This window comes from Dipodomys merriami, unplaced genomic scaffold (genome assembly GCF_024711535.1).
Source record: "Dipodomys merriami isolate MVZ:Mamm:240054 unplaced genomic scaffold, mDipMer1.0.p SCAF_114, whole genome shotgun sequence".
NCBI lineage: Eukaryota > Metazoa > Chordata > Mammalia > Rodentia > Heteromyidae > Dipodomys > Dipodomys merriami.
This window is the reverse complement of record NW_027202427.1, coordinates 3,094,709-3,162,952: the sequence shown is the minus strand read 5'-3', so window position 1 is coordinate 3,162,952 and position 68,244 is coordinate 3,094,709. Positions and strand designations below refer to the sequence as shown.

General features: G+C 64.3%; 1 protein-coding gene across 2 annotated transcripts; it reads left to right on the top strand.

Moving 5' to 3' along the window:
• The first annotated feature begins 8,004 nt into the window (after nt 1-8,004).
• On the top strand, nt 8,005-52,984 carry LOC138822738 (fibulin-2-like). Of its 2 annotated transcripts, XM_070015656.1 has the most exons (18): nt 8,005-8,085; nt 22,757-24,094; nt 31,989-32,100; nt 34,326-34,452; nt 35,933-36,113; nt 36,983-37,192; nt 37,511-37,624; nt 37,931-38,032; nt 39,575-39,715; nt 42,402-42,536; nt 44,786-44,923; nt 46,392-46,535; nt 46,638-46,766; nt 47,366-47,491; nt 49,523-49,639; nt 50,096-50,224; nt 50,873-50,996; nt 52,229-52,984. In XM_070015656.1, exons 2-18 carry the CDS (start codon nt 22,768-22,770, stop codon nt 52,584-52,586), a joined length of 3,714 nt encoding a protein of 1,237 aa, XP_069871757.1. In that variant the 5' UTR covers nt 8,005-8,085; nt 22,757-22,767; the 3' UTR covers nt 52,587-52,984. The 2 variants fall into 2 exon arrangements, with proteins under 2 accessions (XP_069871757.1, XP_069871758.1); XM_070015657.1 differs by lacking the exon at nt 39,575-39,715.
• Nucleotides 52,985-68,244: the final 15,260 nt, after the last annotated feature.

The following is a 68,244-nucleotide window of genomic DNA, read 5'->3' as shown; positions in this document are numbered from 1 at the left end:
TGCTGAGCTAGATTAGACAGGGAAGGAGGTGATGCTGCTGCTGAGCTAGATTAGACAGGGAAGGAGGTGATGCTGCTGCTGAGCTAGATTAGGCAGGGAAGGAGGTGATGCTGCTGCTGAGCTAGATTAGACAGGGAAGGAGGTGATGCTGCTGCTGAGCTAGATTAGGCAGGGAAGGAGGTGATGCTGCTGCTGAGCTAGATTAGACAGGGAAGGAGGTGATGCTGCTGCTGAGCTAGATTAGACAGGGAAGGAGGTGATGCTGCTGCTGAGCTAGATTAGACAGGGAAGGAGGTGATGCTGCTGCTGAGCTAGATTAGACAGGGAAGGAGGTGATGCTGCTGCTGAGCTAGATTAGACAGGGAAGGAGGTGATGCTGCTGCTGAGCTAGATTAGACAGGGAAGGAGGTGACCCTGCTGCTGCTGAGCTAGATTAGACAGGGAAGGAGGTGATGCTGCTGCTGAGCTAGATTAGACAGGGAAGGAGGTGATGCTGCTGCTGAGCTAGATTAGACAGGGAAGGAGGTGATGCTGCTGCTGAGCTAGATTAGACAGGGAAGGAGGTGATGCTGCTGCTGAGCTAGATTAGACAGGGAAGGAGGTGATGCTGCTGCTGAGCTAGATTAGACAGGGAAGGAGGTGGCGGGGAGTGGCTATGGCCACAGCGCGGCTCTGACGCTTGTGCTGAGCGAGGAGAGGAGAACTGTGGGCAGAAGGGGCTGGGAGCCTGGCACAGCTCCTGAGGCTTCAGCCGCTGACCGGGACACTGGGAAACCTCCTGCTGGGCAGGGCTGGGCGTGGGGGGCTCCTGCTGGGCTGGGCTGGGCGTGGGGAGCTCCTTTGGACAGGGGGTCGGTTGCCTGGGCAGCTGTGGGCAGAGGATCCTGGAGACAGGATGGGAGGTTTCTCCCATCCCGTTTCTAGAAGGGGTTTCTGGAAGGAGATTCCTGGAAAATCCCACCCCTCCCCCCGGCTGGTCCTCCCGGCCTGGGCTGGGTGGGTGAGGGGTCCAGAAAGGCTCCGGTGAGCGGTAAGGGGCACAGCGGATGAGAGGATGGATGGACAGAGGGAGGGCAACACAGGGAGGCAGGGGAAGCGGGTGCTCCTGTTTCTAAGTCAGCCGGGGAAGCCATTCCACGCACAGTCTAGAGCTGGAGAACACAAAGAACAGGTGATCTGTCTCCACCGCATTAAACAAAGATTCCGTACGCAAGAAAGTTTCCAAGCGGAGTGGGGACAGGTGCCTGCATTGGGTACTTGGCAGAGAAATGGTGGGCACTTGCGTATCCAGAGAATTCTTAGAGACGATAGAGGGCCGGACTGGGCGGCAGGGCAAACCCAAGGGCGCGCGCCAGGTCTCAGGGGAGCTAGCTGCAAAGCCAAGCCGGCGCGCAGCCACTGCACCCTGCCGCAGACCCCGGGACTGAGGCTGGGGTGGAGGAATGGCACTGGCGTGGGCTGGAGGAGGTCAGTGCCACCTTTGGCCCTAGAGACCAGAGGCTCTCGGGATCTTGGTCCTTGTAACTTCCTGGAGATGGACAGGGGCCCCAAACACAGACGCAAGAGCGCTCTTCAGATCGCTTTATTTTCTTTTTCTTTTCTTTTCTTTTCTTTCTTTTTTTTTTTTTTTTGTTGGTTGTGGGTCTTGAACTCGGACCTGGAGCTGTCCCTCAGCTCTTCAGCTCAAGGCAAGCACTCTACCTCTTCAGCTACAGCACCACTTCCTCTTTTTCTTTTTTGTTGTGTGGGTCCTGGGATTGAACTCCTGGTCTGGGCACTGTCACTGAACTTCCTTTGCTCAAGGTGTGTGCTCTACCACTTGAGCCGCAGCTTTACTTCCAGCTTTTTTTTTGGGGGGGTAGTTAATTGGAGATAAGAGTCTCATGGGCTTTCCAGCCATAGGTGGCTTTGAACCGCAATTCTCAGATCTCAGCCTCCTGAGAGGCGAGGATTATCGACATGCGCCACCGGGGCCCAGCTTCAAGTCACTTTTTATAATAAACACGATAGGAGTCATCTCTGCAGGATGAGCTGAGGTGCCGTGCTGCTGTGCCCACAGTGACAACAATCTGTGTCACTGATGTAGAAAACTGGTCACGGTAATCACACGAGAAAACACAGTGTGAAAACCGCGGTCTGCCCTCCAGTGCCCACTCTGCGCCTGCACTGGCTCATGTAGAGGTTCGCTGCACGTAGACACCCACGGATTCACTCGTGATATGTATGTCCACACACTCACACGTGCGCTCACACATTCATGTACACACACCCACTTGCACGCGTTCAGACACACATGCACATTCATTCACGCACATGTTCATTCATCCATTTGTGTAAAACAAAAGTGGTTGGAAGAGATTATCTTGGGAAGACAGATTTGCCAGTATTGAATGTTGTAAATGTATTTTACTTATGTGTGTGTGTGTGTGTGTGTGTGTGTGTGTGTGTGTGTGTGTGTGTGTGTGTGCCTGTGCCTGTGCCTGTGCCTGTCCTGGGGCTTGAACTCAGGCCCTGGGCATGGTTCCTGAGCAATATTTTCTTTCTTTTTTTTTTTTTTTCTTTTTTGTCAGTGGTGTGGCTTGAACTCAGGGGCTGGGTGCTATCCCTGGGCTCCTCTTTGTTCAAGGCTAGTGTTCTACCACTTGAGCCGCAGCTCCACTTCCAGCTTTTTACTTGATTAACTGGAGATAAGAATCTCACAGACTTTCCGGCTGACTTTGAATCGAGATCCTCAGATCTCAGCCTCCTGAGTAGTTAGGATTTACAGGCGTGAACCACTGGCACCTGGCCCTGAGCTTTTTTCGCCCAAGGTTATCCCTCTACCACTTGAGCCATAACTCTACTTCTGGCTTTTTGGGGGGTAGTTTATTGGAGGTAAGAGTCTCATGGACTTTCCTGTCGGGACTGGCTTCAAACTACAATCCTTAGACTCAGCCTCTTGAATGGCTAGGATTACAGGCATGAGCTGCACAAGCCCAAGCTGTTGCTCTGCCATTTGAGCTACAGTTCTTTCAACTTTTTTCTGATTAATGGAAGACTGAGTTTCTTGGATTTGTCTGCCCACGCTGGTTCCAAACCCAGTTCTCTGATCTCAGCCTCTTGAGTAGCTAGGATTACAGGTGTGAGCAAGGAAGTACTCAGCTTACACGTGTTTTGCAATTTACCAAAATCACAACCAGACTTTCCCATTTCTCAGATGGAGAAATTGAGGATCAGAGTAAGCAAGACAGGCTGCCTATCTCTGGGCTAATTCTTCTAGCCCCCTGGGGCTTTGCTGTGTGCTCTCAGGCAAGGCCTTTCCCTTTCTGGGCTGCTCTGGAGGGAAGGGGCTCTGCGCCCCTCAGCCAACTTTTCCAGCACCCCTCCCCACCCCTCATCCAGGCTGGGCCAAGTCTGCTCCAGGGTGACCCGAACATCTGGGAAGTGCCAGGGACCATCAGGCCAGGCGGAGGCTGGGCTGCGTGAGTCACCACGGAGCGGGGCCGCGGGAGGCAGGGCTGGCCGTTCCCAGACGGGAGGTGTCAGGCTGGGCAGCGTTCCTGGAATAAGCAGAGAACTTGGGAGAGGGGAGGAAAAGGAGGACCGTGTCGCCCACCTCCTCTTTCTTTCCATGAACCCTCTTTGCGTGCTTCAATCCCTCCCACACCTGCAGCCTGCCCCCCAGCCTGGGGCATGGAGGGAGATGCTGTTGGCTCAGCTGTGCATTGAGTGTGTGTGTGTGTGTGTGTGTGTGTGTGTGTGTGTGTGTGTGTGTGTGTGTGAAAAACACCAGCCTTAAAGGGAATCCAGAGCTGTATCCTTGGGGTCCTCAGAGGTTGAACCCCGCTGGAAGGGGTCTGGTCAGGCAGCCAGGTGCAGGGCAGGTAGCCGTGCTGTCGGAGTAGACCCGCGGGCCGGCCCTGCTCCCGGTCACAGAGCTTGGGTATAAGAGACTCCAGCTCCCATGGGCCAAATCCTCAAACCAAAGAACCAACTCAGAATGAGATAGCAGCTCATATGGGTGGAAGCTTCCAGAGGCATTTCTGGGCTTCTGGAAGAGAGACCCGGGAAGGAGCCGGTTCAGGCTGAGCTATAATCCGATGGCCAAACATCCTGTCACCAGGGCTGCCTGGGTGGTCTCGGCGTCCTGGTCCTCCTGCTGAGTCTGCTGGCCGCAGGCACACGCTGCCCTGTGGCAGAGGGCCTGGCTGCACACACCCCCTCCCCTGAGCCCGGGCCTAGCCTCCAGCTGGCCTCACCTCAGCCTGGAGCCCGGCTGGGGAGGGGAGGGTGCCCTCCACCCAGGTGATCCGTGCGGATCCTGAGAGAGAAGAGAGGCGCTGCGAGGGCTGGAGACCGGGCGCATGCAGAGGCAGACAGTGAGGTGCAGCCCCGACCAGTATCCCCAGGGCCTGAGCAGGGACATGGCACACAGCACCTGTCTAGGGCTTCTTAGCAAGGAGTGGGGCCACATGTCCATTCGGTCGGCTCAGGGGAGGCTGCTGGAACAGAGACCTGTGGCCTAGTGGGTTGCATGAGGATGCTTCGGGCTCCTTCTGGGCAAGTCGCCGGGGAACGCCGGAGGACATTTGCCCTGTACTTTATAGCCGAGCATGGCTGGTACCTGGCGGCTTCCAGGTGGGTGGGGAAGGAAGGGGTCTCTTCTCTCCCCTCACTTCCGCTCCATCCCATGGTCTGGCACGTTCCTGGGCTTGCCCACCGGGGAGCCTGGGAGCGGCAGCCCCCGTCCACCGGAAGCTTCCACAGTGTGATTCTTGCGTGAGTGGTGGGGATGGCCGCGGGTGGAGAGGGTGGAATGAGGTTCGTGGATAGAAGGCGGGAGTCAGGGAAGCTCCTAGTGACTAGTCAGCTTTTCACTGGGGGTTCGGTGCAGGGATGGGGTCTGGTGAGTGAATTGTGGGGGGCGGGGGGAGCTCTGGGCCACAGCCCTGCGCATGTTCAAATCTCCACCTCCCGCCCGCCCCTGGCTTCACAGGAGGCCTGTCCTCGTTCTCACGGTCTCCCGTCCCTTGGGGGAGGGACAGAGGAGGACACGGGGAGGCCTCCCCAAACTACTGTCAGCTGAGGATTAGAGAAAAACGCTCCCTGGAGACGTGGATTTCATTGTTCTGGAGTAGCGTCTAGACTGGCGTTTCGGGTAAATACCATCCCCGCGGACGCGAGCGGCTGGCGCAAAGCTCCGTCTGGGGAGCGCAGCAGGACGGCAGGCTATGTCGCCGGGAAGACGCTCCAATGTCTGTATCGTCTCAGTCCGGTTCCTGTTGCTAGGACAAAATCCCTGAGGCTGGGTGCCTTACAGAGAAAAGAGGCTGATTTGGCTCGGGTTTGGGAGGCTCCAGGACCCAGCAGGTGGAGATCCCCTGGTAGACAGGAAGCCAGAGTCAGCGGCCAGTCTTGCTCTTTGTGCAAACAACCCGCTCTCATCATGGCCACTCGGCTGGGTCCTGGGGAAAGGACAGGAATTCTTCCTGAAGACAGTGCCCCGGGAGCTAACCTCCTTCCACAAGGCCCCACTTCTGGAAGGTTCCACTACCTCCACCAAATCCCCAGTATAAGACTTTGGGGGGGCATCAACTGGCATCCAAACCAAAGTGAGTTGGGGCCATGTCGCTGGCTCTGTCCCCCTGTCCCCAAGCTTGGTTCCCAGGGACAATGTGATCATGACCTCCCCCTGCCCCCCCATGCCTTGAGTGGCTTAGATGGTCTGGAATGAATGCCCGCAGCAACCACACTGCAGTGAGCTTGTGGCTGGCTGGCCCGATCAATCACCTCAACTCCCAGACAACCGGCTGAGACAGACTCCCTTTTACACATGGGCGTATGAAGGCCAGAGGGGACACCCAGGGGCTGGCCTCACACAGGCCGAGGTAGCCTGAACCCCAGGCCGTCTGGTCCCCGAGCCCAGGCTCCGAAGCCTTTAGCTGGTGGTGTGTGGGGTCTGGTTAGGGCTGCGCTCCTTTCTCAGATGTTTGGATTGGGGCCTGGAGATGTGGGTACCCGTCTCGTGGGGACGCAGCCCCCAGAAGGCCATCCGGCTGTCTCCTCCCCTCTGGCCTCACCGGGCGGTGTGGGTGAGTCTGTGCCCACTGGCACCTCGGGGCCAGGGGGCTGGTGAGACACGGCCACTGATGTGAATGACTGCTGCCCACGGTGACATGTCTTGGCTTGATCAGCCGGTAGTGTCCTCCACAGCCAGGCCCTGGGCCCCAGATTCCTGGTGGGTGACACACTCTGCCTGTCGTAAGAGACCTGGCTGGGCCCTGGCGGGGAGCAGCGGCCTGGGCAGCATCTCCGGCTCAAATAACAGAGGCTGGGCAGCGCCTCAGCTTAATCTGCTGGAAGGCCAGCCAGGCCCGGCTCCTCCGGATAAAGCGAGCTCAGTCTTGTCTCTGTCTCTCCCGCCTGGGCCGGGCATCAGGTCACCGGGCAGCGAGTGGCTCTGTGCCCGCTGCCCCTCTGCCCATCCCGGCCACCTTCCCATCAGGCAGGGGAAGGGGTCAGTGGCTATCACTCATCAGATATTTTCCGCGTCCTCCCTTTGGGTGAAACCCCATTCCAAACCCCTTTAGGCTTCTATTCATTGGCTCTCCCCGTACACGGAGCCAGGCCCGGACGTCACGCTTGTTTTATATGATGGAGGAAATCAAGGCTCAGAGAGGGGAAGCCACTTGCCAAAGTCCCACGGGTGGCAGAGGTCTTAATCACCAGCAATCTGACCACCGTCATTTGCAAGTGAATTTGACAGTCATGACAAGGGCTCTGAAGAGAAGCCGCGCAACAGGTAGGGGCAGCGGCTTCCTCTCCTGGGGCCTCAGATGGCTTCCTTGGAGTGAGGACCTGTCAGCTGCCGCATCACAGTGCAAAGATGAGCCAGCGTGGGCATGGCGGGGGGCGGGGGGTCCAGGAAACAGCATGTGCAAAGGCCCTGGAGAATAAGCAGGAATGGATGGGGAAACAAGGAGGGGAGAGGAGGAATGCTAGTCAGCCACCGGTGGAAGGACGGGATTTTCCAGCCTGCCTCAGCTCTGGACTGGCCTCCGGGACCCTGAGGGGTGCTAGGGATGGAACTGAATTTGGGGCCCAGGCCACCCCCCCCAGGTAGCTGGGCTACCTTTGTGCTGAAATGAGCCATGGGTCGCACCGCTTGGTCTTTGCTCCTGGGGGCTTGGGACTGGCCCTTAGCCAGGAAGAAGGAGCTGGCAGGTAGCTGCTTGCTCAGAGCCTTCCTGCAGGGGCTGGCTGGTCCCCAGTGGTGGGGAGCGGGGACCAGACGGGGCTGTCCCGCCTGACTCTGCTGGGGGGAGGGTGGGGGAGGGCGGCAGAGTCCCAGGGAGGAAGGATCTGGCTTGCAGTCTGTCCCTCCCTGTCCTCCGAGGCCCTGGTCCCCAGTCCTCCTGTGAACAGGAGTGAACCACTCAGGTGAGGCCAGGCTGGAGGGGACAGGGCGCGGCAGACGCCACACGGTGAGTGGAACAAGCAGCAGAGGTGGCGAAGGAAATGGACAGCCCAGGCTGCCCTGGGCTGCGGCCCGGAGCCGAGGGACCTGTGTGGCCGCGGGGGCCTCTAACAGGCCTACCCCCCAGCAGCACGCGCCTAGGCCCCAGGCAGCCCAGCCCACCAGAGGGCGGACAGAAGGTGTAGGCTGGTGGGGATGACCAGGCCAGAGCCCCCCAGGGCCCCTCCTCCCGCCCCCCCCCCAGACCCTGCAACACACCCAGCACACAAAGCCCCACCAGGGCCGGGATCGGAGCAGGGGGGAAGCTCCACCGCCACCATCCAGGGGTGGCCTTGGGCCTGGCTTCCAGCATCTTGGCTAGGAGCAGCAGCACAGGGTCACCGCCTCCTGAGAGGGGATCCCAGGCCCCGCCTGAGGGGCGGAGGCCGGGAGGGGCGGGGGAGTCCTGGCTGGGGGCGGAGGCCGGGAGGGGCGGAGGCTGGAGGGGCCCTGCCTGGCGCCCCGCCTCCACCCCGTCCCCACCGGAGCTGAGCAGCCCGGCGCTCTGGGCTCTGTCTCTCCACACCACGGCGGCAGCTGGGCAGGCAGAGGGACGGACAGACGTGTGTGTGTGTGTGGACCGCAGCCTGGTGAGTGCTCCTCAGCTCTGAGCCTGGCGCCCCCTGCGTGGCTCCCTGCAGCCCGCACCCCTGCATGCCCACGGTTCTGCAGACCAATGGGCGGGCGGGCGGGCGGATGGATGGATGGATAGATGGACAGATGGACGTGCCTGCGTTCCCTGCTCCCCATGTGCAGCCAGCCCCCAGGTCTCGGGGTCTCCTCACCCCTCAGGTCTGCCACCCCTTCTACCTTAGAGCAGATCATCCACCTCTAGCCCTGTCCCCCAGGGAACCTGGTCCTAATGGTCCCTCCCCACAGGGCTGAGGTCACCCAGGAGGGAGGGAGCAAGGAGGGAGGGAGGGAACGGGAGACCCAGGTTCTCACCCGCTGGCAGGCAGGGTTTCTTGCAACTGCATCTCCAGGCCATGGGGGGGCTCCTCACGCTGGGGGCTTCTCCGTCCTGTACACACACACACACACACACACACACACACTCTCCATCCACATATCCGTGCAGTCACGCATCCCCCTCTATCAAACACGCATGTCTTGCTTGTGCATGCACACGCAACACACACACAGACACCAGTCTCACGTGGGTGTCGCTCACACACAGCCCCATTCTGTGGGCCACGTGCCCCCCCCACACGGCCGGCTCTGTCACTCAGGCCAGGAGCCCCAGCCTCAGGGAGGGGAGGAAGCCCCTGCGGGGGGAGGGGACTGTGGGGTGCAGGGTGCAGGGCTGGGCACAGCTCCCCTTGGCATCCCTGCTTCCCCACGGTTAACAGAACGGCGTTGGAGCGCTAAGAGTGAGCGCCTTCCATCTTCCACTCTGGGCTCTGGGAGTCGCTGGGGCCGGCTGAGCCGCGCTGAGCCAGCAGGTGTCGCTGTCACCGACCGGGCACGGAGAAGGGAAGGGTGGCCGGGGTGCTGGTCTCCCAGCCAGAGCTCTTGCAGAGGTGCAGTCCGGAGCGTCACAGGGGATCCCCGTGACTTGTGGGGAAGCAGAGGGGCTCCCGGGCTTGGCCCAGAGCGGGAGCCGGTGCGAGCTGCGGCTGAGCACTTGGTGGTGGGGGGTGAGGGCCCAGGGGCAGGAGGGAGCAGAGGCTCTGGGCTTCCCGGCCGTGCCAGGGGGTGGGGGCGGGGCAGGGGAGGCGTCCAGGTTCCGCCGAGGTGCAGCCCGCCAGCCCCGGCTGTGGCTGGCTCTGGGTGTTTTGTTTGGCTCTCACCCTGTTAGTATTATTTTAAAAAATTTAATTAGCTGCCAGCATTTACACATTGGTAAGTTTCACACAAAAGCCCGGATTTCCGTCTTCTCTTGAAACATCACGAGCTCCGGTGGCTGGGGAGCCGCAGGCCCTGGTGCGCCTGGATGGCGTAGATGGCCTGCGGCCTCGGGGCCAGGTCGGGCTCGCGGGTGGCCGGTGGGGACCGCGGGGCTCTGACTTCGTGGCTCTGTCCCTCTGGTGTCTGGGGAAGCTTCCCGCCACTCAGAGCCCCACCTACGGGAAAAGTGTGCTGTCAGGGCTCTGTGATGGTGGCCCACACTTTCCACTGGGCTGTGGGCTGAGGTCTCTCTCCCCAGAAGGAAGAGTGCGTGGATGTGAGTCAGGCCTGGGCTGGCTCTGCTCCCCAGCCACCGACAGACACCTGGAAGGCCTCCCAGGGAGTCCCGGAACCTAGTTCACAACAGACGCACAGTATATGCTCAATGAGGGTCACGGTGTGACAGGCTGGTGAAACTGTGCCCTGCCTCTGGGGAATACTGTACAGTCTGCCCACGTGACCTGTAAGGATGCTTTTAATCCCTTGAGACCCGCAGCAGGGTTCCTGCACCTTCGCCACGGCCCCCACGGCCAGATGGGCACAGCGAGTCTCTGGGTGAGCACACACAGTCCAGGGACCATCAAGCCCCCCCCCCCCCGCTCTGAACAGCTCTGCGGGGTGTCATTCCATTCAGAGGTGTGGGCCATGCACATCTTTTCCTTGACCCTGGCTGGCTGTGGTAAATGAGGTGCCATGTGGAGAAGGACAGCTCCTGTTTCCTTGTGCAGATGCTTGCTAGGTGGCAGGTGCTGTGGCAGCCGTTGTGTTATTCTGAGTCCCCTCTCTCTCCAGTCTGCTCGCTGCATGTGGCTTCATTTATGTAAGCTAAGTGGCTCTGTGGCACATGGCTTCCTGGGAATTTGTTGCCTGAAGACCATGTTTGCTCATGTCAGACTTGGACATGCCCAAGTGGCAGGCAGCCCATAGCTAGACGCTGGGCTCCATTCCCAGCAAATAATCCCCAAACATGACATCAAACTACAGTAGAGTTGCTGGCTGGGCATCCATGGGCGAGTTTATGTGGTAGGGTGTGGGGAGGATGTACTGGTGTTGGTACTCCGGACCTTGCACTTGCTAGACGGGCGCTCTACCGCGGAGTCATGCCTCCAACCCCACTGGTGGGTTTTAAGATGGTTTAAAAAAAATCCCTCACATTCGTGACTGCCATTGTGTGTGTGGGGGCCTTGTGACCTCAGGGTCTCGCCGGTGTGAGCCAGGCCGCGGGCCCTGGGGGAGCTGTGCAGACCCGTCCAGCACAGGCAGCCGCTGTGGGGGGCACCCTAACTCTAGTCTGAACATTGGTGATGGACAGGCTGAGTGTGTTCTCAGCAGGAGAGAGACAGGCCAGGCCTGTGAGATGGCTTTATAGCCCAGGCCTGGGATGAGCTTGGGGGGGGGCGGGGAGCAAGATGGCAGGCAAGAGGCCTGGGAGGGTGAGGGTGAGGGGAAGGGAAACTGAGTCTGTGTCAGCCAGTGTGGGGAGGGGAGAGGACCAGCTCATCCCACTCCGTCCTGATGACACAAACCCCCGGCTCCCTGGGCCACTCTGGCCTGCCGTGCGTCACGGGCTTCATTGTCCTCCGGTAACTGTAATTTGGAAATGCTACAGGCATGCCCCTCTCTTCCTCCCAAAGGCCATTGTTGCAAAGAAAGCGCAGGTCTGGGAGGTAACTTCCTTCCTGGCGGGCTGGAGCCGGGTTTTATGAGCACGCTGCATTGTCCTCAGCCGGGCAGCCCTGCCCAGGCCTGATTGCTGCTGAGAAATGTGCCACCCCCATGCCGGCTGCGGGGGGAGGGGGCGGCACATCTCGGGAGGCCCCGGCCCTGCCCTGCCTCGGCTGGCCGCTGGGTGAGGAGCCCGCCCTGGCTCTGCCAGCCTTGGGTACGCCCGCATGGAAGAAGGGGCCCGCGGCCCGGGGGAGTGTGCAGGGAGGGGCAAGGCCAGGCCTCTCTGGGCCGCTGCCTGGGCCTGGACCGACCGCAATTTCCCCATCGGGAGCTTGGGCGGGGGCAGTGCCCACTGGTCCCCACGCCCCTGCAGTTGGGAGGAGGGCGCTGGGGTCCTGTCTTGTGGACCGCGTGTGCGTGGCCTTTCTCTCCTGTCATGGTCTTGGTGTCACTGGGGTGGCACCGTTGTTGGGGTTGGGCCCGCCCGCCCTCCGCCCTCCGCCCTGTGACTGGGGCCGGCTGCCTTGAGGCCTCCAGTGTCCACTCTTCTGCCCCCCCTTGCTCACCTTGGAGCGCCCCCCCCAGCACTCGCCCCCTTCCTGGTCCCACATGGGCTTTCAAGGAAGTCCCGTTCTGCTTTGAGTGAAGAGTTGGAACCACTGGGAACAGTCCTTCCTGGCCCGGAGGTCTGTGACGCCTACTGTGAGCAGCGATCCCTGGGGCGGTGGGTACGTGGCGGGGAGGGGAGAGGGTGCTGAGACCCCAGGTCAGAGCACTGGGGCTGTAATCTGGAGACACAACCTCACACACACACAGGTACACACTCCCTGGGCATGCACACATACTCAAAGAGGCACACACATGCATAAGAAGACACTGAGGTACACAGACACACAATGCACACAGGCTTGCTTCCTCATTCACAGACACACACACTTATCCCCAACACACATTCACATGCCCGCGTGTGCATACACACATACACACACACACACACACACACACACACACACACACACACATTGGAGACCCACTGATCTCTGGTTTCTCAGGCAGCGTCTGGGCCCCTGGTATGGAGGCTCAGGGCTCAGGGCTCAGGGCTGGGAGCTGCCAGTGCCCCTTATCTGATTCCTACTTATCTTAGGAAGCAAATTAATTTTGCCACTTGTCTGGCACTCTGACCTCTGCTCCCTGGTCATGGGGTGGCGGGGGCAGGCTGGGGACCCGCGCTTTGCTGGGGGAGTAGCCGGGGCGAGGGCTTCTGTCCCATCGGGACATGACGCCGGCGCTGCTGCGGAGGGGGCCTGGCTTGGGCTGGCGGTACGGGCCGTGGAGACCTTTCACCACGGCTGTGACTTGGGTCACAGCCCACACCCTCGGACCCACGGACAGACACCGCGCTCATGAGGCAGGGCCGCGGTCCAGCTGTGCCCGTGGCCCGGGCTCAGGGCCCAGCCCTGCCGTGTGCGCACGCGCGTGTGTGTGAGAAGAGCCGGTGTGTGTGTGAGCGGCGTCACGCCAGCGCCCGGGACGCTGGGGCACCCTGCTCCCAGAGCCCGCCCAGGAGCCCCGCCGTCACCCGCGCCCCCACTCTCGCCGGCTTGGACAGGCCCCTCTGAGGGTCACTGATGATGGGGCATTTTCTGGGGCTCCCCGCATGTGTACACAGATGGGGCTGAGAGAGGGGGACGCCAACACAGCGGCGCTGGTGCAGGGCAGGGTCTAGATGGGGAGGAAGCTGGGGCTCCAGGACAAGGGGGAGACCAGGGGCCTGAGAAGGTGCGCGGTGCTGACCCTCAGAGGCCTGTGGGGTGGGAAAGGGCGTCCCCAGGGTGAGAGGAGGCCCGAGTATCCGGAGGGCCGGCAGGAGAGGCCGGCGCCCCCTCCCCGTCCCCCCCTTCCCGCCCCGCATGCCTGAGAAGGAGAGGCTAGGGGGACGTGGGGACACACTTGCACACATGACGGCTGCTACTCCACTCGGCAACAGTTCACGCTGACCTGGGGGTGAGGGGGAGAGTGGGCCGTGGCTCTGCCCACGACAGTGCCCGCACTGACCCCACGTGGCGCGGGCAGCGGCCTTGCCTGGCAGAGGAGGCGGTGGGCTCTGGGGAAAGGGTTCCCGGGGTCTTTGGGGACCAGCAGGAGCTTGGAAAAGGGAACAGTGTGTCTGGCAGAGGAACAGCCTTTGCAAAGGAATGGGCCGGGCTGGGCCAGGCGATGCGCGGCGCCAGCCACGGGGCATCTGGGGCCTCTCCTCTCCTATGCCGGCCGTTTCCTGAGCGCCGGCCGCCAGCTGGGGACCCGGCGGGGTTTTCAGTCCTCTGTGGAGTCCTCCTCTCTCGCCCTGGCTGAGAGGCGTCTGTGGCGGGGTATTTTGCTGGCAGAGCCTCGCTGCTGTGGGTCGCTGGCCGCGGGCTGCCATGCTGGGCTCGGTCGGTCGTGAGCGCGGAGCTCTGCGCGCTCACCTTCGCGTACTCCGGCACCCGGTGTGTGTGACCCTGCCCCCTCCCGGGCAGCTCTGCCAGCCAGGCCCAGACTCTGCCGCTCTTCACACACCCGTCACCTCTCTGGCAGCCCCAAGAAATTCCTGAATTTCAGGCCCGTGCAAACAAATTAGGGGGCCGGCTCGGCAGAGACCCCGGGGGAGCTGCGGCTGCCCGCTCCCTGGCTGGCGTCTTCCAGATGTGGGCTGAGGAACTGGGGCACTGCCCACGGGGCCCGCCCGCCTGTCTCCGTCCCTGTCCGTCTGTCCCTCTGGTCCGTGTGGCTTCCTCTAGGCTTCCGTCTCTCCTCTCTCCCGGGGTCTCTGGCCTTGTCTCTAGAGCTGCTTTGTCTGCCCCTTGCACCAAGCCTGGTGCCAGGGTGCGGGGTAAGGGACCACCAAGCCCCGGCCTCGGATGGCCTCCCTGACTGGCCCGGTCAGCAGGGAGCTGGCCCTGGGAGACAGGGTGATGGCGGAGAGGGCGGAGCGTCCGTCCCAGGCCGCACCGGCCTCCAGGTGACGTTGAGGGCTGCTGCAGGCGTCAGACAGGCTGCTGAGAGGAGGTGGTCCAGGAAGGGGCCTGGAGAGGACCCCAGAGGCCGTGGGGACGCAGAGCGATGGGCAGGGCGCAGCGGGCGGGTGGGCCGGGAGGCGGCCTGCTTTCCCTGGGCCTGGGGTCATCTCTTAGACGGTGTGATCGCAGTGGGCCCCGCCTTGGCGGCCGTGTGCCAGCCTCTCCCAGCCAGTGTGTTTCCCTCCCGTCCTGGGAGAGCTGGCCGTCCACGCAGCTCGGGAGCCACGCCCCTCTGCAGTGGCCACACGGGGAAGCGGCTCGGTGGGGTGACCAGCCCTCAGGCTCAGGGCCCGGCTCCCAGCGCCCTTGCCCAGGGCAGGGAGCTGTCTGAGGTGCTGCCCCTGGGAGCGTCTCCAGAGGCTCTGGGAAGAAATGACAGAGGGCCCATTCCCAGCCGCTACCCTGCACGGCCTCCAGCTGTGTCCGCAGCTGTCCCAGCCCGCGGCTGTCCAGGAACCCATGCTAACGCTCCGTCTTCCCTCCCTTCTACCCTCTCTCTAGCTCTGTACCCCCTGCCCCTTACCCTCCAACTGCTCCTCACCCCCTGCCCGCCTCCACCCTGCCCTTCCTCACCCCTGAACTTTCCCCTCACCTGCACATCATATCCCCGTCCATCTATCAGCTTACTGACAGCTCCCACACCCAGCCACCTGCTCACCTTCCCACCCATCTGTCCTCCACCTCCCACCCGCCATCGCCATGCCTGTCTCCCATCCACAATTCACCCATTTGCCAGTTCCTATGCCCACCCCCCCACCTTGCCTTCCATCCCCATCCTCCATGTGACACCCCCCAGGCCTTCCCTCCATCCCCTCCATGGACCCATCCATCTACTTACCCACCTAGACACTCAACCCTTCTATCCATCCATTTTCCCACCCACCCACTCATCCATTTACTCACCCACCCATCTATCCATTCAACCCCTCCATCCATCCACCCACCCACCCATCTATCCACTCAACCCTTCCATCCACCCACCCACCCACCCACCCACCCACCCACCCACCACCACCCATCCACTCAACAACTTACCTGCCATTCTTGCATTTTCCTACCTGTGGGGCTGGCTCTAAGCATGGGTGGTACCTGGGTGTGGAGAGTCTCAGGAGAAAAGGCTTCCTGGATGGGGTAATGACACAAGCCAAGATGAGGGTTTGGGAACCAGAGTCCCAGGGCTTTGCGGAGCTGGTGTGGGCCACAGAGGTGGGTAGCAAGGACTGAATGCCCCTTGGGAGTTTCTACTTCCTCTGACCGCAGGTCCTCGGCCGGGGCCAGCACACAGCGGGGAGTCCATGAGACAGATTGTCAAGTGGGACAGACGTGGTGAGTGTGTTAGGAAGCTGGCTGGTGAGGGACGGAAAGCGTGGCCGAGCCAGCCGAGCCAGCCTCCTCAAGGTCACCTGTCGCCAGTTCAGCTCTGAAACGGGCTTCAGGTGGGCTGGATTTTTAGTTTTTAATTTTCAGCGGTGGGGGGGGGTCCCGTCCGCCGCCTCTCCGCTGTGTCCATCCCTGAGCGGCACCATGGCAAGAGGAGTGCGACAGAGGGTCCCGCACAGGTGTCCCACGAGCCACACGGCTGTTCTTGGACAGAAGGCGTGTGCCGGATGGTTTGGAGCTGGCCCCCGTCCCCCGCCAGGGTCTGGTCTGGGAGCACAGCCCACCGGGGTCTGGGGAGCACAGCCCACCGGGGTCTGGGAGCACAGCCCACCGGGGTCTGGGGAGCACAGCCCCCCCCCCGGCATTGCTTGAGACGCAGGAGCGAGGTGCTGGGGACGCCGCGGCGGGAGGGCGGCTTCTCCGGCTCCGTCCGCCCCGGGACCGCTTCCTCAGGGAAGGAAAGGGCCGGCGCCAAAAGCAACATTTTCTTTTCTGTGAGTTTGATTAGAGGTCACGGACAGCGAGCTCTGTAATTTGTCACCTGCCTGTGCTGCTCCTGTGATTAGTGACCACAGACCTAGGGCCAACTCTTACCGAGACGTCGCCGAGGTCACGGCATCTCCTTCTGGTCTGGGAGGGGGTCCTGTCGCACTTGAGGGCTTGTTTTTGCAATGTTCTCAGGAGTCACCCCTCTGAAGGAAAACTCCAGTGGCCAACAAGCACACGAGGTGTGTGGGGTGCCCAGCGCCCCAAATCCTACCTCCCCATAAGCCTTCCAAGACTGGGATAGCCGGGACTACAGGAATGGCCACCAGAGACACTGGGATACCTGGGACTACAGGCGTGTGCCACCAGCCCTTCACCATGGATACAGAGGCCTCCTCAGCCTCCATGGGGACCCCAGGCCCCACTCTGTGCCTTCCTCCTCCCCTGCCCTCCCTGGCCAGCCTCTTCCGGAGCCCCGCAGCCCAGAGCACCGGGCGTTTGTCTTTAAGAGAATCACGCCATCCACAGCCACGAGAAGAATGCGGGCTCTGCACACAGACACAGCTGTCACTGCTTCTCCTGGCCATGGCTCCATAGGCTGCCTGCTTCCCATCTCCACCAGCGCGTGGCCGCTGGCTTTGGACCACGGTACTTTCTTTTTTTTTTTTTTGGTCCGGTTGTGGGGCCTGAACTCTGGGCCTGAGCACTGTCCCTCAGCTCTTTAGCTCAAGGCTAGTGCCCTACCACTTGAGCCACAGCGCCACTTCCGGCTTTTTTCTTTTTGCTTATGTGGTGCTGAGGAATCGAACCCAGGGCCTCAGGCATGCAAGGCAAGCACTCTACCACTGAGCCAACTTCCCAGCCCATCCACGGTACTTTCACTTCGTTTCTGGAGGCCCCGCGAGTTTGGACCCAGCACCTGCAATGCTAGGCAGCACTTGCTGCCCAGCCCTGCACCCGCAGCCCGGGTGAGCAGGAGGGACAGGCCCTGTTGGCAGCTCGGACTGAGGTCCGCATTCCCATGCCACATTTCCTGGTTGTGTGACCCTGGCAGGTTTCTTTTCCCCCTGTCTGGGCCTCGGTTTCCTCATTGGTAGAACTGGTTGGATGAAGTCAGCATCCCCGGAGACTGACAGGCAGTGGCTAGGCGTTGTGCCGGGCTGAGGAAGTGATAATAAATATGAACCCCATCAGCAGCCAAGTCCTGGCTGGCACTTTGGGCCAAGAACTGGTCTATTCTCCCCAGATGAACTAGATGACTTCCTCTTATCAGACAAGGAGCGCCGGTCACCCTCTAATTTCCCTTTTGGCATTGGCTGCCAGGAAGCTGGCTACTAAGGGCAGGCCTCGGGAGTGGCCCTCATCTCCTGTCAGGGCTTCCTTCCCCTTTCTCTCCCTGTAACGTGACTGCTCACTTTTGGCTCTGGGACGCGCGCGTGCCCAGCCCCACGTGCCATCACCACTGTCCATTCCCAGAGCCACCTCAGCATGATCCCTCTACAGATCTCACACACCTCGTGTCCTTTCAGTGTCCTCGGACCTGTCCGTGCGGTTGTACCCGGATCAGAATGCCTCCCTCCCACAGAGGGCCACATCCCATTGTCTGCACAGACTGTTTTCTGGACCCATGCGTCCATCGATGGACCCGTGGGTTGCCATATAACGGGGATTATGGCCTGTCCACAACTCCCAGCTCACTCTCTCTCTCTCTCACACACACACTGAACCAATTCCCAGCTCATTCATTCACTCTCTCTCTCTCTCTCTCTCTCTCTCACACACACACACACTACACCAATTCCCAGCTCATTCATTCACTCACACACACACCTTGCACCGATTCCCAGCTCATTCACACACACGCGCGCACACACACACACACACACTTTGCACCGATTCCCAGCTCACACACACACACACACACACACACACACACACACACACACACACACATTCATAGTTTGTTTTGGTGACACTGGGGTTCAGCTCAGGGCTATGTGGGTGCTCTATAGCGTCAGCCATGCGTACCGCATCTTACAGTGCTGGTGATTCTTTTGAGATAGGTCTTATTTTACGCCCCGGCCAGCCTGGGTTGCGACCTTCTGTTTGTGCTTCCGGGTCACCTGCCCAGCCATTGGGTGAGGAGTCTCGTGGGCTTTTCTGTTTTGGACTTGGTTGCTTCAAACTGCAGCTCTCCTGAGGTCTGCTTCCCAAGTAGCTAGACTTACAGGTCTGAGGCACTGTGGCCAGATCAAATATCATTATTATTGTTACTCTGGCTCTCTCACTTGACTCTTTCACGCATACCTGGTGCTCTACTGCTTGAACCAGGCCTCCACTTCTGGCTTTTGTTGCTGGTTATTTGGGATAAGAGTCTTTTGGCTTTGTCTGGGCTTGCTTCACTCATTGATCTTCACATCTCAGCCCTTGAACAGGTAGGGTTACAGGTGTGAACCCTCAGGGCACCGCTCCAACACCGTTTTCCATTTGGGCAGCGTCTTTACCTCTGCAGGCCTCGGGGGATTCGGGCTACTGTAGATGCTTCCATGGCGAGGTTGAAGCCATGGGACCCGCTGTTGAGCGGCGATGCTCTGCGTGTCCTGGTGTGTGGCAGACAGTCTACATGTCCTTGTGTGTGGCAGACGGGGTGGCTGCAGGGGCCGGGCCGGGCTCCGGTCCCCTCACGGACTTGCCCTGGTGCCCAGCTACAAATGGCCCATGCCTGTGCCTTCTCCCACTGCTTGCCCTTGGTGGACAAATGTCACCCCCGCCAAGCCTGGGGTAACTGTCCCAGGTCTTTGTCCCATAACCGGGTAATGCTCCTTTGAAGGGAGGCCTGTGCGCCCCTCACCCGCGGGGCTCCCCTCCTCCCGGGGCTGGCGCTGGACTCTGCTGGACCCCTGTTCTGGTGAGCTGGTCGCTCTCTGGCCTCTCTTTCCGTCCTCCTGAGAGCTCCTCCCAATGAGCCGCATCGCCAGCATCCCCGTCCAGGCTTGGGTCCCCCGCACAGCTGGTGGGGCTCGCAAAGCCCTGCTCCCCCTCCCGGGCGCTTCCTGTCTCAGCACCCCGCCCTGTGTGCTAGACAGTGACACCTCCACTTGCGTCCGGTTCAGCACAGTGCCTGGCACTGTGTTGGCACCAAATAGTACCGGCCATCAGTTTCCGAGGGGCTGGCGCTGGGGCTGGGCTGGACCTTTGCTCTGCCCTGTGTGGCCTCAGCAGGGGCCGTTGGAGTTTTCTCCTGGCTTTGGGCTGTTGGGGACATCCACACGGCTTCTCTGGCTGGGGGCTGGGCTCGTTCCCTGGTGTTCGGAACCCAAGAGACCAGAGCGAGGCTGCCAGCTCCTGGCTTCTCTTCTGCCACCCTCCTGGCAGGCCAGCCACGGTTCTGTGTCAGGCTGGGTCACACGTGCCTCTGTCAGCCAATCACGGAGCCTGGGGCTTGGCCAGGCATGGTCACCTGGGCTCTTCCTGTGACTTCGGAAGAGTCACAGGGATTGTTACACTGCTCAGGCCAGCACACTGCCCCTCCGGCCTCCCTCCGTCCCTCACCGTCCGTTCTCCACATGCAGTCCAGTTCTGTCTCCTGTCTAGCCAGCGCTGGCTTGCATTGAGTACGATGTGGTTTTGGCCTTAGTGTCTGGCTCTGTTTCTTTCCTGCCCTAGGTAGGGTGCCGCTGCCCTTCCCAGGGGCTTCCTGCATCAGGCTGTGGGGAGAAGGGGGGCTTACGGGTGTCACAGCCACGGGTCCAGGAGGTGAGAAGGGAGGGTGCACATGCTGGCCAGCCTGCGGCCGCCGGGGAGGACAGCGGTGTCACAGCTCTGTTGGGAGAGAGGCGACCGAGGGGACCGGCCTCCCACGCTCCCCCCTTTCCCCTCTGTCCCCTGCAGAGCCCAAAGGCAGCTGCAGGAAGGTCAGGGATTGGGTCAGAGCGCAGCTCCGGGGCCCAGGGTGGGGGGCGGGGGGAGAGCCCCCCCCGCAGCACACGGCCTCTCTCTTGACTCCTGCCTGGCCTCTGTGTCCACTCGGATCAGCCCCCCTCGGCCCCCAGAACCCCACAGTGACCCTCGCGGGCCGGCCGTGGGGGCTCCCGCCATTCCTCACCCGATGTCTCCGGCGGGCAGTGGGCTCTCCACCATCACCCACCCCACCCCCTTCTTCCTTGCTTCTCAGTGTACTTGCCAGCGGCCGGCCCAGACTCGTACTCGCAATCACGTTCTGTGTCCCCCATTCCCAGTTCGGGGGAGCACCAGGCAGCCTGTCCTACTGGATGGTAAACGTCCCACTCCTGCGGGTGCCTGGCACAGAGGAGCCGCAGCCAGGGCCGGCTGACCTGCCGTGCCGGGCACCAAGGCCACTGCCGGGGACGGCCGCTGCCCTGAGGGCCGGGGCCTGGCCCGCAGGCCGCACCCCATCCTGCCCCTCCCTCCTCACCCCTGCCCCCGCCTGGGCTCCCCTGGGAGGGGTGGGCCGGCAGAGGCTCTGGTCCCTTTTCCTCTCCTTCCCGAACCTTTAAAAAAGTGGCTGTTTTTTTTGTGGAGTGACAAATGCCAGTCAGGTCAGAGATGCCAGTCCGTGCTGTTGTCTAAAACAGAAGCAGGTAGTTTTTGCCTTGAAAAGCAAGAGTGCTGCCATGGGGCTGGGCCCTGGGCTGGGGTGGACGGGCACAGAGTCCTTTCCCATGACTTCAGTGGGCACTGATGGGGTGGGGGGCAGCTGGCCACTGAATCCGGTGGTATGTGGAGCCTGTATCTGTTGCAAGGCTGTGTGTGTGTGTGTGTGTGTGTGTGTGTGTGTGTGTGTGTGTGTGTGTGTGTGGAGGCTGGTCAAAGCCTCAGCACTTTGTAGTTAGGAAGGCCCCAGGAGTATTGATGAGAAGGGGCAGAGGCCCGGGCAGGCCGGGCATGCCCGGAACAGACGGCAGGCAGACTGGAGAGGGGCAGGGAGGGACGTCCTAGGGGACCTGACCAGGGTCCGTGTTGTGTGTGGGGTCAGGGACACGGAGCACACAGGGCGCGCTGCTGGGGCTGTGAGGATGGGGCGGGGCTCCCTGCAGGCTCACCTGGGAGGTCTGGGGTCTCAGGGCCGGGGGGCTCTGCTCCTGCCAGGCACCCCGAGCACGTCTCCCCAGACACGGCCAGGCCAGGCACCCCGAGCGCGTCTCCCCAGACACCACGGCCAGGCCAGGCACCCCGAGCACGTCTCCCCAGACACCACGGCCAGGCCAGGCACCCCGAGCGCGTCTCCCCAGACACCACGGCCAGGCCAGGCACCCCGAGTATGTCTCCCCAGACACGGCCAGGCCAGGCACCCCGAGTATGTCTCCCCAGACACGGCCAGGCACCCCGAGTATGTCTCCCCAGACACGGCCAGGCCAGGCACCCCGAGCGCGTCTCCCCAGACACGGCTAGGCACCCCGAGTATGTCTCCCCAGACACGGCCAGGCCAGGCACCCCGAGCGCGTCTCCCCAGACACGGCCAGGCCAGGTACCCCGAGCACGTCTCCCCAGACACCACGGCCAGGCCAGGCACCCTGAGCACATCTCCCCAGACACGGCCAGGCCAGGTACCCCGAGCACGTCTCCCCAGACACCACGGCCAGGCCAGGCACCCCGAGCACGTCTCCCCAGACACGGCCAGGCCAGGCACCCCGAGCGCGTCTCCCCAGACACCACGGCCAGGCCAGGCACTCCGAGTATGTCTCCCCAGACATGGCCAGGCCAGGCACCCTGAGCGCGTCTCCCCAGATACCACGGCCAGGCCAGGCACCCCGAGCGCGTCTCCCCAGACACGGCCAGGCCAGGTACCCCGAGCACGTCTCCCCAGACACCACGGCCAGGCCAGGCACCCCGAGCACGTCTCCCCAGACACCACGGCCAGGCCAGGCACCCCGAGCGCGTCTCCCCAGACACAGCCAGGCCAGGCCAGGCACCCCGAGCGCGTCTCCCCAGACACGGCCAGGCCAGCACCTCCTTTTTTTTTTTTTTTTTTAAACTTTGTTGTTATTATAGAGGTGATGTACAGAGGGATCACAATGACTCCAGCCAGGGCATTTCCTTCAGTGTCCTCCGTTCCCTCCCTCTCTCCCAGTCCCTCCCTCCCGTCTCCACCTGCAAGTTGCACAGCTCCCGTCCATCCGTCCATCCGTGTCCACTGAGCTCCACTGCTGCGCTTTTCCACCCCTTTCCCTCGAGTTCTGTGCCCTGCCTGACCCTCCCAAAGACCTTCCCAAATTCACCATACATAAAGAAGACAGAACCATCAAAGACTAAAAAGGAAGAAGGAGGAGATAAAAAGGCGGGGGGGGGGGGAAGAGGTCCCCTGTTTCCCCTTCGCAGCCTTTGCTCCACTATCGGTGTCATTGTGTGTGAATCTGAGAGGCGCAGCCTCGTGCCTCTGTGCTCTCCCCGGGAGAAGCCTCTTTGGCCGCACTGAGTGTGCGCATCTGGACTCCCGTGTACTGTAGTGTGTCACCGCGCATGCCTGTCGGTGTGAGCCGTGGGCCTGGGACAGGTCGCTGACTAAGGGGCTCAGGGACCCCAAGGGAACAGGTGTGGGGCCACCCAGGTGATCCTGCGCCCACGTCCTGGCACCCGAGTGGACCCGTGCTCACCGCTGTGGTCTCCCAGCGGGGAGTGTGTGTGATCGGTGCGCCCTGGGACTGGAGGTGGCCGTGTCCACGGGTGCCGTGGCATGGCCCCGTCCATCCACCCGCCCCCCTCACCGCGTGCACCCCGACCCGCGCGTACCCCCACGCTGACAGGTCTCCTCTCCACTCCCCAGGGCCTCACGGGATGGCGGCGCGGCGCGGGGAGCGTGCGGGGGCCCTGCTGGCCCTGGCCCTGGCCCTGAGCGTGAGGCCCGGCGCGGCCGTGCCGTGGCGGGACTGCACGGGCGTCGAGTGCCCGCAGCTGGAAAACTGCATCGAGGAGGCGCTGGAGCCGGGCGCCTGCTGCGCCTCGTGCGTGCGGCAGGGCTGTGCCTGCGAGGGCTACCAGTACTACGACTGCGTGCGCGGGGGCTTCGTGGACGGCCGCGTGCCCGCCGGCCGCTCCTACTTCGTGGATTTCGGCAGCACCGAGTGCTCCTGCCCGCCGGGGGGCGGCAGGATCAGCTGCCAGTTCATGCTGTGCCCTGAGCTGCCCCCCAACTGCATCGAGGCCGCGGTGATGGCCGACAGCTGCCCGCAGTGCGGCCAGCTGGGCTGCGTCCACGGCGGCCGCAAGTACGCCGCCGGCCACACCGCGCACCTGTCTCCGTGCCGCGCCTGCCACTGCCCGGACGCCGGGGGCGAGCTCATCTGCTACCGGCTGCCGGGCTGCCACGGGAACATCTCGGACACGGAGGAGGCCGACCCCGAGCGCCACTATGAAGAAGACCCTTACAGCTACGACCAGGAGGCGGCCGAGGCGGAATTAGGGGCGGCCCTGGCAGGCGAGGCCCAGGCGGGGGCCCCCCCGGCCGCCCTGGGAGCAGGGGCTCAGCCCCTGGCCTCCCTCCGTGCCACCATCTGGCCAGCTGCCCTCCCCAGACCAACAGCAGCCGCTGCCCTGGGCCCCCCGGCCCCCAGGCAGGCCAAAGCCAGCATGGCGACAGAGCGCGCTGCCGGGGAAGCGGATGAAGGAGGGGAGGAGGAGGAAGAGGAGAACAAGGAGGAGGAGGAGGAGGAGGAGGAGGAAGAGGGGGAGGAGGTGGCCACCGAGCAGCCCGTCACGAGCAGCCCCCTGGGGCCGGGCGGGCTGCCCACCACGGCCCCCCCCAGACCTGGCCTCCCCTCCCAGGAGAAAGGGGTGGAAGCCAAGGCAGGGCCCGAGGAGAACCTAATCCCGGAAGCCCAGGCCGAGCCTCGCGGCGGTGGGCAGGAGGGCGCCAGGGCCCCGCCCGGCTCCGGCCTGGGGGCAGCCGCCCCGTCCCAGGCCTCACCCACCTCTCCCAGCGGCCCAGACGCGCCCAGCACCCATCCTACCCCATCCGCACCAGCATCCCCAGCATCCCCCATCCCACCCACCCCGGAGGTCCCCAAGAAGGAGCCCGAGCGCCCGCAGGTGCTGCCCCGGCCCCAGGCAGAGGAGGACACGGACCCCAACTCCGTGCATTCGGTCCCCAGAGGCAGCCCCGAAGGTAAGGCCCTTCCGCGTACCCCAGGGCTCCTGGGTCAGGATCAGGCCCCGCCCCGGGCCCAGGGCGGTGGCAGCACCCGGCCAGGGCTCCCTGCCCCGCTGGCAGGCTCCGGTCTACATCCGGGACTGAGTCTCACGGGGAGGGGGGCTCTGACCCAGCCTGGTGGGGTCTCCAGGTCTCTCAGCAGGAAATGTGGGGCTTTGCGGCTGGGTCAGCCCTGCCTGGGCATGCCCTCCCATGGAGGCCTGAGCCCGGCGGTGCCCCGAGTGCCCAGTGCACTAGAACGTCACTCAGCCTGGAGCCAACGGCCGAGGAGGGGGCTGGTTCCCACTCAGCCACAACCCGGCCAGGGACCCCATTTCTGTGACACACACGTCCCTGCCGCCACTCACACCTCAGTCAGAGCAGGAGCAGACCCCTCCACCGCCGCAGGCCCTGCGCCGTGGCCTCAGTGGCTGCTGGAATCCTCTCCTGTCCCTTTTCCCTCCTCCAGGCTGCTCAGCCCCACTGACCCCCTTTCTGCCTCGGGGCCTTTGTACTCACCGCTCCCCTTGCCCATGGCTTGTCCTCCAGGCTCAGGCCACCTGGGGGGGTGGTGGGGGGGGGCGCCTTTCCTGACCAGCCGCCCTTCTGTTAACTTTCTCTTGGGATGACTGACATTACAGGACACGGTTTTCTATCGCGTGGCCTCCCGCCACCTCCTCTCCGCCCACCTCCTCTCCGCCCACCTCCTCTCCGGTCACCTCCTCTCCGGTCACCTCCTCTCCGCCCACCTCCTCTCCGGTCACCTCCTCTCTGGTCACCTCCTCTCTGGTCACCTCCTCTCCCGTCACCTCCTCTCCGGTCACCTCCTCTCCGGTCACCTCCTCTCCGCCCACCTCCTCTCCGGTCACCTCTCGCTCCAGCCACCTCCCGCTCCCTGGGCGGCCCACGCTCTCAGCTCTTTTCTGAGACTCTTTCCACGCTGTGCCAGCCCCACCCAGGATGCCTTCCCGCATCTCCGGGTCGGGCCTCGCTTCTTCCAACTCTGCCCTCTCTCTCCCTCCTCTGCCTGGTGCTCCGGGCACAGTGTGTTTTCTAGATGTCTCCCCCACAGCCGGGGTCTCGTCATTCCTTTACTGCACAAACCTTGGTGGTGTGTGATCTGGGAGCAGGCCGGGGCGCTGGAGCAGGGAGGTGGGCCGGGGGTGTCTGGGAAGGCTTCCTGGAAGAGGGGGCCTGAGAGACCTAGCCATCTTCCCATCTTCCCTAGAGCTGCGTGGCCTGGGGCCGGTCTCCTGGCTGGTGGGGATGGGGCCCTCTGGGCCTGTGTACAGCCAGTTGGGGTCTCTGTCAGCTCCTCCAGCCCTCGGCCCGCGTTTCCAGCCCTCTGCCCCCGGCAGAGCGCCAGCCAGGAGCCGTTCCTGCCCTGAGCTGAGCGGGGTCCGTGTGGTGTGGCTGTGCGGCAGGGGTGCGTGGCCCGGGCTCCCGCTGCCCCCACCCAGCCCTGGGCCTGCAGGCGGGGAGCATGCCAGAGGGAGGAGGGAGGGTCTAATGAAGTCCACGTGTGCCCATGGGGGGCGGGAGGCACGCAGGGCGGGACTGGGAACTGTGACAGACACACCCCTGGCCACCCTTCCCTGTGCCAGCACTGCTGGCCCAGTGGCCGGGCTGGGCCGGGGAATCCCCTGCCCCGCCCCCCGCCCCCCGAGCCTGAGCCTGGGACTCCCCCTTGGTGCTTTCCTCTGTGCTGGCTTTCTCGGATGGATCTGGGGGTGTGGCTGCTGGGAGTGGGCCCCACTGCGTGCCCACATCTGCCTGAGGGTTATTCTGGCAGCGACCCAGCATGTGCAAAGGCCCAGAGACTAGCATCCTAGGGGCCGGGCAGGCCGGCAGGCGGCAGCTGCGGCTCTGTGGGTGTGGAGGGGAGGGGCGGTGCGGGCACCGGCGCCAGCCCCGCGGGGGGCCCCGGTTCACCATCTGTGGCCAGCCAGGGGTCCCCACGTCTCGGGCTGTGCTGAGGCTGAGCGAGCTAATCCGTGTTGAGTGCTTGCACGGGGAGGTCTTGTACAGCCATTAGAGGTGTTTGTGGTCACCGGCGCACCAGACGCCCCGGGGACCCTGCCGGGGCCGGGGTTGTACCAGCAAGCAAGGCGGGTGCACCTCTCCCTGGGGGGCCCCATGGGGATGGGGAGCCTTAGAGAAACCAAGGCCGGTCCTGGCCTCCATGGGTGAGGTCAGCAGGGTGCCGGCCTCGGGCGGGGCTCAGGTGGGGAGCGGGTTTGGACTGTGGTCGGGGCCTGCTGATAGGGGCCAGGGCTGGGGGGGGCTGAGGCCTGGAGGGGCCCTGGCTGGGGAGGAGCCTGCCGAGAGGGGCAGGGGCCAGCCGTGACCCCCATCTGTGTTGCCATAGCAGCCCTGGGGCTTGGAGAAGGAGATTCCCCGCCATGGCCTCAGCCCGGGCCGCGAGCAGAGCAGCGCCAGGGAGCCGCGCCGTCCCCGCCTCTGAGCGTGTCCAGATGCGGCCTAATGCAAGCCACATGGCCGCTCCCCGGGCGGGGCGGGGAGCTGAGGCCTGTCGTCACTCGGGGCCTGGGGGAGGCGTTGAACCTCCTCCTGCTGCAAGGCTCGGACCCAAGGTGCCAGGAGCCGGGGAGGCCGTCCAGGACCTGGTGGCGGGCAAGGGCCGGGTGGACGCAGGCTGGGCAGGCGGGGCCTTGGACGCCGCCCCGCCCGCAGACGGCCCCAGCGCTGTGTCTGGGACAGGCACAGGCACAAACACCGGCGGTGGCGTTTCAGCCTTCTACCCACCACAAGCTGCTTCCGGGCGTGGGAAGTGAACCCCGGAGGCCCGGGCCTCGGGACGTGGACACGGGGGGGGGGTGCTGGGCCCACGTTTCTCGGGACACGGGACACAGACACAGCAGGAAATGCTGGGAGGAGCTCGCTCAGCACTGCCCACCCGGGCCTTTCCACGGGACGTGGAGCTGAACTCCCTGACGCTCGCCGTGGGGCCCGCACCCCGGCTCTACACGGCCTGCACAGCGCACGCGGCGACCGTGTTTTCCCCTTCCTTCTCTTTCCCTTTGGTCTTTTCTTTTTGGTGGTGCTGGGTTTGAGTTACACCTTCAGTCTTTTTCAGATTGGGTCTTGCTTTTTGCCCAGGGCTGGCCCTGGGCCACAGTCCTGCTTGTGCCTAGCTGGGATCACGTGTGTGCGCCACTAAGCCTGGCTCGTTTGTTGAGCTGCGATCTCACAGTTTGCTGGGGCTTGCCTCAACCCCGCTCCTCCCGAGCTCCGCCTCCCGAGGAGCTGGGATGGCAGGCATGAGCCACTGCACCACTTCTTTTTGTCCCGAGTTCTCAGGTGAGCACTTGGCTTCTCTGGAGCAGGAGTGGTTGGTGCTTCACGGGGCCTGCTACCTCCGCTCTCTGTGTCCCTCCCCAGCGGCTCCAGGTGGCCTTGCCCCGCACGGTCCGGTCTGTCCCCCACGTGGTCCCTGTCTGTCCGCCGGGCCCGAGCTGTCTCTGAGCCACGTGACTTCTCGTTCACAGTGGCCTGCCGCACCCCATTCTGTGTTAGGTCAAAGATGAGGAGTGCAATGGGGGCCGGCCTCCAGAGCCGGCACAACTGCTATTTGTGGTGGTCGTTGGGCCAGCCCTGGGACTTGAACTCAGGGCCTGGCCGCTGTGCCGGAGCTACTTTGCCCAAGGCTAGCGCTCTCCCACTTGAACCAGAGCTCAAGTACTGGTTGGTTGCCCCTCCCCCAGGGGTGGACATGCCTGGCTTCTTCCCAGAGCCAAGTGCTCGGCCGGAAGACTCTGGGTGCTGCTGTGTCTGTCCACTGTGGGGTTCCGGGCTCCAGTCCCATCCTGGAGTCCTGTGGGAGTCACTGGCCTCCTGTGTCCTGGCCTTCCAGGAGCTTGGATGGAGGCCACAGCTCCACTCTGGTGGCAGCTGGGTCCTTTGTCCTCGGGACTTGGGGAGGGGTACCCTCTGAATGAAGCCAGCCCTGAGCCGGGGCTCTGCCCACCCCTCCCCCAGAGCTTTGGGCTGTGTCACCCTGGGAATGGGCCTTGCCAGGCCCTCGGGGAGTGAACCTGCACCTCTGTCCTGGCTGTGCAACTTCTGGCGAAGGTGTCTCCCTCTCTGAGCCTTAGTTGTGCCTCTGTCAGATGTGGGTCGGTCGCTCAGGGCTCCTGAGAGACGTTAGCAAGACGTCAGTTAGCACGGGGGGGGGGGGGCTGCTCCGGCCAAGCAGGCCTTTCTTTCCCTGCCAGCTGCGGGCTGAGCCCGGGGTGGACTGTGTTTTTGTTTGAGTGAACAGTCATGTGTTTTTGCTGGCCAGAAGCTGTCGCTCTGGCAGCGGTGGAGGACCAGCCCTGCTGGGGCTAGGCAGGGTGCTGAGCTGCTCACTTCCTGCCCCGCCTCCACGTGAGGCCCAGGCCAGGGCCCTCCCTAGCGACGGCCCCCCTGCCTGTCACCTGGGGGCAGCAGCTCCAAGTGTGGGGACCCCGGGCTCAGGGTCACAGAGACCTGCGCCATGCTGCCCGGGCTAGGCGGCCCCGGGGATTTCTAAAAGAAGCTGCAATCTGGAGATTCACGTGATGGCTCTCAGTGCGGAGGTGGAGGCAGTTAGTAAAACTGGGGTGCTCTCTCTCTGGTGTGGTGTGGGGATCACGTTGCCGTGATGCCCCCAGGCTCCTCTTCCCATCGGTACGATGGCTTCACCGTGGCCGCGCTGGTGGCCACTTGCTCCGCAGGCCATGGGGCAGGGGAGAGGTGTTTTCGGTGGGGGTGGGGTGGGAGGCAGACCGGACAGTGTGTGGTCAAGGTGTGAGGTGTAAGGACATGGCGAGGTCCCCCTCCCCCATGTTCAGGCAGAGCAGCCTGCAAAGCTGCTGGCTGGGAGTGAGGCTTGGGGGAGCCCTAGGCTGGCCCTGGCTTCCCACTGGGGACACTGAGCCACCGGTCCCTCCGGTGAGGCCATATGGGGAGGCCAGGGTTCAGTGAATGGAGCTCAGGCCCCACACCTGCCCCGAGGAAGATTCGTGTATACATGTACACACGTGTCCTAGTGCATTTGTCCCTAGACACACTCATTACTGCCGGGATCTGCAGAGTGCTCTGTGCTTACACACGCACCGGGCCGCCACCCAACAGATCTGAGCATGCGTCTTTCTGGTGTCTCGTTTAGCTCAGCCCCTCCACCCCCGCCAAAGCCACCATTCGGCTTGAGCAGTGCGTTGTGCCTATTACCCACTGCCTGTCAGAACGGGGCTGGCTGAGGATCCCTCGGGGGGATGAGCTGGGGTCTTTGGGGCTCGCACACAGCCCTCACACGGAGCAGTGAGGTTGTGGGCCGTTAAGTACAGCTGAGTTGCACCTGCGAGGAGGCTGGCCGCTCACTGCCGCGGGCTCTAGTGTGCACAGGTGGAGGGGGGAAGTGGCCGGCCGGGAGCGCCCTGCGTGCTTCGCAGGCCTCGGGCCTTCCTGTCTGTAGATGTCCGCCCGGCGCGGGGCTGGCCGCGCCCCGGTGTGGCTAGCTCTAGCTGGTGTAACCAAACAGTGTGTCAAAGCACGCTGCCAGCCGACGTGCCAGCGGCAGGCGAGCGTTCCGGTAGCCCCTGCTACCGGGACAGGATGGTGCCACCGCCATCTTGGCCCCGCCCCGGGCACGCGGAACTCTGTGTGTAGCTTTCATCTGTTTCCCGCTGAACCGAGGCGCAGAGCGGCTTCCCCGCCCGCAGGCCCTGTGGTCCTTTCCGCCAGGACGGCGGGCGTCTCCCAGGCTGGCCAGGTCTTCTCTTTCGCAGACTCCTTTCTGCTCTGGGGCGATTGTGGGTGGGTCTGTCGCCGGTGCGGCCGTCCGAGGGACCCCATGTCCCTGTTGGACGTGCCACGGCCCCCCCTTCCCAGCGAGGCGTGTGTGTCCTGTGAGAGACCTCTGCGCCCCGGGCTGCTCCTGAGAGATGTTTTGTGGGTTCACTGTTGACACGGAGGCCCTGGTGGGGGGATTCACTACTTTTGCCAGCGCTTGCTCTGCTCCGTGCGGCCCAGCTGACGGCTCTGGGACCAGTGCTCATGTCAGCGTTGAAGCCTGTATTCTCTTCTTCATCCGGCTGGCTGGTTTTAGTTTGCGCCCTGCTTCTTTGGTTCTTTTTTTATTTTATTTTTTTTTGTCGGTTGTGGGGCTTGAACTCCGGGCCTGGGCGCTGTCACTCAGCTCTTCAGCTCAAGGCGAGCGCTCTACCATTTGAGCTACAGCGCCACTTCCGGTTTTCTGGTGGTTTATTGGAGATAGGAGTCTCACGGTCTTTCCTGCCCGGGCTGGCTTTGAACCGCGATCCTCAGATCTCAGCCTCCTGAGTAGCTAGGATGACAGGGGTGAGCCACCAGCGCCCGGCCTTCCTTGGTTCTTGTAGGTAATGCACGTGTGCCGGCTCTGCTGAGCTGGGTGTGTGCGGGGCCGGGGCGAGCTGGGGCTGGGCTGGGGCTGGCGGACCTTGGGGGCTCCCCTGGGTCTCGTCCCCAGGGCCAGCCCTGACTTGCCCATGTGGAGGGAGGGCAGGAGCTGCAGGGCCTCCCGGAATTTCATGCAGGCTACAAGCTGGGGGCTAAGCTGGGGCGGGCTCGGGTGGAGCCCCCGTCCGTCCACCACCCTCCTGTTCCGCTCTGTGACCCCAGGGCCCGGAGACAGTTGTGCCCAGGTCGTCTGCCAGCTGGGCCACGTCTCAGACCTCATGAAAAGACGTGGGCACCTGGGTGGTGGAGGAGGCCGGCCTGGCCCCTCCCCCAGAGAGCACTGCAGCAGGGGCGGGGGCCCAGGCCGCAGCAATCTCTGGCTGTTTGCTGAGGCTCTGCAAACATCCTGAGCAAACGGGGGGAGAGGGGGTGGACAGGACCCCATCAGCCCTTTCCTGCCAGGTGGAGGAATTCCTCTGCAGCCCTCCAGAGCCCCATTCAGGGATTTCACATCCGGGAGAGGGGGGCGGTGGGGGGCGGGTGGGGTGAGGGGAAGGGCAGGGGGGAGGGGGAGGGTTGGATTGTTCCGGATACCCATTGTCCTGTAATCAAAGGAAGTGAGGGTCATCCCCGAATGCCTGCAGCTGTTTATAACTGCACTTTCCTGGCCGGTGATGCCAGCCTGCCGTGGAGGGCAGAGGGGTCCCTCGGGTCCGGCCACTCCTGCCGCCCACTCCCCACCAGAACCCCGGGCTGGGCCCCGGGACAGCTCTGTGACGGTGGCTGTCAGTCCTTCCGAGACGCTGAGCCCAGCACCGGGCAGGTCCGCGCCTGGACCTGTGCTGACCGAAGGGCCTTTCGTCTGTGTGCCCCGCTCCACATGGCTTTGTGTCCCTGTGTCCAGTGCTGTGTGTATGTCTGTCAGCTTGCAGAGTCCTCCGTGCATTTGCTGGTGCCCCTGTGGCGGGTGCCCTGACTGCCCAGCCCCCCGCTCAGCCCCCACAGGCCCCGGCGCTGGTTGTGACCAGGCGGGAAGACTTCCCTGGCCGGTGCACACAGGCCCGAGCTTCAGCCGCGCAGGCTCACTGCCTCCTGTCCTACGTCTTTGCTCCTTGGTGGTTCTTTCTCATTTCTCCGGGGGTCGAGGTGCTGTTCTTTGGGGTGGTCTTTGCCTTGGCTGGCTTCAGGATTTTGGTGGATTTTTGTGGCTGGCAGGGTGTGTGTGTGTGTTGCCACTTCTGTGCACTTTGGAGATGGCTGCAGGCCCGTGCTGCGGTCCGGGGGCTCTGGGGTGTGGGTGGCCTCAGTTGAGCCCTTGGAGCTGCTCTTTGGCTATGGGGCTCCCCCAGCCCCTGTGGGAAGGCGGGGCCTCCTGGGTGGGTCCCCCAGGGTTGGGGGTGGGGGGCTTTCCTGCCCCATGCCGGCACGAGGCTCCACGCTGCCCCTGCAGGCTCCATCAAAGACCTGATCGAGACGTGCTGCGCGGCCGGCCAGCAGTGGGCCATCGACAAGGACGAGTGTCTGGAGATCCCCGAGAGCGGGCCGGAGGGCGACACGTGCAGGTGAGGGGCCCGGGCGCCCGTGTCCCCAGCACCGCTGACCATGCTGATCTGCTGCCGGCCCAGTGTCCCAGTGGGCGCGGCCATTTGGGGCGTGCTGAGAAGGCGCTGCCGCATCACCGGGACAGCCCCAGGGGCACGCTGAGGGGGCCCCGCATCACTGGGACAGCCCCAGGGGCGCGTTGAGGGGCCCCGCATCACTGGGACAGCCCCAGGGGCGCGTTGAGGGGCCCCGCATCACTGGGACAGCCCCAGGGGCGCGTTGAGGGGGCCCCGTATCACTGGGACAGCCCCAGGGGCACGCTGAGGGGGCCCCGTATCACTGGGACAGCCCCAGGGGCGCGTTGAGGGCCCCGCATCACTGGGCAGCCCCAGGGGCACGCTGAGGGGGCCCCGCATCACTGGGACAGCCCCAGGGGCACGCTGAGGGGGCCCCGCATCACTGGGCAGCCCCAGGGGCGCGTTGAGGGGGCCCTGCATCACCGGACAGCCCCAGGGGCACGCTGAGGGGGCCCCGTATCACTGGGACAGCCCCAGGGGCGCGTTGAGGGGGCCCCGTATCACCGGGACAGCCCCAAGGGTGTGTTGAGGGGGTCCCGCATCACCGGGCAGCCCCAGGGGCGCGTTGAGGGGGCCCCGCATCACTGGGACAGCCCCAGGGGTGCGCTGAGGGGCCCTGCATCACTGGACAGCCCCAGGGGCGCGCTGAGGGGCCCCCGCATCACCGGGCAGCCCCAGGGGCGTGCTGAGGGGCCCCACATCACTGGGACAGCCCCAGGGGCGCGCTGAGGGGCCCCGCATCACCCGACAGCCCCGTCTCCCCCAGGCGTGCTGAGGGGGCCCCGTATCACTGGGACAGCCCCAGGGGTGTGCTGAGGGGGCCCCACATCACCGGGACAGCCCCAGGGGCACGCTGAGGGGGCCCCGCATCACCGGGCAGCCCCAGGGGCGCGCTGAGGGGCCCCGCATCACCCGACAGCCCCAGGGGCGCGTTGAGGGGGCCCCCGCATCACCCGACAGCCCCAGGGGCGCGCTGAGGGGCCCCGCATCACCCGACAGCCCCGTCTCCCCCAGGCGTGCGTTCCTTCCCATCCAGCTGTCTGGGCGACCCCCGAGGCCTGGCCATTCTCCCTCCTCCCCTGCTGCCCGTTTCCTCTGGCCCTGGGGTTCCCTGCGCTGAGCCACTTAGGCCCAAGGTTGAGAAAGACGCCACGTGGCCACCATCTCCCCTCCTCTCGGCACCCCATCTTTCCAGACGGCACAGTTCAGGGAGTGTGCGATTCCCTGCCCAGCGCCCTGGCAGGATGGCTTCCGCGACACCTCCTTTCTGCAGGGTGGCCTCCGTGACACCCCCTTTCTGCAGGGTGGCCTCCGCGACACCTCCTTTCTGCAGGGTGGCCTCCGCGACACCTCCTTTCTGCAGGGTGGCCTCCGCGACACCCCCTTTCCTTTCTGCAGGGTGGCCTCCGCGACACCCCCTTTCCTTTCTGCAGGGTGGCCTCCGCGACACCCCCTTTCCTTTCTGCAGGGTGGCCTCCGCGACACCCCCTTTCCTTTCTGCAGGGTGGCCTCCGCGACACCCCCTTTCCTTTCTGCAGGGTGGCCTCCGCGACACCCCCTTTCCTTTCTGCAGGGTGGCCTCCGCGACACCTCCTTTCTGCAGGGTGGCCTCCGCGACACCCCCTTTCTGCAGGGTGGCCTCCGCGACACCCCCTTTCCTTTCTGCAGGGTGGCCTCCGCGACACCCCCTTTTCTGGTGCCCAGCGCACGCTGCCTTTTTTGCACAGTGCCCCTCCCCCCGTCCTGCCACCCTCCAGTCTGGGCTGCTGAGGAGTTAGAGCATGCGCTGCGCCGGGCTGGGCACACGCGTGTGCACTTGCTCTCCCTGTGACAAGGAAGCCGGGAGGCACCGGCCCCGGGGTGCAGGCGCGGAGCACCCCTCCTGGAGCCCCTGGCCTGATCGTCCTGGCTCAGCTGCCACTGCTCCAGGGCCGCCCCGCAGAGAGGGCCGGCGTTCCGGGGACCCCTCTCCTCTCCAGCATGGGTCCACCCCGGGCTTTCTGCGGGAACCCCATCCTGCCAGGCCCGGCTGCGTTTCTGGGTTCAGCCTAGAAATGAGCTCATACCGCCCGGCCCCGCTTGCTGTGGACGTGCCCCCCGCCTGGCCTCCCCTCCGGGACGGGGTTCTGTGGGGGACCGGGCTCTGGGCTGAGCCGCCCGCCTTACAGGACCGCCCAGAAGCACTGCTGCGTCTCCTACCTGAAGGAGAAGAGCTGCGTGGCTGGTGTCATGGGAGCCAAGGAGGGCGAGGCCTGCGGAGCCGAGGACGACAGCTGCGGCGTCTCCCTGTACAAGGCAAGCACGGCCTGCCCCGCCCGCCACCAGGCAGCGCCCGCGGCCCCCCTCCCCCCTCCCCCCTCCCCCCGGCCGGGGAGACACACGGCATCATCGGCGAGCCCGGTGTGTGCCAGGCATTGGAGATGGATGGTGGTCCGCGGTGGGGGATGGAGCCCCCCTTTCGGTCACATGCCAGAAGGCCGCAGTGCCAAGGAGGTTGGTGAAGGAGGTCCGTGCGGCCCGGGTGACAAGTTTGGCCACAGGCGGTGGAAATCCCTGAACAGGACGTTGGCTTCCCTCTGGCCTGAGCCAGAGAAGCGCAGTGCGCAGCCCTCAGCCGCTGGGGCAGGGACGCGGGCGCTTAGCAGCTTTGGGGCCCCAGAGGTCCTGCGAGCACTGTGGACGGGAGGGAGAGTCAGTAACTGGAGCTGTTACACCTGTCTGAGCCGGTGTAAGGCCACGCAGCGTCTTCAGGGACCCGGCTTTCTGTTCAACAGTCCTCAGCTTGCAGCTTCTATCTCAAGTCATTTCATGACCCAATATGGCTGCAAAAGCGCCAGCCACCCGAATGTTCTCATGAAAGGAGATGTGAAGGGCAGAAAGGATGAACTTTGTGGTAGTTGGTCCCCATGAAAAGCTCTCTTGGAAACTACCCAGTGAAGGAAGGGGTGCTGGCTTCCGGCTGGCCTGGCTAGGATGGAGACACGCTGCGCTGCTGGTCAGGGTGGGACAGACACGCTGTGCTGCTGGTCAGGGTGGGACAGACACTGCGCTGCTGGTCAGGGTGGGACACCTGCGCTGCTGGTCAGGGTGGGACAGACACTGCGCTGCTGGTCAGGGTGGGACAGACACACTGCACTGCTGGTCAGGGTGGGACAGACACGCTGTGCTGCTGGTCAGGGTGGGACAGACACGCTGCGCTGCTGGTCAGGGTGGGACAGACACGCTGCGCTGCTGCGGGTGCGTCCCCAGTGCTTTCTGCAGAGGGACATTATTTATTTATTGATGGAGACGAGCATAGCCCCGCGCTGTATTAGGCCTGGGACATAGAGGTAGAGCTCCAGCCCTGAGACAGGATAGGCAGGTGGGCAGAGGGGACCAGACTACACTGAACCGCGCCCTTGCCAGGCATAGTAGGATATGCTTGGGATCCCAGCTACTTGGGAGGCATAGTTCAGGTTAAAACAAACCAACCCTAGCAAACCCCAACTCAACCAACAAGGTGGGTACAGTAGTGTGTGCCTGTCATCCCAGCTATGTAGGAAACATATATAGGAAGATCTTGGTCCTGGCCAGCCAAAGGAAAAGCATAAGAGCCTACCTGAAAATTAACCGAAAGCAAAAGAGCTGGTGGCGTAAGTGGTACAGCACTTGCTTAGAAATCACAAGGCCCTGAGTTCAAACCCCAGTACCACCAAAATAAAACAAAAGCAAACAGCCCAAACTTCACCAGCCCCTCCCGGCACGGGCAGGGAGTGATGGCCGGCGTCTCCCACAGCAATGCTGTGACTGCTGTGGCCTGGGACTGAGAGTGAGGGCCGAGGGCCAGTCCTGCGAGTCCAACCCCAACCTGGGCTACCCCTGTAACCACGTCATGCTCTCCTGCTGTGAGGGCGAAGACCCCCTCATGGTGCCTGAGGTCCGCCAGCCCCCAGAGCCCCAGGCTGCCCCTCGGAGAGGTGAGTGAGGTCTTCCCCAGAGGGCGTGTGGGGCAGGTGGGAGGAGCCAAGGGCGGGTGGGAGGAGCCTAGGGTGGGTGGGAGGAGCCTAGGGTGGGTGGGAGGAGCCTAGGGTGGGTGGGAGGAAACAAAGGGCAGGTAGGAGGAAGCCATGGGCAGGTGGGAGGGGCCAAGGGTGGGTGGGAGGGGCCAAGGGTGAGTAGGAGGAGCCAAGGGTGGGTGGGAGGAGCCAAGGGCAGGTAGCCTCTGTGGGGACTTTGGTTCCACTGTCACCAGTTTGTGGAACAAGCTCTTCTCTCCAGGGAGTGCTGAGGCCACTCCCTGTGGCCTTTACCTTTTTACTTCTGAAATGAGGTTCTCACCATCTACTCCACCATGAGCCCATCCTCCACCCATTACCTTTGCACTTCCTTACCACCCTCCCAGCTTCTGTCTTCTTCCACAGCTACTAATCCATCCATCCAATCATCCACTCATCTACCCATCCATCCATCCATCCACCTACCCATCACCCATCCACCCACCCACCTACCCATCTGTTCATCCACCCATCCATCCACCTATTCATCATCCATCCATCCACTCATCCACCCACCCATCCATCCACCCACCCTTCCTTCCATCCACCCATCCATTATCCACCCATCCACCTATCCACCCACCTATTCACTCATCCATTCCATCCATCCATCCATGTCTATCCATCCATTCATCAATTCATTCATCTATCTACCCATCCATTCACTCACTGATCCATCTATCCACCCAACCTCACTGACTGGCAGACCTACACTGGTTCATGGGGCTTGTGCACTCTACCACCGGTTCTGGCCAACCTGGCTCCGTCCTGGCTGCTGACCGCCACTGCAGTTTCAGAGGCGGAGGTGGTGAGCCGCGAGGCCCTGACACTGGGCACAGAGGCTGAGCTGCCCAACAGCCTGCCCGGCGATGACCAGGATGAGTGCCTGCTGCTCCCCGGAGAGCTGTGCCAGCACCTGTGCATCAACACCGTGGGCTCCTACCGCTGTGCCTGCTTTCCTGGCTTCTCGCTGCAGGACGATGGCCGCTCCTGCCTTCCAGGTGAGGGGAGGGGCTGTGCTGCCCGCGGTGGGGATGGGGATGTGCTCTGCTAAAGGCACGGAGCCCTGGGAATGCTGGCGGCTCTGTCCCGGAGCTCCCCCTGCTGGGCTGCCCAGGATGGAGTCATTGTTGGTGTGGACTTTTCTCTCCTCCACCCCTCTCCGACCCACCTAGCTGGGAGATGATTCTTGCCTGAGCTACTCTGCAGTCTGAGCCTCAGTTTCTCCTGTAAGATGGGGGTGGGGGACGGTGTGGTACCCAGGCGTGAGAAGGCCTGGTGGAGGATGGGAGCCTCCCCTTACTGTCTGCCCATGCCAGATGGAGAACCCCGGCAGCCGGACGTGGCGCCAGAGCCTGCACCCAGGCCAGAGCCGGCCCCCGCGGCCTCCAATTCCATCCCCATGCCGGTGCCACAGCCCAACACCTGCAAAGGTGAGTGGAGGGGCGTCCTCCACGGGGTGCTGGGCTCCAGCACGGCCCTGGACCAGCTGGGGCTGGGGGCCAGCTGTGTGGCCCAGGCCACGGCGGGGGAGGGGCATCCTCCACGGGGTGCTGGGCTCGGCACGGCCCCGGCCCCACTGGGGCTGGGGGCCAGCTGTGTGACCCAGGCCACGGCGGGGGAGGGGCGTCCTCCACGGGGTGCTGGGCTCCAGCACGGCCCCGGCCCCTCTGGGGCTGGGGGCCAGCTGTGTGGCCCAGGCCACGGCGGGGCCTCTGACCGCCTGTGGTTCCCCCCAGACAACGGGCCCTGCAGGCAGGTGTGCAGAATCATCGGGGGCTCCGCCATGTGCTCCTGCTTCCCGGGCTATGCCATTATGGCGGATGGTGTGTCCTGTGAAGGTGAGGACTCTGGGCCCCCCTCACGCACGCAAACCCGGCCGACCTGGGGTGGGGCTTCAGTCGGGCGGTCAGGTGGTCAGGACCCAGACTCACCGTGTGTGTGGTCTGGCTGCTGTGGTGGAGCCCAGAGGAGCCACCTACATGCTTGCCACGGATTGCTCAGCTGTGTCCCAAGCAGTTTCTCAAGCTTGGACAGGAATGCAGGTCACCTGCAGATCTGGCCACACATATCCATTGTGACTGCCTCCCGTGCCCCAGGAGGCCCAGCCGGGCCTGCGAGTTCCTCCCTTCCTTCCTTCCTTCCTTCCTTCCTTCCTTCCTGTACTGGGGCTTGCACTTATAGCCTGGGTGCTGTCCCTTAGCTTTTTAGCTCAAGGCTGGCATTCTACCACTCAAACCACAGCTCCACTTCAACTTTTTGGTGGTTAATTAGAGATAAGAGTTTCCCAGACTTTCCTGCTTGGGCTGACTTTGAACCGCAATCCTCAGACCTCAGCTTCTTAAGTAGCTAGGATTGCAGATGTGAGCCACCAGGGCTCCCAACCAGGACTCCGTGGCTCTCTTTGGCCACACTTGCCTGTGAGGCCGTCCCTGTCCCCTGTCTGTGTGGCCAGGCTGCTCAGCCCTGGGTGAGCCCTGGGTGGAGGAAGGGCAGGAGGAGCCGATGTGGTCACATGACAGCTGCACCCCGCAGCGGCCCTCCCTCTCGCCTGCGCACCCAGGGGGTAGTTTCAGGGATTCCAGTCAGGTGTGCCCAGGATAGTCACCTCCCTCCCAGATGCTCAAATCCACATCTTGCCCTGGACCATCCAACACCAGGGGTGCTGCAGCCCTGCCAAGGCACACACACAGTGGTGCCTGGCAGGCTTTTCTCCCCAGTGGTGGGGGCAGACGCAGGTGAAGCTGTGCCTTCTGTCCAGCTGACCACGAGGCGTGGCCAGCGTCCACTCTCTGCAAGCCACCCGTCCTCCTCCGGGGCCTGTAGTAAGAGCTGTGGGGCGCGAGCCCGCAGGAGAGCACGCACGCAGCCCTGCCCGCGGGGCAGTCCCGCTCTGCTCTGCTGTGTTTGCGATCCTCAAATGCGTTACCAACCAGGAAAAGCTCAAGAACTTCTAAACTCGTTCCAGATTCGGAGTTTCCCTGGAAACTTCCTAACACCTGCCCACCCTCCCTCCAGCTCCCTTGGTAACCCCTTCTCTCCAGCCTTGCCCCTTAATCTCGAGTTCACAACTTGGCCGCTGTGGATGGACACAGACGTAGGTGGGGGGGAGGCCGTGTCTGGTCCTGCCCACTGTGTGAGGGAGGGTGGACAGCCTGGCCTCCTGAGACTCGCTCGCCGCTCCGCATCCTTTCTGGGGGAGGGAGGGGGGCCTAGTCCTGACATGGGTGGCAGACTTGGTTCTAAGGCCTAGCTGCCCCTCAGGTGGGCTGGGAGGTCCCGGGCAGCCCGGCCCCTCCCTGCCCCACCCGAAGCTCCCCAGGCCACGCCCCTCTAACAGCCCTTCTGCTTTTCCCTCTCCCCCCCCCATTGGCTGCCACTAGACCAAGATGAGTGTCTGACGGGCGCTCATGATTGTAGCCGGCGGCAGTTCTGTGTGAACACCCTGGGATCCTTCTACTGTGTCAACCACACAGTGCTGTGTGCCGAGGGCTTTATCCTCAATGCGCACAGGAAGTGTGTGGGTAAGCGAGAGCCCCCGCTGCACCCCGCCACGGCCCGCCCTCCGCTCCACGCCAAGCCCGCCACACTGCCACAAGCTAAAGGGCCGGCCCTGTGCACGCCAGCCCAGCGACCCGTGTCCCGTGTCCCCTCCTGTCTCCACGTCTTGTCGTTTTGTCCCACCTGCTTCTCTCCGGGAGCTGCTTTTCCCAGGAGCGTGCCTGGGTGTGCGTCCTGGCTGGGCAGGGACGAGGTCAGATGGGAGCAGGGCAGCGTGAGGGGTCTGGAGGCTGGGGGGGGGGCGTGCCTGGCATCTTGTGCCTGGCAGTCCTGAGCTGTGGACAATGTCTCATCCCCGCTGTGATTTCCTCAGCCGTCCCAGGACTGTGGGGCGTAGATGGGCGGTGCGGGGCCGGAGGCACAGTGAGCCATTGGCTCACGGCTTGGTGGTCCTTAGAGGTACGTGGACCCTGGGGCGCGTGGGCAGGTGCTGGGTCCAGCTGGCTCTGGACTGGCGCGTGGCAGTGGAGCACGCCTCTCTGAGCCTCTGTGAGGGCTGGGCACCCATGCCCGGCCTGTGTGTGGCAGGGTCAGGGCTGGGAAGCAGCTATCCCGTTCTGTCTCTCTGTGTCCATGTGGGGCTCCTGTGGGCGTCTGCAGCTAGGATTCACAGCGCTCTCACCGGGGACGCCTAAGCCAGCAGGGGCCACAGGCCTGGCCCGGGGCCTCAGTAGCCTGGGAACAACAGCAGGGACAGGCAGGGGGAGGAGTCACACCAGCGTGGGGCACTCTGGGGAGGCGGGCGTTGGGCCTGACCCTGTCCAGCACGCACAGGACGCTGTGGGGCGGGCGGAGCAGCTCGGGGTGTGGGGTAGGGCCGGTGCAGGGTGCGCAGGGCATGCGGCCAGAGCCTCGTCTGTCTTCTCTGTGCTTGGGGACCATGTCCAGCCCGGACATTCCCTGCCTCCTCCATCGCTGGGCAGCCAGGCCGCTGGACCGGGCCACGCGGCCCTGCAGACATGTTTGCCCAGGCCTCAGCGGTGGGCACAACATGGCCTCCCAATGTGCTTGTGGCCGTGGGCAGCTCATCCGGGTGGGCCGGGTCTGTGTGTGCCTGTGGGGAAGGGAAAGCGGAGGCTGCCAGGCCCGCGAGCTCCTTCTCTGGGGTGCGGCGCCTGGGGGTGCGGCTGCCGGAGGCCTGGAGATCAGGCTCTCACCTGCGGGGCTGCAGCCCATTCCTGCCAGGTGCAGTGGCGTCCGTGGCAATGCCTGCGTGTCCCACACGTGTAGTCAGCCCGAAGGTGAGAGAGGAGGGCCTCACTCAGCTCGGCCACGTTCTCAGCCGTGGGGGCGCCACCTCCAGACGGCGTGGAAGGGCCCCCCCCCCGGCCCCAGTGGGTCCGTGCAAAGGACATGGACGGGATTTTGCTGTCAGCTGTGGCGCGCTGTCTGGCATGTCCCAGCAGCCCCTGAAGGGCAGCCATGAGGGGAGGGGAGGGGAGCAGAAGGGAGGGGAGGGGGGAGGGGAGCAGCTCCAGCCCCCTGGGCTCCCGCAGCTCAACGGCCGTGAATGGCCGTGAATGGCTGTCCAGGGCTCCCTGCAGACACCAGCGCGCTGCCCTCCACCCTGGCAGCTTCCCGGCTGTCTGGGCCCCCTGTGCCTGAGAGGCTGGCTTCCCTACCTGACGCGGGGTCCTGTGGGACCGTGGGGCTGCCGGTTCCCAGAGAGGCTTGGCCGTGCTCTCCCTTGTGATGGCTCCTGGGGGCCGGGGGGTGGGGGGTGGAGGGTGCTTCTGGGGCCAGCCGGGCTGGTGTGTTGTGCCGGTGCCCATTCTGCCCATTCACAGCTGTCTAGCACCCTCTGCTGCTGCAGGAGGATGAGGCCATGGCTCCGACCCCCTCCCCCCATCCTGCATCATGGCTGGGGCCACGGGCTGCTGACCTTTGCTCCCCAGCCATCCCCCTTCTCAGCTGGCCTCTCCCTCCCAGCTTCTTATCTGTGGAGGGGCTGGAGGGTGGCCCTGGCCCTGGTCTCCAGGTTGTCTCTCCCTCCAGTGACCTCAGCCCTCCGATGAGCATTTCCCCCTGGGCCTCTGCTGACCTCTGACCCTTGCACTCCCCGCCCTGGGGCTCCCGCGCCTCCCCGTGGGCCCCAGCACTGTCCCTCCTCTCAGCCCACAGTCCTGGGCTCTCGGCTCTCTCCCCGGCCCTCACCTCCTCTGCCGATGCAGCTTGGTTCTGGCTTTCCAGTGCATCCACGGCCTCACACTGCACCTCCAGCCGCCGCCCTCTCCTGCCTGCCCATCTCCTTCCCCCCGGTCCTTCCCCAGCCCGGAACCTTCTGTGGCTCCCGTCCTGCACCCTGGCCCGGCCTCGCTCACGTTCTCCCTTCTCACCCTCGGCCACACCTGCGGGTCTCCCACGCCGTCCTCTGCTTGGACTGTGTCAGCCCTTCAACTTCTTGCTCCGAGGTCCTTCTGAGATCAGCCCGGCTCAGCCCAGCGTCTGCTGGCGCCCTCTCCCGCATCCTGCACTGGCCTCACCGTCCTCCCCAGCCGTGCTGCCTCTAGGGGGCTCCGTCCACTCCCCGCCCCTCTGGTGCTTGGCCCGTGGCAAGGCCGGGCAGCGCCATGGAGGGAGGGGCCGTGGAGACGCAGGCCCGGGCTCTGGAGGGGTCCGGCTCTGACGGCCGCCCCGTCCTCCCCGCAGACATCAACGAGTGTGTGACAGACCTGCACACGTGCAGCCGCGGCCAGCACTGCCTGAACACCGTGGGCTCCTTCCGCTGCTACCAGGAGCTCACCTGCGAGCCGGGCTACGAGTTCAAGGAAGGAGAGTGCTCAGGTGAGGCGCCACTCCCAGTCAGCCCCACCCTGGCCACGCCGGCCACACTGAAGCCCGGCCCACGCTGCCACACTGCCCACGCTGCCCACACTGGCTTCCTGCCCTGGAGGATGAGCAGCTGGCTCTGAGTGTCCTGCCCCTGGGTGGTAGGTTGGGTAGGAGTGGGGGTTGGCTAGGAGCGGGGGTTGGGTTGAAGAGGGGGTTGGGTAGGACTGGGGGTTGGGTAGGAGGGGGAGCTGGGTAGGAGCGGGGGGGGGTTGGGTAGGAGTGGGGGGGTTGGGTAGGAGTGGGGGGGTTGGGTAGGAGCGGGGGAGTCCCAGGCAGGAGTGGGGGGGACCAGGGCGTGGCCCCCTGCTGACAGCTGGGTGCCACTCAGTCCTTCCCCATGCCTCTGTCTCCCTGTTGGCACACGAGGCGGGGTCCCAGGGAAGAGCGCTTCTGTCTCTTTCACTGGAAAGTTCCAGCCTTCTAAGGAGAGGTGAAGCTGTCGGCTATTTCACCAAGCACTTTCTGAGCTGCTTTTATGTGCCTGGCAGGGTGCTGGGTGCCAGGGGTGCGGGTGGGGGTCCCGTGTCTGAGCTGTGTAGGGGTGCGGGCGGGGGTCCCGTGTCTGCCCTGTGCAGGGGTGTGGGTGTGGGTCCCATCTCTGCCCTGTGCAGGGGTGCGGGCGGGGGTCCCGTGTCTGAGCTGTGCAGGGGTGTGGGTGGGGGTCCCGTGTCTGAGCTGTGTAGGGGTGTGGGCGGGGGTCCCATCTCTGCCCTGTGCAGGGGTGCGGGTGGGGTCCTGTCTCTGCCCTGTGCAGGGGTGTGGGCGGGGTCCCGTCTCTGCCCTGTGCAGGGGTGTGGGCGGGGTCCTGTCTCTGAGCTGTGCAGGGGTGCGGGCGGGGGTCCCGTGTCTGAGCTGTGCAGGGGTGCGGGTGGGGTCCCGTCTCTGCCCTGTGCAGGGGTGTGGGTGGGGGTCCCGTGTCTGAGCTGTGCAGGGGTGTGGGTGGGGGTCCCGTGTCTGAGCTGTGCAGGGGTGTGGGTGGGGGTCCCGTGTCTGAGCTGTGTAGGGGTGCAGGTGGGGGTCCCGTGTCTGAGCTGTGCAGGGGTGCGGGTGGGGTCCTGTCTCTGAGCTGTGCAGGGGTGCGGGCGGGGGTCCCGTGTCTGAGCTGTGCAGGGGTGTGGGCGGGGGTCCTGTCTCTGAGCTATGCAGGGGTGTGGGCGGGGGTCCCGTGTCTGAGCTGTGCAGGGGTGTGGGCGGGGGTCCTGTCTCTGAGCTATGCAGGGGTGTGGGCGGGGGTCCCGTGTCTGAGCTGTGCAGGGGTGCGGGCGGGGGTCCCGTGTCTGAGCTGTGCAGGGGTGCGGGCGGGGGTCGCGTGTCTGAGCTATGCAGGGGTGTGGGCAGGGGTCCTGTGTCTGAGCTGTGCAGGGGTGCGGGCGGGGGTCCCGTGTCTGAGCTGTGCAGGGGTGCGGGCGGGGGTCCCGTCTCTGCCCTGTGCAGGGGTGTGGGTGGGGGTCCCGTGTCTGAGCTGTGCAGGGGTGTGGGTGGGGTCCTGTCTCTGAGCTGTGCAGGGGTGTGGGCGGGGGTCCCGTGTCTGAGCTGTGCAGGGGTGCAGGTGGGGGTCCCGTGTCTGAGCTGTGCAGGGGTGCAGGTGGGGGTCCCGTGTCTGAGCTGTGCAGGGGTGTGGGCAGGGGTCCCGTGTCTGAGCTGTGCAGGGGTGTGGGCAGGGGTTCCGTGTCTGAGCTGTGCAGGGGTGTGGGCGGGGGTCCTGTCTCTGCCCTGTGCAGGGGCGCAGGGCATTCACAGCAGGGTGGCAGTGGCTGTGGCAGGGGTGTGGGGTCTAGGGAGGCTGCGGCTGCAGCCGTATGATGAGAAGCTTCTGGGAAGGCCGTTGAGGCATGTGGGGCGGGGGAGGGGAGTGTACGCTGGGGCCTGTGGGCGCTGCCTGCCAAGCTGAGCCCGCGCCCCAGCGGCGGGTGCTGGCCCCACATCCGTCTGCGCCCTCCAGGGTTGGACAGCGAGTGGCGTGCGTCCCTGGCCCGGCTCCGCCGAGGCCCAGGCCTGCTTGTGCCCCCATTTCCCTCGTACCTTGCCATTCTGCGGGCCGGCTGGGCACCGCGTGTCTCCCCGTGGATGTTGGGGACCCCACCCCCTCCCACACGACACGCGGAGTCCTCTGAGACACGGGGACCGCGCGGGCTGCGCGGGGAGCGGGCGGGGCTGCTGCATGTCCACTCGCCGCCGACCCCCCCCCCCCGTGTGTGCAGACGTGGACGAGTGTGCAGCAGGCACGCACAACTGCCAAGCCGGCTTCTCGTGCCAGAACACCGAGGGCTCCTTCTACTGCCAGGCCCGCCAGCGCTGCATGGACGGCTTCCTGCTGGACCCCGAGGGCAACTGCGTGGGTGAGCGGCGCTCCCGGGGCGGCGGGGGCGCTGCGGGCTGGGGCCGGGCGCCCTGCCTGCAGGGGCCCACGCGTGGCTGCAGCGAGAGTCCTTCCCAGAAGCCTCACCAGGAAAGCGGCTCCACGTGCCCTCCACGGAGTTCCTCCATGTGTGGCTAGACCCGGGATGCATGACCGATAGAGAGTGAGGGGCGTGGACGGGGGTGGACGGCCACGTGACACCAAACACAAATGTCACAGTGCACAAATGCCCATAAAGTCTTTGCAACCTTCGTTGTCAGAGTTAGAGGAGCCTTCTGGAGCAGTCCACGCTGGGCTCCGGGGTCAGAGTTAGAGGAGCCTTCTGGAACAGTCCACGCTGGGCTCCTGGGTCAGAGTTAGAGGAGCCTTCTGGAACAGTCCACGCTGGGCTCCGGGGTCAGAGTTAGAGGAGCCTTCGGGCACAGTCCACGCTGGGCTCCTGGGCTGAGGCTGCAGGTGTAACCTCGCCGTTCCTGGAGCGTCCAAGGCCCAGCCCTGGCCTCCACTTCCTCGCCTCCTCCACAAAGCCCGGGCTCAGCCCTGCAGCCGGGCCTGCGTTTCCGGAGCAGCCGGTCTTCACAGGGCACTGGTGGCCCCTGGGCCGTCATGTGTGTGTGTGTGTGTGTGTGTGTGTGTGTGTGTGTCAGGGCAGTGGTACAGAGGAGGAGGTGGGGAACGGCGCTGCAGGGACGGACACTGGGGTGGACAGGACAAGGGGCGTGCCTGCAAGATGGGGTCTGGGCGTGGAGGACTCTGATTGAAGGCAGAGCCCTTCCCCCCACCCCCAGCCACCCCCTCTGTATCCCACTCACTGACTCCCCTAGGAGTCAGCCCCTAAGGACTGAGGGTCCCCATCGTTTCCCCGGGACCTCTCCTCCTGCCCAGGCCTAGGCCGGGTGTGGCAGCGGCTTCGTGACTTGGAACAGCTTCCTGGTGACTTGCTTGTAGACAGTGTCTCCTGAGCACAAGTACTCTAATAAGTGATAAGATACTCAGGGGATAAATTGTGACCGCAGAGACCATCCTCCTGGGCTTGTTCAGGACTGAGAAGGCAAGCCAGCCTGCCACGTGGACACTAGGGAGCAGTAGTGTGCCAGGGAAGCAGGCCGTGTGCGCAAAGGCCCCGGGGTAGCATTGTAGGCTGCAAGGCAGACAGCGGGACTGGACGGAGTATGTGCAGGCGTGCTGGGGAGTGGGGTGGGCTGTCAGGTCCCGTACTCTCTGTAAGATGGGCAGCCTGTGGCGGAAGTGTGGCTGGCCCGTTATCCCAGACCTGGGCCTTGGACACCCTGTAGGGGTCTGGGGTGGACCCCTCGGGGGCGGGGCACTCTAGCATTGCTGTCCTGTCTGGAGCTGGTCCGAGCCCCCTACTGTCCAGTCTCCCGGCGTGGCCCTGAGTCAGATGCCCAGGCCTGGGAGGGCAGTGCTGGACTCCCTCCCCTCCGCAGACATCAACGAGTGCACGTCCCTCTCCGCGCCGTGCCGCCCGGGCTTCAGCTGCATCAACACCGTGGGCTCCTACACGTGCCAGAGGAGCCCGCTGGCCTGCCGGCGGGGCTACCACGCCAGCGAGGACGGCTCCCAGTGCGTGGGTAAGGCCTCTCCCCGCGCCCGCTCGGCCACCTGGCTCCCTGCCTGCGGGGCCGGGGGGGGGGTGCCCGGGACTCAGGGTGCTCCGCTTGCCCGCCCCGCAGACGTGAACGAGTGTGAGACGGGTGTGCACCGCTGCGGTGAGGGCCAGCTGTGCCACAACCTCCCAGGCTCCTATCGCTGCGACTGCAAGGCCGGCTTCCAGCGCGACGCCTTCGGCCGGGCCTGCATCGGTAGGCAGCGCCAGGGTCAGGATCTCCGGGGAGCAGGGGGCCGCCCCTCCGCGCCCGCCCCCCGCGCCCCTCCACGCCCGCCCCCCGCGCCCCTCCACGCCCACCCCCCGCGCCCCTCCGCGCCCCCGGCAACCCCCCGCACCCTCTGCGCCCCCCGTGCCCCTCCACGCCCCCTGCGCCCCTCCGCACCCCTGGCAACCCCCCGTGCCCCCCGCGCCTCTCCGCGCCCCCAGCGCCCCCAGCGCCCCCCCCCGCGCCCCGGCGCCCCTCTGCCCTCCTCTGCCCGCCTCCGCCCTCCTGCCCTGTCTGCCCCTGCCCAGGCCGTCTCCTCTCACCTCCTCTGCCTGGCCTTCCTTGATCCTCCAGCCTCCGCCCCTGGGCCTCCAGCCTCGGCCCTCGCCACCCGTGCGCCTCGCCCTCCTGCCTCTGCCCGCCTCCGCCCGTGCCCTCACACCTGCCGCCACGATGCCTCCCCACCCTCCCTTCCCGGCCCCGTCTCTCCCTCCCAGCCCTTGTAGCTCCTGGGGGCTAAGCGAGCCAGCTTGGGGCCGCCTGCTCACAGGCTGTGCCCCCTGGTCCTCCCGCCCCCTCCCCTGCAGACGTGAACGAGTGCTGGGCCTCGCCGGGCCGCCTCTGCCAGCACACGTGCGAGAACACGCCGGGCTCCTACCGCTGCTCCTGCGCGGCCGGCTTCGTGCTGGCCGCTGATGGCAAGCACTGCGAAGGTACCGCACCCGCCCCGGCCCCTCCGCCTGCCACACCCGGCCTGGCCCCTCCCGCCTGCCGCCCCGCCCCGGTCTCTCCCACCTACTGCACCCGGCCCTGGCCCCTCCCGCCTGCCGCACCGGCCTGGCCCCTCCGCCTGCCCCTCTTGGGCGGCGGGTGTCGCAGGCAGGGGGCACGCAGGCAGAGGGGGCAGGCAGGGATAAACCGGACACGGGGTGTGATGGGTCTGGCCTTCCGGAAGCCAGCCATTTCAGTCACTCCTCCACCCAGCCGCTCTCTGCACGCAGCTGATGGATGGAAGCGTTTGACGACTCAGTGCGCTAAAGCCAGCACGCGTGGACCGGCCCGGCCACGGCCCGCGGCCGCTGTGGGACCGACGCACCGTCCAGTCCTCGCCCGCCGGGGGGCGCCGGCACGTTCGGGTCGGGTCTGCCGGAGACGGGTGGGGCCAGGCCAGACCCAGCCGGGCACCTGAGTCTCCTGGCTGTTGGCCTGGCGCTGTCTTCCCTCCCCTGCTGGCCCGGCTCCTCACCTCCTGCCCTCCGTGAGCAACAGGCTCGCCTTCCAGAACTAGCACTACGCGGGCCAGGGCAGGACGCGCAGAGGGGGTCCCAGCCTCACCCACTCATCCACTCACTGCCCATTCTGAGGGCACGCCTCAAGGCTCCGAGACACCACCCAGGCCGCTCACCTCGGCGACAGCTCCTGAACCACACCCTCTTTTTAATTTTTATTATCAAAGTGACCACACAGAGGTGTGGCAGTGACAAGGTCAGGCAGAGGCGTGACAGTGAAGGGCAGGTGCAGAGGTGTGACAGTGACAAGGTCAGACAGAGGCGTGACAGTGACAAGGGCAGGTGCAGAGGTGTGACAGTGACAAGGTCAGACAGAGGCGTGACAGTGACAAGGTCAGGCAGAGGTGTGACAGTGACAAGGTCAGACAGGTGTGACAGTGACAAGGTCAGACAGAGGTATGACAGTGACAAGGTCAGGCAGAGGTGTGACAGTGACAAGGTCAGACAGAGGCGTGACAGTGACAAGGTCAGCAGAGGTGTGACAGTGACAAGGTCAGACAGAGGTGTGACAGTGACAAGGTCAGGCAGAGGTGTGACAGTGACAAGGTCAGGCAGAGGTGTGACAGTGACAAGGTCAGGTAGAGGTGTGACAGTGACAAGGTCAGGCAGAGGTGTGACAGTGACAAGGTCAGGCAGAGGCGTGACAGTGGCAAGGGCAGGTGCAGAGGTGTGACAGTGACAAGGTCAGGCAGAGGCGTGACAGTGGCAAGGTCAGCAGAGGTGTGACAGTGACAAGGTCAGGCAGAGGTATGACAGTGACAAGGTCAGGCAGAGGCGTGACAGTGGCAAGGTCAGGCAGAGGTGTGACAGTGACAAGGTCAGGCAGAGGCGTGACAGTGGCAAGGGCAGGTGCAGAGGCATGGTCCCCCCTCCCGCCCCCATACCCAGTGGCTTCCTCCCCATTCACACCTTGCTCCACGTTCCTTTCATTCAGAGTGACGGCACGCACACATGCACGCACACACACACGCACGCACACACAAACGCACACACGGCTCTCCCGCCCACCCCCCCCCGTGACACATTGCTCCCGTGGTCCTGCCACCCGCGGCATGGCCGTGTGTGACTGGTATGGCTTCCCGCCCGCTTCCTCGGCACGCTGGCCCAAGTCCAGCCTGGCTCTTGGAGACACCAGGCGCCGTGCTCCCGCACAGGCCTGCTGCTCCCTCTCACACACCTCAGCCCAGGGCCCTGCAGGCAGGGGAAGCCCAGCTCTGGAAGTCTAACTAGCACCTGGATGGGCCCTGAGGGCCCCCCGTCCCGACGGGCACCGTAGGCCTGCAGCCGGCCAGCACAACACATTGCTGGGGGCCCCGCAGCCACCGCCTGGCCCTGGCCGCCCCCCCCTTTGCCGGTGCCCTGGCCCCTCCCCAGGCCGCCAGACATGCCATGGCTTCTCAAGGCAAGAAGGGACGAGCCGGAGGCCGAGCCCTGACTGCGGCGCTGTCCCCGCAGACGTGAACGAGTGCGAGAGCCAGCGCTGCAGCCAGGAGTGCGCCAACATCTACGGCTCCTACCAGTGCTACTGCCGCCAGGGCTACCAGCTGGCGGAGGACGGGCACGCCTGCACCGGTGAGCGCCGACCCCGCCCAGCCCCGAGAGAGGCACCCCTCGGCGGGGACACAGATCCCAGGGTTCCGTCCCCGGCCCACTGGTTCCTGCCCTGGGGCCTCGGGAAGACCGGCTCCGGCCCTGCCTCCGGCTGCTCCATCACCGGAGGCCCGGGCCTGACCTGTTAGTGGGTGCGGGTCCAAGTCTGGCGGTGGAGGCCCGGGCCTGACCTGTTAGTGGGTGTGGGTCCAAGTCTGGCGGTGGAGGCCCGGGCCCGTGCCAGTGCCCGCGCGGCCCCCGCGGGTGGTGGTGGACTGAGCGCTAGAGTGTGAGCCTGTGTGGCCTCGGGCTCCGTGTCTGGAGCCCTCCTGCCCTCCTTCGTCAAGTGGACGCCGGGCTCTGGCTGGGACGGGGCTGTGTTGGCCGCGCTGGCCGGGCCACGGTGCTGAGGCTCGCGGCGCTGGCCCTGTCTTCTAGACATCGACGAGTGTGCGCAGGGCGCCGGCATCCTGTGCACCTTCCGCTGCGTCAACGTGCCCGGGAGCTACCAGTGCGCATGCCCGGAGCAGGGCTACACCATGCTGGCCAACGGCCACTCCTGCAAGGGTGAGCGCAGCCGCGCCTGGCGCTGGGGGCACGGGGCCACAGAGACCGGGTCCGAGCCTGGGAGGGAAGCCGGGGCCACAGAGACCGGGTCCGAGCCTGGGAGGGAAGCCGGGGCCACAGAGACTGGGTCCGAGTCTGGGAGGGAAGCCGCAGTCTGCTGCTTTGCGTGGACTGTTCCGGGAGTGGCCTGGGCTCTGGACGTGGTCCTGTGAGCTGGCAGGGACACCGTGGGGGGACAGCGGGGACGGGGGCTGGGCTGCGAGGCGTGAGGAGCCCCCGGGGGTGCTGGTCACACCCAGGCTGCAGGAAGGCGCGTGTGTGGAAGGAGGTGCACCCTGCAGGGCGAGGGGCTGCGGGTGTGAGCTGCTCCAGGCACAGGGGGCTCCGACTGCTGGGGCAGCGCAGGGGGCAGCGCAGGGCGACGGGGGGGGGGGCGGGTAGGGGCCGGCCTGGCCCAGCGGCCTGGGTTCCACATGAACTGAGCCCAGGGCCATTTGCATTTTTAAACAAAGGCTGGAGACAGGTGTGTGGGGCACAGGGTGGCCCGTGAGCCGTGTTCCCACAGGGGCTCAGGCAGCCCTGGGCCCCAGGCCTCGGGCCTGGCGGGGGTGCGGCGGGGACCCCTCGCAGCTCTGTCCCCTCTCTCAGACCTGGACGAGTGTGCCCTGGGCACCCACAACTGCTCTGCGGACCAGACCTGCCACAACCTCCAGGGCAGCTTCCGCTGCCTGCGCTTCGAGTGTCCCCCCAACTACGCCCGAGTCTCTGAGACGTGAGTGACCTGGCCCCGAGACCGGAGCCTTGCCCTGGCCAGAAGCACGCGGCGGGGCGGGGCGGGTGGCAGGCAGGCAGGGTGCCCCTCCCCCGCCAGGCCCAGGGCCCCCAAGCCAAGGCCCCGCCACACCAAAGCCGACGCCCGCACCTGGCGGACGGTCCGGCACGAGGAGAGGACTCAGGCCTCTCTCCACCCCTGTCCCACACACACAGGTGACACCCATCCGTCACTGCCAATACCTTCCTCCAACCCGCTCCACGGCACCGGCTCCGGCGGCCCGGGCAGCCGTGTTGTGTGGTGCGTGGTGCGTGGCGCGTGGCACGTGGCGTGTGGTGCGGCTCAGGGGCTCCCGAGGCCGCAGCCAAGTGGTCCCATCCCCCAGCCATCTCCGTGGGCGCTGGGGTCCCCACACCTCCCACAAGGCTCTCAGCACCGCCCCCCCGGGCTGTGCTGGGGTCCAGCCCGAGGGCTGTCATCGGGAGAGAGGGTGACTAAGTACACGGGGTGACCGACCACCACTGCGGCCGCCCTGCAGCAGCCACATGGCCCGCGCCTGACGGGGGGGGGGGGAGAGGCATGGCTGCCAACAAAGGTATGCCAGGAGGGAGGGGGGAGAGGGAGAGGGAGGAAGGGAGGAAGAACAGATTGAGGAAGGGAAGAAGGAAGGGAAGGAGGAAGGAAGGGAGAGAAGGAAAGGAAGGAAGGAAGGAAGGAAGGAAGGAAGGAAGGAAGGAAGGAAGGAAGGAAGGAAGGAAGGAAGGAAGGGAAGGAGGAAGAAATAAAGGAAAGGAAGGAAGGGTGGGAAGAAGGGAGGAGGGAAAGGAAGGAAGGAAGAAAGAAAGAAAGGGAAAGGAAGAAAGGGAGAGAGGAGGGGAAGGAAGGAAGGAAGGGAAAGGGAGAAAGGAAAGGAAGGGGGAAGGAAGGGAAAGGAAGAAAGGAAGGAGAAAGAGAAAGGAAGGAAAGAAAGAAAGGAAGGAGGGAAGGAAGGGAAAGAAAGGAAGGAAGGGAGGAGGGAAGGTGGGAAGGAAGGAGGCTGGATGTGTAAAAACTGCTAACAACCCTGGCCATCGCCTCCAGGTGGCGGTTCACCACTCACAAAGGGGGAGACTGAGGCAGCGTGCGTCACTGGCCGCTAGGCGCAGAGCTGGCCCTTGAGGCTGGCCGGGGTCGGCGGTGGCCGACAGGAGGCTGGGGGGGGGCTGGCCGCCGACCGCCCTCCGTTCCCGCAGGAAATGCGAGCGCACCACGTGCCAGGACATCGCCGAGTGCCAGAGCTCCCCGGCACGCATCACCTACTACCAGCTGAACTTCCAGACGGGCCTGCCGGTGCCCGCGCACATCTTCCGCATCGGCCCCGCGCCGGCCTTCGTGGGCGACACCATCTCCCTGACCATCACCAAGGGCAACGAGGGGGCCTACTTCGGCACGCGCCGCCTCAACCCCTACACGGGCGTGGTCTCCCTGCAGCGGCCGGTGCTGGAGCCCCGGGACTTCGCCCTGGACGTGGAGATGAGGCTGTGGCGACAGGGCTCCATCACCACCTTCCTGGCCAAGATGCACATTTTCTTCACCACGTTGGCCCCATGAGGCGCAGAGCCGGCCGGGCCTGCCGGGTCCGCCCGTGTGCTCCACCGGGGGGCGCCCGGCGCCCTTGGGGTGTGCTGTGGTTCTAGCTAACTTTGTAACTTAAATTAATTTTGCTACCTTGATCGCCCTTGGGTCTCCTCTGCCCCCCAGGGAGGGGGGTCACCCCAGAGGTCACCGGAAGGCTGGATGATGCTCTGGGGATCAGACGCAGCAGCCACGGCAGGAGTCTGGACGCCACCGGTGACCCGTCCCTGCAGCTGACGGTCCATCCCGAGCCTCTGGGATTAGTGCTTGCCTTACATCATTCTGAGGTTTTCTCTTGTTTAATGATAAGGGTAATACACATTCACTGTTGTTGTTGTTTTAATGTAAGAAATTAAACGATCTGTGTCTCCTTTTGTGAGGCATTGGCGTTGGAGTCTGACGACGGATCTGAGGGCCACGGGGGGCCCAGCCTCGGTGATCTGTCAGCTTGCCGGGCTCGGGCTCTCCTTCCTTGAAGTCTCACTGTGGTGCCAAGGCCAGGGTCCTCCGTCTCTCCACTTCCTGCATCTCCTTCCGTGTCCTCTCCTGCCTCCTTCCCCATCTTGGACTCCATCTTGCCGCTTGCTACTTGGATGTCATCCACAACTCCAGGCCTAATCCCTATGGTTCTGAGGCCAAAGACGGTCGGGGTGGACTTGGCAGGACCAGAAAGATGTGAGCTCTTTCAGAGTTAAGTGCAGCCTTCCTCCCTCCCTTCTTCTTCCTCTCCTCCTTCTCCTTTTTTCTTTTTCTTCTGTTTGTGTTTTTTTTTCTACTTCATTGGAGATAAATGTCTCTTAGACTTGCCTGCCCAGGCTGGCTTGGAACCTGGACCCTCAGATCTCAGCCTCCTGAGTAGCTAAGGTTCTGGTGTTGGTTTCTGACTCTCTTAGGCTGGAGCAAAGAGGAGGCTATGGAAATCTGGAAAAAAGAGGGAATGTGCTTGCAGCTTCCGTCCCATGTCTGCTTTGGATCTCTGGGCTAGGACTGACGTTAGAAAATAGGTGGTTGGGCGTGCATAAATATTTTTAAATAATTTAAAAGAATCTTTTGGCACCAGTGCTGGGACTTGAATTCAGGGCCTAGGTGGTGTTCCTGAGCTTTTTGGATCAAGGCTAACTTTCTACCACTTAAGCCACAGCTCTACTCTGGCTGTTGAGTGGTTAATTAATCACAGACTTTCCTGCCCCATCTGACTTTATTTTTATTATGCATATATATATATATTTTTTTCTAGTCCTGAAGCCTGAACTCAGGCATTTCCCTGAGCTTCTTTTGCTCAAGGCTAGCACTCTACCACTTGAGCCACAGCGCTGCTTCTGGACTTTTCTGTTTATGTGGTGCTGAGGACTTGGACTCAGGGCTTTTAATTCTATATTGAAAGTTAGCTCCGAACTGACAGTCTATTGTAGCTGGGTGTCGGTGGCTCCCCTGTCATCCGGCTGCTCAGGAGGTGAGGCCTGAGCATTGCGTGTGAAGCCAGCTGCGGGGCTGGGAAGGTGGCTTAGTGGTAGAGGGCTTGCCTAGCCTGCACGGGACCCCGCAGTGGGGACCCCGCCCCGCAGTGGGACGGGACCCCTGCAGTGGGACGGGACCCCGCGGTGGGACAGGACCCCGCGGTGCGACGGGACCCCACGGTGGGACCCCGCCCCGCGGTGGGACGGGACCCCGCGGTGGGACAGGACCCCGCGGTGGGACCCCGCCCGCGGTGGTAGCGGCTGCTGCGACCGGGCCGGCCGGCCTCTGTGTGGTGGAGACCCCCGCGGGTCTCGGGGGCAGCTCAGCCCGCGGGGCCCTGCGCCGCTGCCGGGCCCTGGGCGCCTCCTTCCCCGCCCGCCGCCCCGGGCGCAGGGAAGACTCGTCCTGCCGCCGCGCGGACGGCCGCCGGGACGGGGACGGCCACCGGGACGGGGACGGCCACCGGGGGGCGCTGCGGCTCCACTGACATGCGGCGGCCGCCGGGACGGGACGGCCGCCGGGACGGGGACGGCCGCCGGGGGCCGCTGCGGCTCCACGGACGCGCGGGGGCCGCCGGGATGCGCGGGGCCAGGCGACTCCAGCCAGGCCCACGCCCCAGCCCGCGCGGCTCTGCTCGGGCCGCGGGTCCCGGCCAGCCCTGGGGCCCGTCCAGCCCGCTGGAGGAAACAGGTTCCCGGGACGGGTGGAGATCCGAGGGTGGCTATGGGCGCGGGCGGGTGCAGGCCGGCGCGGGTCAGCACAGGTGGGCGTGGGTCAGCACAGGTGGCGCGGGTCAGCACAGGTGGGCACGGGTCAGCGCAGTGGGCGCGGGTGGGCACAGGCCGGCGCGGGTGGGCGTGGGCCGGCGTGGGTCAGCACAGGTGGGCGTGGGTCAGCGCAGAGGGCGCGGGTGGGCGTGGGCCGGCGTGGGTCAGCACAGGTGGGCGTGGGTTAGCACAGGTGGCGCGGGTCAGCGCAGTGGGCACAGGTGGGCGTGGGCCGGCGTGGGTCAGCACAGGTGGCGCGGGTCAGCACAGTGGGCGCGGGTGGGCACGGGCCGGCGCGGGTGGGCGTGGGCCGGCGTGGGTCAGCACAGGTGGCGTGGGTCAGCGCAGTGGGCGCGGGTGGGCGCGGGCCAGCGTGGGTCAGCACAGGTGGGCGTGGGTCAGCGCAGTGGGCGCGGGTGGGTGCAGGCCGGCGTGGGTCAGCACAGGTGGGCGTGGGTCAGCACAGGTGGCGTGGGTCAGCACAGTGGGCGCGGGTGGGCGCAGGCCGGCGCGGGTGGGCGTGGGCCGGCGTGGGTCAGCACAGGTGGCGCGGGTCAGCGCAGTAGGCGCGGGTGGGCGCGGGCCGGCGCGGGTCAGCACAGGTGGCGTGGGTCAGCACAGTGGGCGCGGGTAGGCGCAGGCTGGCACGGGTGGGCGTGGGCCGGCGTGGGTCAGCACAGGTGGGTGTGGGTCAGCGCAGTGGGCGCGGGTGGGCGCAGGCCGGCGCGGGTGGGCGTGGGCCAGCATGGGTCAGCACAGGTGGGCGTGGGTCAGCGCAGTGGGCGCGGGTGGGCGCGGGCCGGCGCGGGTGGGCGTGGGCCGGCATGGGTCAGCGCAGTGGGCGCGGGTCAGCGCAGTGGGCGCGGGTGGGCGTGGGCCGGCGTGGGTGGGCGCGGGTCAGCGCAGTGGGCGCGGGTGGGCGTGGGCCGGCGCGGGTGGGCGCGGGTCAGCACAGTGGGCGCGGGTGGGCGTGGGCCGGCGTGGGTCAGCACAGGTGGGCGCGGGTTGGCGCAGTGGGTGCGCGCAGGCCGGCGCGGGTGGGCGCAGGCGGGTGCGGGTTGGTGCGGGTCTGCGCAGGTGGACGCGGGTGGGCGCGGGTCCCCACAGGTGGGCACAGGTTGTTGCAGGTGGACACGGATTGGCACAGGTGGGCATGGGTTGGTACGGTAGAGGTAGGCGCAGGTGGGCATGGGTCAGTGCAGGTGGGCACAGGTCAGTACAAGTGGGCACGGGTCAGTACAGGTAGGCACAGGTTGGTATAGGTAGGTGCAGGTGGGCATGGGTCAGTAGAGGTAGGCACGGGTTGGTACAGGTGGGCATGGGTCAGTACTGGTGGGCACGGGTCAGTACTGGTGGGCATGGGTCAGTGCAGGTGGGCATAGGTCAGTGCAGGTGGGCACAGGTCAGTATAGGTGGGCACGGGTCAGTACAGGTGGGCACAGGTCAGTACAGGTGGGCACAGGTCAGTACAGGTAGGCACGGTACTGGTGGGCACAGGTCAGTACAGGTGGGCACAGGTCAGTATAGATGGGCATGGGTCAGTGCAGGTGGGCATGGGTCAGTACAGGTAGGCACGGTACAGGTGGGCACAGGTCAGTATAGGTGGGCACAGGTCAGTAGAGGTAGGCACAGGTTGGTACAGGTAGGTACAGGTGGGCATGAGTCAGTACTGGTGGGCACAGGTCAGTATAGGTGGGCATGGGTCAGTGCAGGTGGGCACAGGTCGGTACAGGTAGGTGCAGGTGGGCACAGGTCAGTAGAGGTTGGCACAGGTTGGTACTGGTGGGCATGGGTCAGTGCAGGTGGGCATGGGTCAGTAGAGGTAGGCATGGGTCAGTACTGGTGGGCATGGGTCAGTGCAGGTGGGCATGGGTCAGTGCAGGTGGGCACGGGTCAGTGCAGGTAGGTGCAGGTGGATGCCGGTGGGCACACATGGGCACAGGCCAGTGCAGGTGTTCCGAGCACCCTGCCCTCTTTCCAGGAACCTGTGCTGACTCGCAGGTGTCTGTCATCTTGGTGATTTCCAGTCCTCAGGTTGGAATAATCCAGGGCCCGTGCCCTTTGGGCTCAGAGTACCAGGAACCCTGGAGCCCCACGGTGAGGGGTCAGATCCTGGCTCTGCCCTTTCTCACCGGTGTGCCTCTAGGCAAGTCTCTTGATGTCTCTGTGCCTGGGTGAGACAGGGCTGAGGATAGTACTGAGTACTAAGCTTAGAGCACCAGCTGGTGGGGATAGCCCCCACCATCCTTGTTAGGACCGCGGGAGCTGCCGGAGCCCAGTGCCCATTTCCACAGGAAGCGGGGAGCATAGCAGTGTGCCCACAGAGGGCTGGGGCATCCAGGTGTTTAGCCCCAGCTTCTGTGTTCTGAGGGGAAAAGGAAAAGGAGAGGCCAGGGCAGGTGGGGGAAGGGGAAGTGGTGCCCTCCTCTCTTCTAGAAGCGTCAGGTCATCCTTGAGAGGTGCTGGCTGGGTGAGGGCAGCTGGCAGGCCACCAAATGTCCCCTTGAGCCGCAATCCTTCTCCCCCTGAGCCGGGGGGGGGGGTGCTGGGGAGGGGCCGGACTCCATCTGCAGAAGGACAGTTGAACAAATCCACACTGTGCTGTCAGGAGGCGGCCCGTGGGAGCAGGGTGCAGGCTCGGGGTGGAGGCCGCCACGGACCCAAAGCACAATGGTGTCCAGAGCCAGGGAGGCAGACTCGCGGGGCTGACACCGTCATCATCGCCACTCAGGAGCCTGGGACCTGGGGACCCGGGTTTGATACCAGCCCAGACAGAAAAGTCCACAGACTACGTCCAATCAACCAACCAAAAGCCAAGTTGCTGGCATGGTTCAAGGGGTCGAGTGCAAGCAAATGCAAGGCCCTGAGTTGGGGGGGGGAGTAGGAGGGAGTGTCCCAGGCAGAAGGCTGGACAGCGGGAAGGTGCTGGCTTGCCGACGCGGGACCTGTGGTGAGGAGGGTGAGCCAGGCTCGGGTGTAGGCGCCGGCCCCACCCTGGGCCTGCCGGGGATCCTCCGCCCCGGCCGCTGCCCCCTCCTCACCAGAGCCACCTCGACCGCAGTGACTGCAGGGGACAGCAGAGGGCGCCGCTGCGGAGGGACAGGTGGAGGGCGGAATGGGGCGCCGGGGTTCTTAGTGGTGACAGGGCCCTGGCTCTGGGGCAGGAACAGCCAGCAGAGCCCCAGCCCCTGCTCCCGGTAAGCTGCATCTGTCTGCAGGGGGCGCGTTGCAAGCGTGCAGCCAAGCGCGTGCTCTGGCCCTGAGGCTGCGTCTCTGGGCAACTTGGTTGTGCCCTGAAGCCTCAGTCTCCTGGTCTGGGAGGTAGGAATCCTAGTGGGCAGGCAGCGTGGGACTTTGGTGCAAAGAAATGGACATAGGGGGCATGTGGCCTGTCTGCGGCACATAGTGGCACTTGGGAAGACTCGCTGGCGATTTCTTGTCACCGCCCTAGCCCTTGTGCCAGGGTTGAGGGTCTGGAGAGGCCAAGGTTCAGGTGAGAAGGTGAAGCCGGATCAGAAGAGGGCGGGCCGAGGCTACCAGGCCCCGCGGCACTGGGCATGTGACGGCTGGGGACCGCAGGCCCAGAGCGCGTGGCAGGCTGGCGGGTGGCCCTGCAGCGGACGCGGGGCTGGGTCAGGGCCGCCAGCTCTGGCCTGCACACAGCCCTCTGCTGACACAGCCTTCACTTCCCGTGCCTCGCACTCCTCAGTGTTCCTGATGCCCAACTTCCCCTTGCCTCAGAGAAGGAGAAAGAACACGAGAGAGCAGGAAGAAAGGAAGGAAGGCAGGGAGGGAAGAAGGGAGGGACCTGAGGACACCAGAGGGCCCCATGTAGCCCCGCACCCTGGAAGGAGCCCCGCCCCCCACTGCTGTGCCCTGTCCTCTGGCTTTGGAAGGAGCCCCCCCCCCCCCTTGGCTTGGAGCAGCGGTGACTTTCTTTTCCCTGGAGCTCTGCCTGTCCTCGGGAGGGCAAACCCCGCCCCTGCCCCGCGACCCCGCTGCCCCCCAGGCTGCTGTGGGGTGGTGGTTTCAGAGGCATTTACAGTGCAAGCCGATTGGGGGGAACGGCACGGGTCATGTGGGTGTTTCCACGCTCGACGAGGCTGGGAGGCAGGTGGCTTCTTGTCCGTGCCGCGCATCTGCGTCCGCAGTAATTGCTACTTGAGATAATTGTGAAGAATTCAGATACTCGCGCGTGCACGGGGCCAGTGCCGCGTTCCTTCTGCTTCTCCCGTTTCTCCTGCAAGTCGGGGTCTTGTCCTGACTGCGACACGGGGCGGGAGGCGGGCAGCTCAGATCCCACTGCAGGGGAGGGGAGGGGGCGGGGCGGCCGCTCAGACCCCACTGCAGGGAAGGGGGGGGGAGGTGGGAGGTGGGGCCGTGGCTCAGACCCCACTGCAAGGAGGGGTGTGAGGCCCCCAGGCTGAGGGCCCCGCGGGGGGGGCACAGTGGGGTGATGACACCATCTGTGTTCCTTGTACCTCAGTTTCCTCATCTGTGACCTGGGGGTCACGGGTGGGGTGGGGCTCCCTCAGAGCCTTGTAAATTCACACTCATCACTGAACCTACCCTCTGTGTGCCAGGCCTCGGGGCCTGGGCACCCCCTGTGCTTTGTGGGGCCTGGACGTGGTACCACATCCCAGCTTCGCAAGTCACAGGCAGCCCACGTGTGACCACAAGCTCAGAGAGGAGCGGCCTGGGCACCCAGCCTGCAAGCAGGATGGTGTGGGGCGATGCAGGGTGGGGCTGGGGGTGGGGGTGGAGCGGGCAGCATGTGGGGTAGAGCAGGCAGAGATGGGGGGTAGAGCGGGTGGCGATGCAGGGTGGGGGGGGTGTAGCAGGCAGCATAGGGGGGTAGAGCAGGCAGTGATGGAGGGTGGGGGTGGGGCGGTGATGGAGGGTGGGGGTGGGGCGGTGATGGAGGGTGGGGGTGGGGCGGTGATGGAGGGTGGGGGTGGGGCAGTGATGGAGGGTGGGGGTGGGGCGGTGATGGAGGGTGGGGGTGGGGCGGTGATGGAGGGTGGGGGTGGGGCGGTGATGGAGGGTGGGGGTGGGGCGGTGATGGAGGGTGGGGGTGGGGCGGTGATGGAGGGTGGGGGTGGGGCAGTGATGGAGGGTGGGGGTGGGGCAGTGATGGAGGGTGGGGGTGGGGCAGTGATGGAGGGTGGGGGTGGGGCAGTGATGGAGGGTGGGGGTGGGGCAGTGATGGAGGGTGGGGGTGGGGCAGTGATGGAGGGTGGGGGTGGGGCAGTGATGGAGGGTGGGGGTGGGGCAGTGATGGAGGGTGGGGGTGGGGCAGTGATGGAGGGTGGGGGTGGGGCAGTGATGGAGGGTGGGGGTGGGGCAGTGATGGAGGGTGGGGGTGGGGCAGTGATGGAGGGTGGGGGTGGGGCAGTGATGGAGGGTGGGGGTGGGGCAGTGATGGAGGGCGGGGGTGGGGCAGTGATGGAGGGCGGGGGTGGGGCAGTGATGCAGGGCGGGGGTGGGGCAGTGATGGAGGGCGGGGGTGGGGCGGTGATGGAGGGTGGGGGTGGGGCGGTGATGGAGGGTGGGGGTGGGGCGGTGATGGAGGGTGGGGGTGGGGCGGTGATGGAGGGTGGGGGTGGGGCGGTGATGGAGGGTGGGGGTGGGGCGGTGATGGAGGGTGGGGGTGGGGCGGTGATGGAGGGTGGGGGTGGGGCAGTGATGGAGGGTGGGGGTGGGGCAGTGATGGAGGGTGGGGGTGGGGCAGTGATGGAGGGTGGGGGTGGGGCAGGCAGCAGTGTGTGTGTCGGGGGGAGGTAAATGCCCGCTGGGGGGCAGGTTCCTGGCTGAGCTCAGCACTGCTGCAGCAGCAGGGCGGCAGTGGCTTCCTTCACCCCAGCCGTCCTGGCAGGGTGGGGGGGGGTCTTAAGGATGTCACCTTGACCCCAGGCAGCTGGGCCTGGGGCCCCCAAGGGAGGGAAATGAGGCAGGTGAGGGAGCCCGTGAGCCACACAGGCCTGGAGGGAGGGAGGCCAGTGGGCTTCAGGGCGGGGTCCACGTGGGGCCTGGAGGGAGGGTCTTCCCAGGTTGCACAGGTCCAGGCCCCTCAGTGGCCATAAGGCCACCATGTGTAGGAGACGGCTGCCTGGGGCAAGCCGAGCAGTGGGTGCTCACAGGCAGCCGCCACCGCTCCATCCTGGCTCTGTCCTGAGCCGTGGTCTGCACGTGGATCACTGACTTTGAGGTTGTCTGTAAAAAAACCCCAAAAAACCCGAAGTGCAATGGCAGCATGGAGGCAGTGCCGGTCTCTCCAGCCCTGGACAGGTGGGATAGGTCTGACCCGCGGGCCAGCTTCCTTCCAACTCCTGGTTCTGCCACCAAGGAGGCGGGCTGGTCTCTAGAGGCCAACATGACTGTAGGGTTTCAGCATCACCTCTGAGTTTCAAGTGAGCGGGGAATGGGGGGTGTAAGGAGGGCGCGTGGCGGTGTGTTTTGCAGGATCCGCTCCCTCGCTCCCTCGCTCCCTGCTGGTTCCCTCGCTCCCTGCTGGCCGGTGCTGGATCTCAGGACCACGGTGAGATACAAGACCCGAGGGCGCTCAGCAGCGGGGCAGGAGGGAGGGCGGGGGTGTACTGCCAGAGAGCAACTGGGGAGGGGCAAGCCTGCAGGGGCAAGGCCGGAGCTGCTTTCTCAGAAGGGCAGGGGTGCTACACGGAACCTTCCGGACTGTCCCATGGACTGTCCCGTGCGTGCGTGTGCTCGGCAGGGCCGTCCCAGGCCTGTGGGCTCAGTCTGGGCCGGCTTTCGCCCGGGAGAGGACGGGTCGGGGTCGGGGTCGGGGTCGACATGCTGTTTAGATTTTGCGGGGTGCACCCTGGCTGCGTGGGGCGATCCAGTTGAAGCTGATGGTGGCGGTGCAGCCAGTGCCGCTGCCTGGGCCTCGTTCTCGCGCCTGCCTTCCCCAGCCTCGAGTCCCCTCGAGAGGGCACGGTGGCTCCAGTGGCTCCAGCCCTCTGCGAGGGTGTCCAGCTCGCCACAGATCGGGCCGCGCGCGTCCGTGCCGTGCCATTGTGCAGAGGGGGACGCGGGACTCTGGCCGGCCTTACCCGACTTGACTGGGCCTGGACACCGTGGCTAGGGTTGGGGGTTCCAGACCACACTGCTGCGCGACCATGGCCTCCGTGGCGCGTGTCCACCACACCGCTGTGCCCACGCTCATGCGCCTGGGAATGGCCCTCACTGGGGACGGAGCCCTTCCACGGGGACGTCGTGGGGGCCAACGCGGGGGTCTCACCACAGCCTCCCGCCCGCAGCCTCCACTGCCCCCCCAGCCGGCGGTCGGTGTGGCCGGGTTTCAGCTGTGGCCGGTGTGAGCACAGGGCGGCGGCCGCCACACCGCACATCGATTTCCCCACAGCTCTGGAGCCAGGAGTGCGTTGTGTGGTGCCGGCCGGGCTGGGGCCGTTTCCTGCCCTTGGGTGGCTTTCCTGCAGCCAGGCAGCAGCCTCGGTCCCCCCCACCCCGCCCGTGTCCCCCTCCTTGCAGCTCCTCTGCCTGCCCTGCGCCTGCCAGGGCAGTCTCACCTGGCACCCTCCATGCACTGTCCACGCGGCCACATCTGCACATCTCTTCCTCCACGTGGGGGACGCAGAGCTGGGGACACGCACACGGGGGGGGGGGGGCGGGGGCTTCGGCTCCGCAGCCAGGACCGCGTATAAAAACCCACACTTGTTGCTTCTGAAAAACAAAAGCAATACAGCGGCACCCCCGCCCCACCCCGCCCCGCCCGGTCTCTCTCTCTCCTGGCTCCTGGGCTGGGCCCTGCAGGCTCCGCCCTCCCCGCCCCCGACCTGGGCCAAGGGGAGCTGGGCTCAGGGCTCGGTGGGTGGGGCTGGGCGGATGTGTGGCCAGTGTGGCGGTGCCTGCAGCTGCACTTGGAAGTCATGAAACGCGGGTTCAAACCCCAGCTGCTCTCAGCCCGTTTGCAAATCTGGGCGGGCCACGCCCCCACCACGTGGCTGTGGCTCACGAGGACAGTGACCCTAAGCTGGCTGAAAGAAGCACCGGGTAAGGGGAGGCGCCTGCAAAGTTAAGTGCCTGCTGTTCGCCTTGCACTCATTGTCTGGGGGCCCCAGGGCCAGGCTCTCGGTGGGACTCCTCTTCCCAAGCCGCAGGAGGGGGGTCCCTGCTGGGGCAGGCCGCTCAGGGTCTCCGGAGTCAGACTCCACCTTCCTCCCGCAGGCATTCACTCGAGCCAGGTGTGTGGGTGTGTGGGGAGCGGCAGTCACACCTGGGGATTCCTGAGCTCCCCTGGGCCAGGCCAGCCCAGCTGTGTTCTGCCTGTAGCAGTGGGGGGCAGGCGGCCGGTGGGCCAGCCCAAGGTAGGGGAGGCAGGAAGACAAGGGGACTCGGGCACGGCCAAGAGGTATTGATTCCAGGCATCAGGCGCCGTGCTGGGGCCCAGCCAAGAGATGAGGTCATGAAGGACAAGACGGCCACTCTGGGCATGGCGATGTCCTGGCCAATGACGTCATTGCCAGGCGTGCGGAATCTCTGCCCGGAAGACACAGGCCACTTCCTCGTCCTGAACCAGCTGCTGGCCCTCGCATGGGGTCTGGGGCGGGAGGCTCCCCCGGCCCTGCCTTGTGACTGTCAGCTCCCCTCTCTCTGGGCTTTGTGCGGTACTCTGTGACTCTGAGCCACTGCCCGTGAGGTCTTTTGAGCAGCCCCCACACAAGGCCCTCAGTCCCTGGAGAGGGTTGGGCAGGGTGCGGATCCCAGGCAGGGGAGCAGCAGCTCCTGCCAACATTGCCTCCCTTTCCCCACTGTATGCTCTCCTGGCTCTATCTGGACCTTCCCCATGTGAAGGCTGGGGGACGTGGAGGGAGGTGGAGGCAGGCTCGGTTGCTATGCTGGGTGTCACCAGACATGTTCACCTCTCTGTGCTTAGTTTGCCATCATGAGGCCGTGTGCCTGCACACGGACCTGCCTCCTGCCCGGGGCCCAGCACCTGGCGGGGGCTGAGATGGGGGCAGGGGAGTGGCCGTGCCGCTCTCACACCTTCCGAGTCTGACTGGAAGAGTCTTGGTGCTCGCTTTGGTGGTATTTAGCTGTGAGATCTTGGGCAGGTTGAGCCTCAGTTTCTCCATCTGTTAAGGATTCACCACTGCTGGGGACATGGAGGCTTTGACGTAGGTCTTGGAGCCTAAGAGGGGACGTTGTCCCCTGTGGATGTTTTCAGTCCCAGCTCTGTCCTACCTTGCACCCTGATCTGCACCCTATACAGCCCAAGGCAGCATAGCCATCCCTAAGAATGTGATCACTGTGTTACCAGACAGCAGTGATTACCCCCCCCCCCATGACAGGAGAGCAGTGATGCCGTCCCCACCCCCAGTGATAGGAAAGCAGCAATGGCCCCCACCACAGTGAAACCACAGGACACAGGATGGTCTTGTGACTCTGGCAGCAATCAGGTACAGTTGGAATAAATGTCATCTCCAGCACTAGGGTCCCCAATCAAGATAGGAAGCTCTGGCTTAGCACTGCTGTTCGGGGCAGTCAGGCGTTCCCGCTGTGTGCACTCAGAAGGCCAATGCGCCCAGGCTCCATTACCCCACGCACAGAACGTAGGGTGGAGGAGGTGGTTGTTGCCTCCATTCCTGGAATCTGTCGGTAAGGGGCAGGTGTGAGCTCCGGTGTGTTCAAATGGGGCCGCGGAATGGAGAGGCTTCACTCCATGAGGCCAGAAGGGGCCCCCAACTGCTCAGCTTGGACAGCCTCAGGGGTCCTGGTAACTGCACCCCCTGTATCTGTAGAGCTATTTCAAAATGGTTGCACTCTAATCCTAGCTACTTGGGAGGTGAAGATATGGAAGGTAAGAGTTTGAGGTTCATGAGACCCCATCTCAACAGAGAAAGCTGGGCAGAGTGGTACATTCTTGTCAGTCTAGCTACAGAGGGACATGTGGCCCACGACGGCCCAAGCCAACAGTGAGACTCTGTCTCAAACATAACTAAAGTAATGGTCTGGGGGTGTGGCAGAGTGCTGGCCTGAAAGGCACAAAGCCCTCAGTTCAAACCCAAAGACCAAAATGGTCCCAAAGCCTTGGGGCAGAAAGGAAATCCGTGGGCTGCCACCCCCATGTTTACGCGTCTGACACTGAAGGAGGCTGGGAGAGCTGCTGTGTCAATGCTTTTCCTCGTTTTTGTGAACGTTTCTGGGTTACCTTGGTAGATAAGAATTCCATCTAAACTTCCATCTGCTCACCCACACATCCACCCATCTGTCTGTTTATCCCTTGTTTTACCCATTTACTCACCTGTATGTTCACCCACCCATCCACTCACACCCCCATTCATCCATTCAACTACTCATCCATCCACTCAACCACCTACCCATCCACCTACCCATCCATCCATCCACCTACTCATCCATCTATCCAACTACCTACCCATCCATCCATCTATCCACCTACCCATCCATCCACCCACCCACCCACCCACCTACCCATCCATCCATCTACCCATCCATCCATCTACCCATCCATCCATCCATCCATCTACCCATCCAGCCATCCATCCATCCATCTACCCATCCATCCATCCATCCATCTACCCATCCATCATCCATCCATCTACCCATCCATCCATCCATCCATCTACCCATCCATCCATCTACCCATCCATCCATCCACCCATCCATCCATCTACCCATCCATCCATCCATCTACCCATCCATCCATCCATCCATCTACCCATCCATCCATCCATCCATCCATCTACCCATCCAGCCATCCATCCATCCATCTACCCATCCAGCCATCCATCCATCCATCTACCCATCCAGCCATCCATCCATCCATCTACCCATCCAGCCAGCCATTCATCCATCTACCCATCCATCCATCCATCCATCCATCCATCATTCATCTACCTATCCATGCATCCATCCATCTACCCATCCAGCCATCCATCCATCCATCTACCCATCCAGCCATCCATCCATCCATCATTCATCTACCTATCCATGCATCCATCCATCTACCCATCCAGCCATCCATCCATCCATCCATCATCCACCCACCCATCCATCTACCCATCCAGCCATCCATCCATCCATCTACCCATCCAGCCATCCATCTACCCATCCAGCCATCCATCCATCCATCTACCCATCCAGCCAGCCATTCATCCATCTACCCATCCATCCATCCATCCATCCATCCATCATTCATCTACCTATCCATGCATCCATCCATCTACCCATCCAGCCATCCATCCATCCATCTACCCATCCAGCCATCCATCCATCCATCATTCATCTACCTATCCATGCATCCATCCATCTACCCATCCAGCCATCCATCCATCCATCCATCATCCACCCACCCATCCATGCATCCATCCATCTACCCATCCATCTAGCCAGCCATCCACGCACACATGGATTCACCCTTCCATCAACTGAATACTTAAATCGTTTTGAAGGAGGCTGGGACGACTTTCTGTTCTCACAAAGTGGACGTGGAGCTGCCGAGGCGGGGTCCCGCTGTCAGGTGGGGCGGATGGGACGGTCTTGGGCTTTGTCAGGATCCAGTGCCGGTCAGCCAGCGTGCGTCCTGGCGTCTTGACGTCAGACGGTCAGTCCCGAGCCCTGGGGGCCATCCAGGGCGGCTGACCCCGGGAGCTGGACGGGTTCTTCAAAACCCAGGCGGGACTCCAGGGTGGGCTCTGGGGTGAGGCAGGGGAGGAGAGGAAGGGCTGTGAGGCCTCCCCTCGAGCACCGCTCCCGAGTTCTCCCGGGCGTCCGTCCCTCCGCACTCTGTCCTGTAGGACAGCTCCGGGGGGGCCGGAAGGGCCTCCATCCGCCACCTCCTGCCGCCGCCGGGGGGAGCTGGGGCTCCCGGCCGCAGGCCGAGGGAAGACCGCTCGGGGCGACCACGTGTGGTGGAGAGTGTCAAGGCCTCGTCACTCCCGGCTTCCGGGGTGGGTGACTGGCCAATCAGCGAAGAGCATGTCCAAGTGGGCGCGGTGATTGGATGCCGTGGAGCGATCACGTGGCTAAGACAGGCCAATGGGTGCTCACCCCGTGATTCCCTCTTGCTTTCTGGGCCGTGAGGGCAGCGAGAGGAAGGCCGCGCCTCCGGCCGCGCCCGGGGCCCCTCCGTGCCGGGCCCCCTCAGGTCCGCTCAGTTGGGTGCCGTGACCTCCTTCAGCCGCATGGCTGAGAACGGGCTCGGCCGGAAGTGCCTCTGCGGCCCCACCTCGGCTTCTGGGGCGAGCGGGCCAGTCCGTGTGGCCCCCTCGGCCTTGCCCCCTGGCGCACTCCAGCCTTTCCGGCACCCGGGCCCCGCAGGGCCTTGGCATTTGGGGTAAGTGGGCCTCGAGGGGGACGGCCGCGCGCGTGGACGGTTTTGCCTCAGGAATAAGGTGGCCAGGAGCTTGTGGTCCTCGCGAGACGGAGATGGGTGGATTGAAGTTCGAGGCCAGCCCAAACAAAAAGTGAGCGGGAGGAGCAGCTGGGCGCGGGCATGCCTCCGCCGCCCCAGCCGCAGGAGGCCACGGCCCAGGCCGAGACCCTGTTCGTAAAGTAAAAGCAAAAAGGGCTGGGGGCGTGCTTAAAGTGGTAGATTGCTTGCCTAGCAAGGCTGAGGCCATGAGTTCAAACCCTCGTACTGCAGCAAAAATAGAAAGAAAGGGAGAAAGGAAGGGGGAGAGAAGGACGATTGGGGGTTAGTCCTAAAAGAAGTAAGCCATACATTGAACTTGTGTCCACTGAGAGAGACTCTGACGCTAGGAGCAAGAGATGGGACTCGGCTAGGGCCTCCAGGAGAGGGGCGCAGGGGGACTCACTTTCTGTGTGACCGTGGCCATGTTTGCCTCTTTGGTTGTTGGTCTCTAGGAGCTGCCAGTTTACCACTCTCTGCCCCTAGCCACCTCCTGACTGTTCCCGTCTTCTCAGCCACCTTCATTGGAGGGAGAGGTCATTTTTCTGTTTATGGAGAGGACAGATGAATCAGAGAGCACAGCTACTTAGGACTAATGCAGCCCCTAGACTGGTTCTGTCATTCCTTTGTGCTCTGAATGAAATTCCTCCTCAGCACATCCCTTTCAAGGGAACACACACACACACACACACACACACACACACACACACCCATGAACAGGAAGTAAAGAAACTAGGGAGATGGATTGACCCTGATAATATCAAAGAGTTAATTTCTGAGCTCATTCTGGAGCTGCAGGGTCTGGAAGACTGTGAGCCATAAATAACACATTTTAATAACGGGGACTTTGATTCCTCTCTGGTGCTGAAACTGTATTGTGATTCGGGCGGCAGCTTGTCAGGGCGCCAGCTTGGGGCTTCATGGGCACCTATTAAGGGATTATACATTTTGGGCATGTTTGGGTCTTCATGGTCTACTGGAAAACCATCATGCTGAAAAT

Excerpts from the sequence above, each read along its gene's own strand:
- LOC138822738 (XM_070015656.1), top strand. The coding sequence starts at position 22,768 with ATGGCGGCGCGGCGCGGGGAGCGTGCGGGGGCCCTGCTGGCCCTGGCC. Across the intron at positions 34,453-35,932 it reads GCGGCGTCTCCCTGTACAAG|CAATGCTGTGACTGCTGTGG; the intron begins GCAAGCACGGCC and ends CGTCTCCCACAG. Across the intron at positions 46,767-47,365 it reads CTTCGGCCGGGCCTGCATCG|ACGTGAACGAGTGCTGGGCC; the intron begins GTAGGCAGCGCC and ends CCTCCCCTGCAG.